The 72089-nt window shown below is 34.9% G+C and overlaps 1 pseudogene; it reads left to right on the plus strand.

Moving 5' to 3' along the window:
- Positions 1-31857: 31857 nt before the first annotated feature.
- Positions 31858-33056, plus strand: LOC123246399 (annotated as a pseudogene).
- The last annotated feature ends 39033 nt before the right edge of the window (positions 33057-72089 follow it).

Consider the following 72089-nt stretch of genomic DNA (forward strand, 5'->3'; position numbering starts at 1 on the left):
CCCTCTAGGGAACTCTATTCAGAATTTCCTGGTATTGCTGCTGCCACCTATTGCTGCTGATCCTGCCTCCTCCTGCTCCTCCTGCTGCAGCTGCTCCTAATCCTACTACTGTTGCTGATGATTGCTGCCAACAAGCTGGGAGTCCTTAAAGCCACTCTCCAAACAAGCTGGGAAAGTATAGATCCCTATTTCCATTACATTACCAACATCTGAGTGATTGCCTTGGAAGCCCAGATGTGTTTCCCTTAGGCAATAATTAGTCTCCTAAAGGGTTTTTACCTGAGGAGAACTTCTACTCTCTTAATTCCCTGTCCATGGGGCAAGGGAAGCAAGCTGTTTCCTGGTGTTTTTACCCCGGGGAGAGGGGAGAGAAGGTTACTCTTCCGAACTAGAGACAGGAAGTAGAATTGCAGGCCTGGCCCACTCTATGAAAGAGTGGTGCATTACCTTTCTCAAACAGCTCCCAGTTTTAGGATGTCTTTTCTTCCTACTGTTCCTGGGTGAACTGGTCCTTCTGATTAGCTTGGGTAATCCTACAATTCAGGGGAGAAATTCATCTCCCTACACCCCCTTGCCATTCTAGCCTGCCCAGTCTCTACAATACATCCAATATGAGATTCCTCTACACTACATTCAGTGCAGAATTCTCCCTCACAATGGGAGATCCCAGAGGTGTGACCAAAAGGAACCTAGATGGATGATGATACTGGGGAGGGGAAGGAAACTTAAAGAGTCTGGAAGTGGATTTTAAGCCTTTTCAGACTCCATTCTGTTATGGAAGTCTCTGTATCAGAATTAAAAAAATTGAATTCAGTGACTGTATCCTGTCATATATATATATATATATATATATATATATAATTTGCTGATTGCTTGTTTTAAGATTTTATTTTGTTTATTAAGTTCTGTTATACTGAATCATATGTAGCTACTGTGTTTTGGCTATTAGCTATATATTAGGTTGCACTATCTTCATTTGTACCTTTCCCCTATGACTGGATTGGAGAAGATAACATTGTAAAAATACCTTTGACTTGTTTGTAACAAGAGGTAAGGGTCCATTTAGTAGCTGAAGTGAAGTGCTATAGCACTATTCCTCGCCTCCATATTAAAATGGATCAGACCTTTTAGAGTGGTTACAGGTCTCACAGCAAAGATGGGAGCAATATTATAGTCCTCACCTTCACAGTACAATGGATGGGTCATATAATACACATCCCTTTAGAGCTGTTACAGTCCCATGCCAAAGGAAAGAGTAAACCCAAGGAGTTGGTTACCTCATGATGGGTTATAGTCTTATAAAATTTTCCTAAGGGTCATGGTACCCCTTAATGGCCCCCAAGAGGGAGCATTTCATCCAAAATTGAAAGCTATGAGCTTCAATGGCTACCTGAGTGGATCTGAGTGTTGGTCAACACCCACCTCAGTGGGGATTTTATAGTTGACATAGGGATTGCAATATCCTCCTCAGGGGAAATTGCATAATTGTCAGAGGGATTGTTTAATTGTCATAAAACTAAAAAAAAAACTTTTAAGAAAGAAAAATTTCAGGAAAAAGAACTCAACAACTCTTTAAATCTAGAAGAAAAATTATTTGAAGATGGCACCGTGAAGATGCTGGAAGAAACCTCCACAGCATCAGAAGATACAGAATGAACCATGTAGTATAATTGATTGAACTGTGGGGGGGTTGTAACACATTAATTTGTATGTATACTTTTATGCCAAAGGAGACTGCCCCCTAATTGGTTTTTTGTCAATGTGCCTAGCAATCATTATTTTTTTTCTCTTTCCCTTTTATCCTCAAATTATTGTAATTTATAAGTTGGTTATTTTTACATGATCCATTGGGGAGACTAGTTCCCCAAAGGATCCCAGAGATGATTGTGTAATTAGAATCTGTTACCCTAAAAACTATAATTCCCCAGCAAAACTACAATTCCCAGCACTCCACTCAATTCATGTCATTACATGTTGATGTAGACAGGATATAAATTTGGTGGAGTTCCATGTCTCAGGCTGTTTACTTCCTGTTTGAAGCTTTGGTGTAGCAGGGATTTTTTTTAACATTTATTAATATTTATTTTTTAGAAAAGTTAACATGGTTACATAATTCATGCTCTTACTTTCCCCTTCACCCCCTGACCTCCCCACCAGCTCCCCATGGCTGATGCGTATTTCCAATGGTTTTAACATGTGTCATTGATCAAGACCTATTTCCAAATTGTTGATATTTGCATTGATGAGGTAGTTTTGAGTCTACATCCCCAATCATGTCCACCTCAACCCATGTGTTCAAGCAGTTGTTTTTCATTTGTTTCCACTCCTGTAGTTCTTTCTCTGAATGTGGGTAGCATTCTTTTCCATAAGTCCCTCAGAATTGTCCTGGTTCATTGCATTGCTGCCGGTACAGAAGTCCATTACATTCAATTTTACCACACTATATCAGTCTCCGTGTACAGTGTTCTTCTGGCTCTGCTCCTTTCACTCTGCATCAATTCCTGGAGGTCTTTCCAGCTCACATGGAATTCCTCTAGTTTATTCTTCCTTTGAGACAATAGTATTCCATCACCAGAATATACCACAATTTTTTTAACCATTCCCCAATTGAAGAAAATACCCTCATTTTCCAATTTTTTGCCACCACAAAAAGCGCAGCTATAAATATTTTTGTACAAGTCTGTTGATATATGATCTCTTTGGGGTACAAACCCAACAATGGTATGGCTGCATGAAAGGGCAGGCATTCTTCTATAGACCTTTGCGCATAGTTCCAAATTGCCAGCCAGATTGGATCAGTTCACAACTCCACCAGCAATGCATTAATGTCCCAGTTTTGCCACATCCCCTCCAGCATTCATTACTCTCCCCTTCTTTCATTTTAGCCAATCTGCTGGGTGTGAGGTGATACCTCAGAGTTGTTTTGATTTGCATTTCTCTAATTATTAGAGATTTAGAACACTTTCTCATGTGCTTATTGATACTTTTGATTTCTTTATCTGAAAATTGTCTATTCATGTCTCTTGCCCATTTATCAATTGGGGAATGGCTTGATTTTTTATACAAATGGTTTAACTCCTTGTATATTTGAATAATTAGACCCCTGTCAGAGTTTTTTGTTATAAAGATTTTTTCCCAATTTGTTGTTTCCCTTCTGATTTTGACTACATTGTTTTTGTGTACAAAAGATTTTTAGTTTGATATAATCAAAATCATTTATTTTACCTTTTGTAATTTTCTCTAACTCTTGCTTGGTTTTAAAATATTTCCTTTCCCAGAGATCTGACAAGTAAACTATTCTATGTTCACTTAACTTATTTATAGTTTCCCTCTTTACATTCAAGTCATTCACTCATTCTGAATTTATCTTGGTGTAGGGTGTGAGATGTTGATCTAAACCTAATCTCTCTCATATTGTTTTCAAAATTTCCCTACAGTTTTTGTCAAATAGTGGATTTTTGTCCCAAAAGTTGGGCTCTTTGGGTTTATCATACACTGTCTTGCTGATGTCATTAACCCCAAGTCTATTCCACTGATCCTCCCTTCTGTCTCTTAGCCAGTACCATATTGTTTTGATGACTGCTGCTTTATAGTACAGTTTAATATCTGGTACTGCTAGGTCCCCTTCCTTCGCATTTTTTTTCATTATTTCCCTTGATATTCTTGATCTTTTGTTATTCCAGATGAACTTTGTTATAGTTTTTCCCAATTCAGAAAAAAAGTTTTTTGGTATTTTGATACATATGGCGCTAAATAGGTAAATTAATTTGGGTAGAATGGTCATTTTTATTATGTTGGCTTATCCTACCCATGAGCAATCAACATTTTTCCAATTGTTTAGATCTAGTTTTAATTCTTTGGAAAGCATGTTGTAGTTTTTTTTTCTTATAAATCCTGTGTTTGTTTTGGTAGATAGATTCCTACATATTTTATATTCTCTAGTGTGATTTTAAATGGTGTTTCTCTTTCTACCTCTTGCTGCTCTAATATGTTGGAAATATATAGAAATGCTGATGATTTGTGTGCATTTATTTTGTATCCTGCAACTTTGCTAAAGTTGTTGATTATTTCTACAAGCTTCTTAGTTGATTCTCTAGGATTTTTTAAGTAGACCATCATATCATCTGCATCTGATAGCTTAGTCTCCTCATTGCATATTTTGATACCTTCAATTTCTTTTTCTTCTCTAATTGCTACTGTTAGTGTTTGTAGTACAATGTTAAATAATAGAGGTGATAATGGGCATCCTTTTTTCACTCCTGATCTTATTGGAAAGGCTTCTAATATATCCCCATTGCATATGATGCTTGTTAATGGTTTTACTGTTTATTATTTTTAGGAAAGGTCCTTCTATTCCTATATTTTCCAGGGTTTTCAATAGGAATGGGTGCTGTATTTTGTCAAAGGCTTTTTCAGCATCTATTGAGATAATCATTTGATTTTTGTTTGTTAGATTGTTTATATGGTCAATTATTTGGATGGTTTTCTTAATGTTGAACCATTCTTGCATTCCTGGTATAAATCCCACATGATCAAGGTGGATGATCCTCTTGATCACTTGCTGGAGTCTCTTTGCTAGTATTCTATTTAAAATTTTTGGATCTATGTTCATTAGGGAGATTGGTCTGTAGTTTTCTTTCTCTGTTTTTGATCACCCTGGCTTTGGAATCAATACAATATTTGTGTCATAAAAGGAATTTGGTAGGACTCCTTCTTTGCTTATTATATCAAATAATTTTATAGTATTGGGATGAATTGCTCTTTGAATGTCTGATAGAATTCACTTGTGAATCCATCAGGGCCTGGTGATTTTTTCTTAGGGAGTTCTTTGATGGCTTGTTCAATTTCTTTTTCTGATATGGGATTATTTAGGTGTTCTATTTCTTCTGCTGTTAATCTAGACAATTTGTATTTTTGTAAATATTCATCCATATCACATAAATTGTTATATTTATTGCCATATAATTTGGCAAAATAGTTTTTAATGATTGCCTTAATTTCCCCTTCATTAGAGGTGAGGTATCCCTTTTCATCTTTGATACTGTCAATTTGGTTTTCTCCTTTCCTTTTTTTTTATTAGATGGACCAGTACTTTTTCTATTTTATCTGTTTTTTTCAAAATACCAGCTTCTAGTCTTATTTATTAATTCAATAGTTCTTTTACTTTTGATTTCACTAATTTCTCCCTTGATTTTTAGTATTTCTAATTTAGTTTTCATTTGGGGATTTTTAATTTGCTTGCTTTCTAATTTTTTATGTTGCAAGACCAATTCATTAATCTCTGCCCTACCTAATTTGTTAATATATGCACTCAAGGATATAAAATTCCCCCTGAGTACTGCCTTGGCTGAAATTGTTGATTGTTTCTATGATTTCTTCTTTGACTAGCTCATTTTGGAGAATCATATTATTTAATTTTCAAATAGTTTTTGATTTGCCTGTCCAGGTACCCTTACTAATTATTATTTTTATTTCATTATGATCTGAGAAAGTTACATTTATTATTTCTGCCCTTTTGCATTTGTTTGCAATGTTTCTGTGCACCATTACATGGTCAATCTTTGTGCATGTACCATGTGCAGCTGAAAAGAAAGTGTGTTCCTTTTTGTCCCTATTTATTTATCTCTACATATCTATTAAATCTAATTTTTCTAGGGCTTCATTCATCTCTCTTACCTCTTTCTTATTTATTTTTTGGTTTGATTTATCTAGATCTGAAAGAGGAATATTTAGATCTCCCACTATTATGGTTTTACTATCTATTTCCTTCTTGAGATCTGCCAGTTTCTCCTTTATGAATCTAGTTGCTATGCCATTTGGTGCCTAAAGATTGAGCAATGTTATTTCCTCATTGTCTATACTGCCTTTAATCAGGATGTAATGACCTTCCCCGTCTTTTTTAGTCATATCTATTTTTATTTTGGCTTTGTCACAAATCATAATTGCCACTCCTGCCTTCTTTTTCTCATTTGAGGCCCAAAGGATTTTACTCAAGCCCTTTACCTTAAACCTGTGTATGTCTATCCACCTCATATGTGTTTCTTATAGACAACATATGGTAGGATTTTGGTTTCTAATCCACTCTGCTATTTGCTTCCTTTTTATGGGAGAGGTCATCCCATTCACATTCAGAGTTATAATTATCAGCTGTGTATTCCCCAACATTTTGGTATCCTCTCCTAGTACTACCTCTTGTTCTTATGCTGTTTCATTTTAAACCAGTGGTTTGCTTTATGCCAATAACCTTGTCCCCTCCCTTGATTTACTTCCCTTTCTACCCCTTCCTTTATTATTCCCCTCTTTTTATTTTTAAGGCCTAATGAATTCCCTCCCCCTTCTTCTCCCCTCCCTTTTTTGACATCCCTACTCCCCTCCTCCCTTTGGTTTATCCCTTCTGACTTTCTCAGTAGGGTCAGATAGAGTTTTATATCCCAATGGATAAAGCTACTCTTCCCTCTCAGGGTAAGGTTTAAATAATACCTCTTAATGCTCTCTTCCTCTCCTTTTTATAATAGTATTATCCCTTCCCCTTCCCATGCCCTCTTTGTGTGTAATAGAATATCCTATTTTTCTTATTCATTCAAGTTTCTCTTGGTGTCCTCTACTATTCAACCCCCTCTTTCCCACTCCCATATCATCTTAGACCATTTAGTATTCCAACCTCTCCCTATGAATAATTTTTCTAATTACTATAATAGTGAGTACAATAATAGTGAATAGAGTTCCTTAAAGAGAATTATACATAACACATCTCCATATAGGAATACAAATAATTAGATCATATTAAAGCCCTTAAAGAGGCAAATTTAAAAATAAAAGTTTTCTTTCTTTCCCCTCTGTTTCTTATTTACCTTTTCATGTTTCTCTTGATTTTTGTGGTGGGATATTGAACTTTTCATTTAGTCCTGGTTTTTTCTGTGCAAATACTTGGAAATCTTCTATCTTGTTGAATGCCCAAACTTTCTTCTGGAAGTATATAGTTAGTTTTGCTGGGTAGGTGATCCTTGGTTGTAGACCCAGCTCTCTTGCCTTTCTGAATATCATATTCCAAGCCTTGCAGTCTTTTAGTGTGGAGGCTGCCAGATCCTGTGTGATCCTGATTGGTGCTCCTTGATATCTGAATTGTCTCTTTCTGGCTTCTTGTAAATTTTTTTCTTTTACTTGGAAGCTCTTGAATTTGGCTATTATATTCCTTGGGGTTGTCTTTTCTGGGTCTAGTGTAGAGGGTGATCTATGGATCCTTTCAATATCTATATTGCCCTCTCGTTGTAGAATTTCAGGGCAATTTTGCTGAATAATTTCTTTTAATATGGAGTCCAAATTTCTATTAATTTCTGCCTTTTCTGGAAGACCAATGATTCCCAGATCGTCTCTTCTAGACTTGTTTTCTTGGTCTGTCACTTTCTCATTGAGATATTTCATGTTTCCTTCTATTTTATCAGTCTTTTGGCTTTGTTTTATTTTTTCTTGCTGTCTTGAGAGGTCATTAATTTCTAATTGCTCAATTCTAGCCTTTAGGGACTGGTTTTTGGCTATAATCTTTTGGTTTTCCTTTTCAATCTGGTCATTTCTGGTCTTCAATTTACTTGCCTCACTTTCCCATTGTGAAATTCTGCCTTTTAAATTGTTATTTTCTTGCCAGATTTGGTTTCCAATTTGCTTACCATTGTTTTTTTTTGTTTTGGGGCATTTTTCTCCAATTGGGAGTTTCTATATTCTAACCTGTTAATTTCCTTTTGAGCTATTTCCCACTTCTCTCGCCAAATCTCTTCCATCTTTCTCATCATCTCAGATTTGAACTCTTCAATAGCTTGTGGCCAGTTTTCATTATTTTTGGAAGGTTTGGATATGATTACTTGCTTGTTCTCCTCTGCTGTTTGCTCTGTTGTCTGGATTTTATCTGTGTAAAAGTTGAGGAGTGTTACATATTTCTTCTTGATGATCTTTCTCTTTTGAGGTTCTTGTCTCTGGCTTGTCATTGTTAGCCCTGTGCCCTCTCGGGTTTATCCTCACACTCGGGGTCTGTCTGCACTCTTTAGGCTCCTGAGGTCTCAGGTCTAGTTGTTCTCAGGGTCAAGCCTCCTCGTAGTCCCCTTCCTTGTTCCTCTGCCCAAGGCTCCTTTAATAGTCTCAGGGTTCTGCTTCCATAGTCTTGTACCCCTCTGCACTGGGTCCCCACTCAAGGTCCATGCTGGCACTCAGGATCCAAGTCCTTGCCTGGGCTCAGGATCCATGTCTGAGCTTGCGTCTACGCCTGCACTTGTGCCTGTGCTCAGGGTCTGTGTTCAAAGTCCGTGCGTTCTTTAGCCTCTTTGGGTCTTAAGTCTTGCTGCTCTCAGGAGCAGGCCCTGGTGACCCCAGGTGGCTGCCAAGGACTTAATGCATGCCCCAAACTTGCTCTAACTCTTGTGAGCTGGCTTTGGCACTGTAGGTGGGGTGGGGTGGGATGGGGGAGGGAGTTGCTCAGCTCACATTTTAGTGAGAGTTGTTTCACCCCTTTATAGCATGGAAATGCCCCAATTCCATGTACCTCCAATGTTGAGCCCTGTTGTGATGTCCCTTCATTCCTCTGGATTTGTTTTTATGTCTTCTTGAGGAGTCCTATATATTTCAGTTAGGAGAGGTTAAGCAGCTGCTTTTTACTCTGCCCCCATCTTAACTAGCTGGAGCAGGGATTTTTGAGCAAGTAGAAAAACTTAGTCACTTGGTTCTATTTTGTCAGATAATGAACTTTATAAAAATAATACTTGAAGTATTGCACATTAATTTAAATCTTATAAGAATTGGCAGATAGGTCCAGAAAAATAATATAATAAATTATTATTATTATGGAAATTACATAGCATTTTATAAGTATTATCTCTTTTTATCCTCAGAGCAACTCTAGAAGATAAGTGCTTTTATTGTCCCCATTTTATAAATAAGGAAATGATAGTTAGTGACTAGAACTAGATTGGAAGTCAGGTTTTCTTGGCTTCAGGTCAAACCCACCCATGGTGCTACCTTCTTGCTTCTCTTATGTAGAGAGCTAAGGTACTACATGACATTTTAGAAGGTAAAGATGCTGTAAAGAAAAAGAAAATAGAGGATGGCAAGGATAGTAGAAGTGTCCAGGGAAAGTCAGTTAGAGAGTCTAGCCAGGGCTAGAGATGAAACGTTAACCATTTTATGAACTGATAAGTCAATAAGTCAAGGTGACCAGGAAAACAGAGAAAGGACACTGAGAAATTTCATTTCTTCCTGTCCTGCCTGGCCTTTCATTAAGCAGAACTCTCTTATTAATCCCTTTAATTTTAAATAGTTATTCAACTTCCAGGTTTGTTCATTGTGACTTAAAACTGTAAAACTTAATATTCCTTATTTTCCCATAAAGATAATATGCTTTCTCCTTAAGCTGGGAAAATATAGATTTACTATACCTGTTTACTTTTCTATTTCATAGAGGTCATTTTTCTTAGGGATATGAATTTCTCTTTCTTTTTACAAGTACCTATTATTCTTCTGGAAGATTCCAAAGTAAAATTCTCCCTGTACCAGCAAGGTACCTCCAGTCATTTCAGATATTTGACATCAGGCACAATTGTTATTCTTCAGTGCAAATTTTCATTTTTTTCAGCTCTTATAAAAGATGCAGTTAGATGATTTATCTCCATTCCTTTTCTTTGCTGTCAGATTTGGTACTCTCTAGCACCAGCAGAGGTGGCTAGCTGGTATAATGGATAGAGCATTATTAGGTCTGGAGTCAGGAAGATCTGAGTTCCAATCTATTTTCAAACCCTTACTAGCTGTGTGAACTTTTTCAAGTCATTTAACCCCTATTTGACTCAGTTCCTCATCTGTAAAATGGGAACACACTGGAGAAAGAAATGGCAAACCATTCCAGTAATCATTGCTAAGAAAACTCATTTGTCCATGGGGTCACATAGAGTAAGACATGACTGAATGACTAAACAAGCCCACAATGTCAAATTGCCTCATTTCAAATCTATCAAAATAGATAGATTGAGGTGAGAGCCTATTAAAACTTTTCAAAGTGATCGGGCAGGAAGTCAGAAAGTATTCATTAAATACTCACTTTTTTGCCAGGCACTGGGGAAATAGAAGGGCAAAAAGATCCTTGCTTCTCAAGGTTTCCCCTCTACCTTGACTGAAAATGCTCTTCTGCCCTTGGGGTATGTCCCAGAAATGTGTATAGACCAGTGAGTTGCCAAACAATGTCTCATCCTGCATTCATTGTTAGCACAGGGGTACCCTATAATCTCTTCTGACTAGCTTCCAGGACCCCTTTACCCTCTTTGGCTTGAGAATTCTAAAGTTATTGACTTGAGCTTCTATCACCACAACCTAGTCTTACTTCTGGTGTTTCACCCATATAGGCTCTGAGCCAGCCTCCTCCCCCATATCACAGATCTGTTAAACTTCCTATGATGTCTTGAGCTGAAAGAATGTCTCAGTCTGACTTTTTTTTTTTTTCAATTTGAAGTGTTAGTTAAGAGTAGATCAGAAGGGAATGCTGGGAAAGCTCAGCAGAATACTTTCTCTCCTCCACCATCTTCATACTTTAATGTATATCAGTGATTCCCAAAGTGGGTGCTACTGCCCCCTGGTGGGTTCTGCGGTGATCCAGGAGGGTGGTGATAGCCACAGGGGCATTTGGAGGCAGTGAATAACTAACTGTAAGGGGGAGGTGATAGTATGTGACAGAGGGCGCTAAGCAATATTTTTTCTGGAAAGGGGGCTGTAGACCAAAAAGTTTGGGAACCACTGATGTATATTAACAGAATATTTTCATTGTTGGAGTAGAACTTGATACCACAAACCAATCTTAATTTTTTTGGTAAACTATATCCTCAAATATAACACAGATAATATCAATACTTTCAGAGGAGAGGTAATGTGTTATAATAGAAAAAAGACTTGAATTACAGTCTAAGGAATTGGATTGGAATTCCTGGCTGAGTTATAAGCCACTCTTGAGAACTTGGGTGTCACCCCCCAACCCCGGCCCATGAACCTCAGCTCTCTCCTCTAGAACCAGCTTGGTACAGTGGAAAGAGCACTAGATTTAGATTTAAATAACTTGGGTTCAAAACTCACCTTTATAATATAAGTGGCTTAAATATATTAAGCTTTCTGGGCTATAGTTTCTTTGTCTAGAAAAATAAGGAGTTTAAACTAGACAATTTCTTAGATTCCTTCCACCTCCAAATCCATGATCCTCAAATGTGATTCTAGAATAAAATGATAAAGGCACTATGAATTAGATGATAGCTATGATATTTTTCAGTTCTAAATACTCTCACTCTCTCTTTTCCATACAAACATGCATATTTATGTATAAATGTATATATATAATATATATATATATATATCACATTTGTACATATAAGTATGTGCCCCATACTCCTGTGTGCTCAGGAATTCAGGTCAAAAGCATCATTCCACACCAAAATATCTTTGAAAAACATTTCAACTCACAAGTGAAGTTGTAAAACATTTTTCAGGAAGGACTCTTAGTGTGTAGTTCCTATTCCCAAATTAGGCAATACCCAAGGCAGGGTATCCATGTTCCTGTCAAGACCATGAAACCTTCTGAGCTTGACATACATTTTAGACAAAGCCAGTATAATACCAATGGTAGACTGCCCTGTTATCTATAGGACCAATATAATAAAGGTATTCTTTAGGTTACCTCATAAGAAAGTTAGAATGAGGAGAAGGGAGTTAAGAATAAAAAATGGAAAAGGAGAAAAATTATCCCATCAGGAAGAGGCTGAAAATTAGTGAAGAGGCTGTGACTGCCCTAACCAAACTGTTTTCCTTTGGCTCACAATATATATGGCAGTGATTCCCAAAGTGGGTGCTACCGCCCCCTGGTGGGTGCTGAAACAATCCAGGAGAGTGGTGATGGCCACACTTTTTTTTGTATTACATTCTATTCTAAGTTCAATGAATAGTTTCATAATTTCCAGGGGGTGCTAAGTAATATTTTTTTCTAGAAATGGGGTGGTAGGCCAAAAAAGTTTGGAAACCACTGATATATGGCAAGGGGTACCCCAGGTGTAGCAATTTTGCTGCACCTGTAATAGATAAATATCCTGATAGATTAAAGGATTAGAGGAAATTGGTCTCCATCACCTCTGTCTAATGGATGGAGAGAAACACCTTGCTTATATTTAAATGATCTCATACATTGGTCCCTAGGAGACTAGATAGACCTTCCCAAGCTCAGCTTGCATTCATCTCAAAGGCTTACTGGGTATAGAATAGCAATTAATTATGTCTTTCTGTTTAATAAAGCTCTCTTATTTAATGAAATTTTTGGTCTCCTAGGAGTATTATCAGAGTACACCTTTTTTGTTTGTGAGACTTCTATACTCAAGCAGGAATGTATCTTCCATTTCCCTAATGAGATTGCAATTTTCTCTCAGTTCTTTACTTTAAGCATGTGGACAAAAATGTGAAAAACTATTATTTTTGTTTGTTTATAACTAGAAATAGGGCATATATGGTAACATTAGGTAGGGAAAATTTGATTGGAGGACAAGCAACATAAATGAGCATTGTCTAGTGTTTGGCTGCAGACAGGAATCAGACCTTTGTTTCCTTCCCTTTTTCCCAACCAAGCAAGAAACAGAGGGATGCCAATAGAGGGTATTTATATGAATGCAGCCCAAAAATGTTTCAAGAGGTTGAGGAAGCTGGCACCTAGAATTTAGACATACTGATTAATGATGTCCTCTTTCCTTCCTCTCATTTGCTGTGCAAGATGGAAAGCAATTCCTAGTTTCCTCTTGCCAGAAAAGGAAAACTTGCAAAACCAAGTTCAAAAAGCACATCACCAACCTGGTGAACTCTGGGTCAGAATTTACTCTCCATTTCCAGAGTCTCACATCACCATAGCAATAATATCATAGCATCCATGGAGAAAGAAAGGGGTCAATGTGTATGTGTGTGTGCGTGTGTGTGTGTGTGTGTGTGTGTGTGTGTGTGTGTGGGTATGTATGTTTCATGCAATTTTGTTCTTTAATCCACTATTCCATATCTTTTCTTCAAATATGGATAATGGCCGTATTTTGATTAAAACAAGATTTTTTTGAGACATTAAGTAATTGTTAATGGAGCTAATATAACTATTTTATGTTTTATGTTTGGATCTTCCATTGTTATCCAGCATTTTCTAGCCATCCTATCTCTATGCTTTTATTCTCTTTGGCATTATTCTCTTTGCTCAGCTCTGAAGTGCCTCTCTGGGTCCTACATATTTACTCCTATATCCAAGTCTATCCTCTCGTATCAAGTTTTACCCAAGACATTGTTTGACATTCCTCAAAAAAATACCATGAGCTTTAAGAAGTAATATGTATTTTCACAACTGTGTTCTCTTCTTTTTTTTCTTTTTTCACATTGAATGCTGATATACTTACACTATTTTTTTTATTCATTATCAGAAACTCAGCCACATTTCTTAGCTGTCTCTTACTCCCTGACCTCTCTCCCACACATAAATTAAATTCTTTGCTCTAATAGTGTTTTAGTTTTCATTATTTCTACAATCTCAGTTATTAACATCCCACCAATGTCATTGCATGTGATACCTCCATTTTTGGATTTTGAATTTTCTTGAAAGCCTGTGGTAAATCTTAACTAAACCTTTTGAAATAAACTAAAAAATTGTAAGTGTACCCCCTTGACTTTGCTGCCACCAGGTGTTTGGAAGTGCAAGGTAACTATGCCCGATGAGCCTAGACACTGCAATAATCCTATGATCTAGACTTCCAAATAAAGCAGAAATTTCATCTGAGTGATCAAGATTTGCAATTTCATTAGTCTATAAGGGACTTTTAAAAGCAATATATATCTTAACCCTTAAGGTAACAGAGTCTTTGAGAGCTTCTTTGGCTAAAAATTCATCTACCTCCACCTAATCCAGTGATGAATATATTTGTGCTTAGCTCCGTTTGCTGTTCTTGAATAAATAACATAACATTCATCACTGAACCCATACAGAAATTAAATCAAGAATGTGATTTTAGCAAAAATTATGTGTCATCTTCAATATTCTGTATTTATGGGAGATAAGAAAATAAATAAAATGCTATTTCAGCCCTCATGTACTTTATATTTTTCTAATTGTTGATGAGATATATTTGCATATAAATGAAATACAAACTAGAAGTTAAGTTCAAATAGTATAAAATGCCAAGAGGTCAGATGAGGTCATTGTTTATTATGAACAAATAATAATTAATTACTTATTTATTTTTACTTTTACCATTATATAATATTTTATCTCTCTTTAATTTTTAAAAATTTAACTTTAGCCTAAAGCAGGGGTCGGCAACCTTTTTGGCCATGAGAGCCATAAACGCCATATTTTTTAAAATGTAATTTCATGAGAGCCATACAGTGCTCACAGTGCACGCTCCTGTTAACAGTGCCTGGAAAAAAAATTGACTTTATGGCTCCTGCAGAAAGAGCCATATCTGGCCCTCAAAAGAGCCAGATATGGCTCAAAAGCCATACGTTGCCAACCCCTGGCCTAAAGCACTACTGCTATTCCTAGTTTTTAAAACTTGAAGTTACATGACATATTTTAAACCTATATCTACACTTTAATCATTCTGTAAAGCATTTCCTAAAAAGAGGATATTACTGGAGTTTGCATTTTATAACTCTTTCTTTTTAAAAGGATATTTGGACCATTCACATTTATTCTTTAATTGTCCACTTTAGTTTTCCTTGAGGATTTTTTCTTTGTTTTTAATGCAGACTAGAGTGAATTCATTTTATGTTCCCATAACTAGTTATCCTCCTTTCAAAATTAGTTATTCTGCTAAATAAATAAAGAATAAAGCTAAATGGCTCAAGTTTAAACTGAGTTCTTAATTAATTGTCAATAAACAATAAACTTGAATTTAAACATCACGAAACCAGTTCACTATACTTTACATCTGTATTTAAATGAATGAATTTCAACATATAAAATATCCAAAGAATTTAGACATCACTCTTATCCCGCTCATTCCCTATCAGATTTCTTTGTCCATTCATCCCAATCACTTTCTTGTTTACATGCCTACTATTATGCTGTGCTCTGTTCTTTTGGTTCTGTTATTTCTCCCTTTTCTTTTGCATTATTTTATGAAGTTTCTGCTGGAGTTCTTTAGATTCCTCAAGCTCAGATAATCAAGTGAATCTATCTCATCAATTTGAGTGTTTCCTCTTCTGTGCTTATTTCAACCCAACTATGCCTGCTCATTCAGTGGAACTTTTGTCCTGGTCCTCCAATAAATTCACTGATTGATCCCTCCTTGCTTTATCCTTTCCTTTCATCCCATAGGATAACAATGGAGCTCTCATCCTTCATCCTTTTTATGTGGCTATCCCACCTTTTTTTTTCTTATTATATAACTACAATTTCTTGGTGATATATTTTACCCCTGTTCTTCAAAATTCAGTTTTTGGTGACTTTTTATAGCCTGATCATATCCATTAAGCACTCACTCCATTGCCCTCTGTATAGTATTAATTTTTATTTTTTGGAGGTTGTTATGTTCTGTACTATACCATTATGCTTCTGGAAGCTTTGCCTCTCTTAAGGCAACCCAAGATTTTATATGCTTTTGCATTTGCCAGATAATAACAATGACAACAACAGCAGCATCAACTATAGTAACATTTATATAGCACTTTACGGTTTAGAAAGAGTTTTGCAAATATTATCTCATTTAATCCTCACAATAGCCCTGGGAGCTGATTCACATTGAGCTGGTAGTCACCAATATCCCAAATATGTTTCAAATTGTCTAACCAGGACTCTCCCATCTTAAACTTACTATGGTTTATTAAAACTCAATTTTCTATTATTCCAATTAAATTTTATCTCATTAACTTATTACAGTGTTTTAAGAAGTATAAAAAATTTTGAAATCTAATATCCAGGGTATTAGCTGTCACTCTCAGCCTCGAGTCATTTGAAAATATGATAAACTTGCCATACATATCATTATCTAACTCATTTTTAAAAATACAAATGAAGCTAATCAATCTACAAACATTTATCAAGTGTCTTCTATCTGCCAGTTGCTGTGCAATGAATGCAAAGGAAAAAAAAGGGAAGCAATCAAATCTCAAGAACCTTACAGTCATTTGGTAGAGATAGCCAATATACATCTAAGTATACACAGAATGAAAACAAATGGGGCAGAGTACCAAGCACTTATTAAGCACTTAGCATATGGCAGGCACTGTGCTGAGCTTTACAAGTATTACAAAAATTAGAAAATTTACAAATATCTCAAAATAGATATAAGATTAAAATCAATCTATCATATGATTGTGCTTATCCTAAACCAAGGCAGAAAGGAATTCTGCAGGTAGAAATGAGGAGAAGGAAATATATTCCAGACAAGGGAGACAGAAAAGTACAAAGACACACATTCTTAAGGCACTCCACAGGAGAAATCCTTCCAAGTTGACATGGAACTATTAATTATTACTATTCGAGTCTGACCATTCATCCAATTTGAAATCCATCTAGCTGTACTATCATCTAACCTGAATCTCTCTGTCTTTTTCACCAGAATAGCATGAGTTACTTTATCAAATGCTAGGCTAAAAACTGAGATAAATTGTATCTACAGCATGCCTTGATGGACCAATTTAGTGACCCTGTCAAAAAAAAAAGAAATTAAGGTTAGTCTGGCATGACTTGTTTCCTAAAGCAGACTGTTTCTTTGGGATTTTCACTCCATTTTCTACCTGCTTATTAATATATTCCAGACTTTTGCCAGAAATTAAAGCCAGGTTTACTGGCCTATCATTCACAGGTTCCATTCTCTTGCCTTTTTTTAAACACGAGATCATATCTCTGATTAAATTAGTTGAACTTCCTTGTTTTCCATAATATTTTAATTAACTATGGTCATAATTCAGCCATTATATAGTCAGGTCTTAATAATAATTACAGTAATGAAAATGGAGAATGCTTTTGATATGTTACTTCATTTTGATGCTCACAATAACTGTGAAATAGGTACAGTTATTATCCTCATTTTGCAGATGAGGAAAATGAGGTTGATTACTTCAACAAGGGTCACATAACTAGCTATTGTCCAAAGGAGGAATTGAACTGAGATCTTCATACCACTAAGGCAGCACTTAATCTACTATGCTTCCTAATAACTACAGATGTAGCTCTTCTAGGCTACATGTCTTCAATTCATCAAGAGCAACTAGGTTCTCTCTGATTATTTCCTTATTTGGGAATCAATTCCTTCTGAGATTTTTTGTTCCATTCTTTCCAGTTCAAAAGAGAAGGCAGGAGGCAGAGAAGACATAAGCAAAGGATTGAAAAGCTCTTTCTTCTCTCTGAGTGTCAGTTATAATCCCATATATTCCAAACAGCAGCTCTATAATTTTTCCCCACTATTCTTAAAAAAATAAAAAACTATGTTTTTAGGCCTTTTTTTTTTACCAGCATCTATTCATTCTGACTGTTTAGCACTCCCAATACCCTTCTTACTATACTATGCAATATTTTTGTAAATTATTCTCCATTTCTGCCTTTGGTTCTATCCTGTAGATAGATGGATAGATAGATAGATAGATAGATAGATAGATAGATAGATGGAAAGAGAGATAAAGCAACAATTATATGTAAAATTATGTCTACAAGATAAGATCTAAGGTAGATAGGTAGAAAGACAGATATAGATATAATATCTATCTTTATTCACATATATCTATATTGAGATATACAGGTCATATATTGGAAAGTGTACATACCTTGCAATTGAAGACTTGAATTAAAATTCTCCCTTAGATAACTGATTAGCTAACTAACCCTGAACAAGTCCTTTAGCCTCTTTCACCTCTCTTTCCCCATCTTAAAAATGGACATGATAATAACAATATGTACCTTCCAGAGTTGTTATATCAAATGAGATAATACATGTAAAGTGCTTTGTAAAAATTAAAATATTATATAAATGTAAGGTATCATTATTATTTCTCTATACTATATAACTATATTTAAAAATCTAAGGTGATTGATGAAGTTCCTGTGAATCTATATCAGTCTTTTCATATATTCCCTTTTTATTTTTTTTTTGTTCTTCATTGAGGCTGTATTTCATCTGGGCCATTAGAATTGCATTCTTGGGAATTTCCTATCTCTCCTGGGATGATTCCCTCTGCACAATTTCCAGCCTACTGCCTCCTGGGCTCTATTATTTTGTTATTACAGCTGTATAGTATTTGGCTATCATTCTTCCATTTTAAGCCCAATAATTCAATATTTATTTAATGTTTACTTTCTTTTGCAGAATACTGTGATAGATACTGGCGATATGAAAACAAATACAAAATAACCCTCAAGAAACTTAAATAGGAATACCTCAGTTATGATCATCTATATCTATATTGAGATATACAGGTCATATAGTGGAAAATGTACATACCTTGCAATTGAAGACTTGAATTAAAATTCTCCCTTGATCAGATCAGTCAATAAAAAGTTATTTCAAAGGAAACAGGAAAAAATCAGGGAAATGGCTAAAAAGAAGTCCTATTAAAGATGGCATATGAGCCAAGTTTTGAAGGAAAGTAAGGATTATTAGAGGTGGAGAGGATGATGATGATGATGATGATGATGATGATGATGATGATGATGATGATGATAGCTAGTATTTATATAGCACTTTAAGGTTTGAAAATCTTATATATATATATATATATATATTCCATTTGAACCTCACAATAATCCTAGGAGGTGGGTGCTATTACTATCTCCACTTTATATAGGAGGAAACTGATGTTAACAAAAAAAGAATAAATGACTTGTCCGAAGTCAAATAACTAAATTAATAAATATCTGAGGCAGAATGTGAACTCAGGTCTTGCAAATTCCAAGTCTAATATCTACTGTGCCAACTATCTGCTTTAATGAGGAAGGAATGTAGTCCATGTAAAGGCATGAAAATGAGAAAGGTTATGTCATATGTGGGAAAGAGCTCATTCTGGTTGAAATGAAGAGTACATGAAGATTCTAAAAAAATTAAATATTTAAATCTGAAAAAAAGAGTACATGAAGGGTACAAAATGTGAAATAACTTTAGAGACTTAGGTATGAGTCAGCTATGGAGGGCTTTGCATACCTGGCTAATGAATTTGTATTTTATACCAGAGGAAGTAGTGATCTACTGAAGATATCTGGGAAAGTGACTTGGTCAGCCCTGGGAATATTAGTTGAGCAGCAGTATGGAGGATAAAATAGAGAGGGGAGAGAATGGAAATCAAGACCAATTAGAAGATTGTTGAGATAATCTAGGTGAAAAAAATAAGAAGCTAAAAATGCATAGTAATGACTATGAGTAGAGAGAAAAGGAGATGACTAGGACAGAAATTGTTTATCCCCATATGGAGACTTTGGCACCTGGTTAAATATATAGTTGATGAAGAAAAGGAAAGTATCAAGGATGACTGAGATTTATTTTACTTGTGATAAATTTTCGATATGTGCTACATCCATTAAATCCCATAAGCACCAAATAATGCAGTTAAGATAAGAAGGAAAACTAATAATTGGGATAAAAAGTATTTACCTCAAATATCTTTGACAAGGGACTAATATCCAAAATACTTAGGAAATCAACCCAGATATACCAGAGTAAGGGTCATTTCCCTCTGAATAAGTGTTAAAAATACACAAAGCTTTTTCCAAAGAATTAACAGCTATTAATCATATAAAAGATTGCTCCACGTCACTCATAATAAGAGAACTGTGCATCAAGACCATTTTGCATTTTAACCTTATGCCCAATAAACTGACGAAGATAACAAAATATATAAATTCATAATGTTAGTTTGCAATACAATAGGCATACTGAAATACTCTGAATTGGTCTGGCCATTCTGAAAAATAACTTGGAATTATGCTTTCCAAAGAGGTATTGACTAATAATACCTTCAACTAAATATTCCATTGATAGATAAATACGATGAGAAGGTCAAAGACAGAAACAATCATCTCCAAATACATCAAAATGTTCACATGGCACTTTTTTTGTGATACCAAAGAACTGGAAACAAAATAGATGCTCATCACTTGTGAACTATCTCTGGAAATTGTGGAGTGTAAATGGCATGGAATGTTATTGTGCCATATGATAGGATGAACATGAACAATCTAGAAAAGAATGGAGAAATATATGAACTGATGCAGAGTGAAGGAAAGAGACCAGGAAGACAACATGTATGATGACAGTAATGCAAATAGAAAGAATGATAAAATTAAATCAACCATTTTATTTATAACCACCTCCCTCCAAAGAAAAGAAATCCTAAAAACACAACCTCTCATTGTAGCCTTCAGTTGTATTGCCACATGCAATAAAGAAGAGTAAATCTCCCTTACTTTGTATCAATTGCATTTGATATTAAACTATGTCAGAGGTCAAGGAAGATAATGTCAAGAAAGACAGACTATGCTTATTACCGAGACATGGCATGACTCTTCTATCATCTTTGGATAACCTAGTGTGATCTTAGATCCTCCAGAAAATGGATCCACAGGGGCAAGCAATTCTGCAACTTTCAATTCATGCATCCCACCCAGTTTTGGAAAGCAACTGCAGGCTACATCAAGAATCATATGGGTGCCAGAGGGTAGAAGAGGATTGAATACTAAAAATTACTTTCTCCTATTATTGTTCACAATGATTCCCTTAGGAACGTAAATGCCTCCCAAAGCATCTATTAAGAGGCACATAGCTCCCACTGGAGCAATATTACAAACAAGGAAAACCAAGTGCTACTGCTTGCACAATGTCCCCATTATTAAGTAACCCCATGGGCTCTGCTAAAGAGAAGGGACAATTATTACCTCTAGAGAGAACTTCAGCAAGTGAGAAGTCATTTCTAATTTTGGTATACTATCATTTTTCCCCTATGCTGTTGTATTCACTACATTCATAATGAGTCTATAGATATCAATAAAAACAATTAAATACCTATTATAGCTATTTACATTTGAGTGCATTAGTTTCATCATATAAAATGCCCATAACATGAACTCCTCCAGTTACACCTCCTAGTCCCTTAATTTTTCTTTCTCTCTATTCATCTCAATATCTTTGGGCCTCCATTTTCCTTTTACTTAATTATATGTAATGTGTGGTCTTTTCTTGTGGTTTTGCTTTCCTTTACATAATTTCATATAAATCTTTCCAGATTTTTTTATTCTTTAAGCTTGTCGATCTTAATTGCATTGTAGTATTCAATTACATCAATACAACATAATCTATTCAGTCACTCTATTTGAACATTATGCTTATTTATACTTTTTTAGCATAACAAAAATAGTGCTATAAATAACTTTTTTCATTTTGCTTATATTCTGTTCATCTCTTCCCAATAATGAAGATTATTGGTTCAAATGTTGGATTATTTTTATTCCTTTTGCAGTGGATTGCCAAATTGCTCTCCAAAAAGATTATGTGATTTTGCAATGCATATATAGGTATGTGTGTGTCAATCAGCAGTACATGAATGTACTTGTTTCTCTAAGGCCTCAACGGCATTTTTAACTTTTTAAGGATTTTTGTCATTTTTATTGGTATGAGGTGACACTTTAAAACCATTTGAATGTGACTTTCTTTTCTTTGTGAGATTGAATAGTTTTTCTGGTGATTACCCATAATTCATGTTTACTCTTTAAAAATTGCTACATTTGAACCATTTATTTATCAAGGATTCCATTCTATCATTCGTAGAGAATTCCTTCTTCTACCCTGTTCATCTCATACCATCTAAATGCTCTTCCTTCATCCACTTCACATAAAAAAGTTTTTCTCCTTTTTGCCAAGGCAAATCTTCCAACAGGCACAGGTGATCCCATTCCATCTTGTCTTATCCAGAAGATTGCCCTTTCTATTATCTCTGCTTTCTCATTAATCTTCAATCTCTTCCTGTCTACTGGATGTTTCTGTACTATCTGCTGATATGCCTTTGTCTTCCTCATCTCCAAAAACAATGCTAACTTAATCTCTCTCTATTGATTACATATCATTCCATTTCTCTCTTCCCCCTCATCCTTTTGTTGCTAAGCTCTTTGTAAAGGTCATTAACAATAGACTCCACTTCTTTTCCTCTTATTCTCTTCTTTACTCTGCAGTTTGCTTTCCAACTTCATTGCTTAGTTTCGCTTTCCAAAATTACAATTTATTAATTAACAAATATATTCAATGGGCTTTTCTCAACCTTCATTGTTTTTTACTTCTCTATAGCCTTTGACACTATCACCTTCTTCTCCTCAATACTCTTTCTATCTAAGTTTTTGGGACTCTGCTCTCTCCTAGTTCTTCTCCTTCCTGTCTGCTCTTTCTCCTTCTGTCTCCATAGCTGGATCTTCATCAAGATTATGTCTGATAACCTTTGGGGTCTCCAATAGCTCTGTCCTGTATCTTCTTTTTTTCTAGCTCTGTACAACTCCCATGATTTAAATGATCTATGATGACTCTTAGGTCTGCTTTTCTATTTCTCAGCTTTTGACAAACAACTAGCGTCACTTCTCCAACTGCCTTTTGAATATCTCAAACCTATAGACATAGACAATATGTCTAACATTAAATTAATTATCTTTCCCAAAAAACATCTTTTTCCTAACTTCCCTGATGTTTTATTTTTAAATCCCTACCTTCCATCTTGTAATCAATACTGTGTATTAGTTACAAGATGGAGGAGTTTTAAGGACTAAGCAATGGGAGTCAAATTTGCCCAGAGTCACACAGCTAGGAAGTGTCTGAGGTCAGATTTGAACCCAGTTCTCCAATCTCTAGACTGGCCTTCAATCCATTAATCCACCTAGCTGTCCCAATAACTTCCCTGTTGATGTTAAAGGTACCACTATCCTCCCAGTCACCCAACTCATCATCATAGTATCAACCTTGACAATTTTTTTAATCCCCATATTTGATTAGTTGTCAACTCTTATAATTTCTACCTTTGCAACATCTATCCTACATGCCCCCTTGTCTCTTCTGATACTGCCACTGCCCTGATATAGTCAGTCACTCATCACCTCAAACCTGGACTATTACAACAGCTTCTGATTAATCTGCCTGCCACAAGTCTTTCCTCACTCTAGCTCATCTTCTATCAACTGTCAAATTGATCTTCCTAAAGTGCAATTTTGACTATGCCACTTCCCTATTCAATAAACCCCAGGGACTCCACATTGCCTCTAGGATGAAATATAAAATCTTCTCTTTGGCTTTTAGAGCTCTTCATAACCAGGCTCTTTATAGTTTACTCTCTTCCATGTACTCTGAAATCCATTGACCCTGGCCTCCTTGCCAAGCTTTGCACATAACATTCAATCTCCCCCTTCCAAGCACTTTCAATGACTGTCTTCCATGCCTGGAACTCTCCTTCCACATCTCCTTCTCCTAACTTCCCTGATTTCCTTCAAGGCTCAACTATAATTCTGCCTTTTAGAAGAGGCCTTTCAGGGGCAGCTGGGTAGCTCAGTGGATTGAGAGCCAGACCTAGAGACAGGAGGTCCTAGGTTCAAATCAGGACTCAGATACTTCCCAGCTGTGTGACCCTGGGCAAGTCACTTGACCCCCATTGCCCACCCTTACTACTCTTTCACCTATGAGCCAATACACAGAAGTTAAGGGTTTAAAAAAATAAAATTAAAAAAAAAGAGAGAAGAGGCCTTTCAATCAATGAATTAACATTTGTTAAGTATATACTATGTGCTAGCCACTATGTTCAACCCTGTGGATACAAAAAGAGGCAAAAAACAGTCACTGTCCTCAAGGAGCTCACAATCCAATGGGAGAAAGAATATGTAAGCAAAGAAATATATTTAGTCAAAATGAGGACAAGATAAACAGGAAATAATTAACAGAGGAAAGTCATGAATTAAAAGGGGTTGGGAAAGGCTTCCTGATAAAAAGGAGACATTAGTTGAGATTAAAAAGAAACCAAAAAGTCAGGAGGCAGAATTAAGGAAGAAAAACATTTCAGATAAGGAAGATAGCCAGAGAAAATATCCAGAGCTGAAATAGAGTATCTTGATATCCTGTTCATGAAAAAGCCAGGAGACCACTGTGATTGTATTAAAGAATATGTGTCAGGTAGTAATGTAACAGAATACTGGAAATGTAAGGAGAGATTAGGTTATGAAAGACCTTGAATGCCCAACAAAGTATTTTTTATTTGATCATAGAAGTGGCAAGGAGCTACTGAAGTTTATTGAGTAGAGGACTAACATAGTGGGACCTATGATTTAGGAAAATTACTTTGGTGATTAAAAGGAAAATATAGAAGAATGGGGAGAGACTTGAGACAGGCAGAGCTACTAGTTGACTACTGAAATAGCCCAAGTATGAGTTGATGAAGGCCTGCAATAGAGTGGTAGCAGTGTCAGAGGAGAAAAGGGCATATTCAAGAGATGTTGCACAGGTGAAGTAAACCAGCCTTGGAAACATATTTGATAGTAGGATGGGGTTTTAGGGAGCCAGTGAAGAAACTCCTAAATTATAAACCTAGGAGACTGGGAAAATGATGCTATCCTCTATAGACATGGGGAAGTTGGAAACTGGGGGAAAGTCTAGAGGAAAAGATAATGAATTCTGCTTTGGACATTTTGAGTTTAAAATGTCTACTGGACATCCAATTAGAGATATCTGGAAAGTAGGTATGAGATTAGAGGTCAGCAGAGAATTTGGGACAAGATTGGTAGATTTGAGAATCATCATCATATAGTAATTAAATCCATGGGAGTGGATGAGATCACTAAGTAAAATAGCATAGAAGGAGAAGAGCATCCAGGACAGAGCCCTGAGGGACATCTATAATTGGAAAGCATGATCTAGAGAAGGATCCAGCAAGAATCTGAGAAGGAGCAGTCAAACAGGTAGAAAGAGAAACAAGAGAAAGTGAGATCCTGAGAACCTAGAGAGAAGAGGTTATCACAGAGAAGAGGGTGAACAACAGTATCAAAGGCTAGAGAGAGGTCGAGGAGAATGAGGATTAAGAAAATGTCATGGGATTCGGCAAGTAAGAGATCACTGGTAACTTGGGAGAGCTCAATTTCAGTAGAATAAGGTTAGGAGCTGGATTGTAAGGGTTAAAAAGAGTAAGAGGAGAGAAAATGGAGGTTCCCATCTTAGATGACCATTTTGAAGAGTTTAGCCACAAATAGCTGGAGAGATATAGGATGATAGTTGGTAAGAGTGGAAGGATCATGTGTTGATTTTTTTCAGTATGAAGAAAACAAGGTCATGTTTGTAGGCAATAGAGAATAAGCCTGTAGACAGAAAGATATTGAAAAAAAGTTAAAGAGTGGAGCAATCTGTTTCAGGAGACAAGATGGAATGGGATTGCTTGAGCAGATAAAACATTTAGCCTTGATATGGAGTTTTGGGGGCAGCTAGGTACTACAACTGAAGTCAAGAAAATTTATCTTCTTGAGTTGGAATATGGCTGTGTGATCCCAGGCAAATAATTTGAACTAGGCTGCCTCAGTTTCCTCATCTTTATAATGAGCTAGAGAAGCAAATGGCAAACTACTCCAGTATCTTTATGGAAAAAAAAAAACAAATGGAGTCATAAAGAACTGGATATGATTGAAATAAATAAACACTATACCCAGCTAAAGTTGAGTAACACAAATTTGTAGTGAACCTAGATACAGTGGTTACTTCATTTTTTCCATCTTTATTTGACAGTATGTGCATAGGAGCAATCCAAGACTGGGGCTTAACAGGGTATAATGAGCAAAATGATAAGGAGACTAGTGATTCAAGAGAGGAGGATAGTGTAGAATTCAATTGGTTTACCAAAGGGTGAATACGAGGAAAAGAGGAGTAGTTGGTACAGTGGAGATGGCTTGAAATAGATTTGAAGAGTCAGGGCATTGGAGGTCACTATGTGGACAAAGAGTAGAGTTTTGTAAGAGAAGGCAGAGGGAGAGGTGAAAAGTCAGTAGATTGTATTCAGATAAAGGGATTTCAGAATTCTAGAACATGTACATGGTACTTTTGTGAGTGATAGAAAAATCCAGAGTAAGACTATCTTTGCATGTGACTGAAATGGGTGGAGGATTAGGTCATAGGAAGCAAAGGGGTTAAGGAACTAAATGATTAGTGTGTTGGAGGGGGAGCCCTTATATATGAGGAGGTCCATAGTATCATGACAGGAGTTAGGGAAGAAAGAAAAATTGTGAGCTATGTAGCAAACTCATTAACAAAAGAAGGGAAGTAAGTGATCCAAGTGTCTGTAGACATTAGCTACCAGACTTTGGAATGGGTGGTTGTTATGAATATAATTAACCTCAAAAGAGGAGAGGTGCCTGAGCAATCAGGATAGAGAAAGAAACTGGAAGAGGCAAGGGGACAAGGAGCATTCCAACTCTTCCTACCTCAACCAGTGAACCAATGAGAATGAGAGAAGGTGCTGCATCTGAAGAGAAAGTCCCCTTTAGTCTTAATGCCTTCCCTCTAAATTCTACCCTAAAATTACTCTGTGTGGGTCTTGCTCATATATAATTATTTGAATGTTTTCTTCCTTGGTAGAATGTGATCTCCTTCATGAACATTTTGTATTCAAAACACTTAGCAAAGTATCTGGCACATAACAGGTAATTAATAAGTATTGAGTGATTGAAAGACTGAAGTTTACCTTTGAATATTTTAATCAGTTATTTAAATATTTTAGAATGTTAAGTTTTTATCTGTTATGCTTCACATATGTGTATATATATTATATATATACATAAGATGGTCTTATTTTTCTTATTATCTTGATTATATTTCTTGGGTTACAATACTACAGATTCATGGACTACTCTATCCAGCAAAGGAGGATTGTAATAGTAACTTTGTCCTTGATAACTTCTGGTCTTTTTTCTTAATATAGACAAACTCTTCTGCTTTATAATTGGATAAATTTATTATCATATATTTTTTAGCTTTTTAATGTTTGACTAAAGTCTACCTAGAATTTAATATGATATACAATTGTGCAATGTTGATCTAAACTTATTTTTGTCATATTTCTAATCATTTTCTCCCTACAAATTTTTTCAAATGAAGAATCCTTTTGCCAGGTTTTTTAGGTTTAATCAAATACTGATCATTTGCATTTCTTTGGCTGAATGGCTGCTATCTCTATTCCTTTCCATTTATCTCCTTTTCTAATTTTCATCAGTCAAAGGCCATGGACATTGTAGCCACTCTCTTTGAATAATTCAAATTGTTTTTCAGATTGGTTAGACCAATTTACAGCCCCAGTAACAATGCATTATTGCTCCTTTTTTCTCACAACCCCTCCAGCATAAACTAGTCCCATCTTTTTTCATCTTTTCCAGTTTGTAAGTTGAAATCTCAGAGTTATTTTGATTTACATTTCTTTTACTAATGATTTTCAGCATTCTTTTATGTGGTTAATAGTTTGTAATTCTTTTAGCAGCCTATGGTTTATGTGCTGAGACCATTTATCTATTGGGGAATTGGCTTTTGGTTTTATATATTGGTATTCATTTTCTATGTCTCTTGGATATCAGACTCTTATAAAAAACCTTGATAACAAAATGCAATCAATTGAGATATCTACATACTCAATACATGTATGTGTATATTTATGTATACATACATATATTCTACTTTTCCCATTTAATTCATTCCATATGCCCAATGCATCTAATTGATTAAACAGTTCTAAATATGTCATTTTCATATGAATCATTACACTAGCAAATTGTGATATTCTGTTAATGAAATATTGAAGATTCCTACTAAATATAATAAGATGTGTACTTCTGGGACAGAGGCCTTGGCAACTGACAGAATATGAAATGGTGTTTCCTATAATCACATACCCCAAAGTCTGTCTGGAATTATTTACCAATTACTTGTCTCTGCCCTTTTTTAACCTGGGAAATCTTCCTGCTAGGAAAAAAACACTATGGTTTTAGTGGCAAACTTCAAGATCAAAAATATAATTAGATTATGGAAAATGAATAGAAATATCAAGAAAATACATCAGTAGCGAATACCATCTCATATCCCAGCCTCATATACCCTCTGTTTGGAATTTTCTAAGCCTGACCTCTCCTGGCCATTCATCTCCAGAGCTGGACCAGGAAGGAGTAGGACCAAAGTAGTGGAGGAATTATAGTCATTCTCAGTATTTCCTAAGGAAGCAGACGATTAAATGCAAACAGAGAAAATGACCTGAAGTCATTTAAGTACTGGGGTAGGAACTGACTGTTCAGTGGTATTCTCCATCTGGTTCATAGGCTACAGAATTATTATTTGTTGTAAATATTACAAAAGAATGTCAGTCCTTGGGAAATGAAGAAGTTCTGAACTGAACTGAACTGAACTGAACTGAATTGAAGAAGAACTGAAGAAGTGTCAGGATATGGTCACAAATTATTCATCCTCTGACTGGGTGATCACAGCATTTATCAAACACTATATCATCCAACCGGGAAGTAAAACTCTTCCTAACTACATGGCCCTCATAATCCTGGTTGCTGCTCCCCTGGGTCCATTCTCATTTAAACTCTCTAGTGAAATGTAATGTCTTTTTCTCAATCCTCATTCCTATGCTTCATAAACTTTGATACTATTAATCTTATGAATATTTTCATCCTAATCAATATTTTTTAAACCTTTAACTTTCATCTTAGAATCAATATTGTGCATTGGCACCAAGGCAGAAGAGAGGTACAGACTAGACAATGGGGTTTAAGTGACTTGCCCAGGGTCACACAGCTAGGAAGTGTCTGAGGTCATATTTGAACTCAGGAACATGAATCTTCCTGACTTCAGACCTGACACTTCAGGTTGCACCCAGAGGACTATGGTTATAAAATGCTGTATACATGGCCAGTTTGGGTCACTGTATTAGTTTTTTCTTTTCTTTTTTTTAATAATAGAAGGCTTATTTTGTTTGGAGGTATAATCAAACCAATAAACTTTAACATAAAAAAATTTTTAAACCCTTACCTTCCATCTTATAATAATAACTAGGTGGGGGGCAGCTAGGTGGCTCAGTGGATTGAAATCCAAGCCCAGAGATGGGAAGACCTGGGTTCAAATTTGACCTCAGACAGTTCCTAGCTGTGTGACCCTGAGCAAGTCACTTGATCCCCATTGCCTAGCCCTTACCACTCTTCTGCCTTAGAACCAATACACAGTATTGATTTTAAGATGAAAGGTAAAGGTGTTCATAAAAACAAACAAACAAACAAACAGATAAATAAATAAATAGGTCATTGCTGGTGTTTGTTCCAAGGCAGAAGAGCAGTAAGGACTAGGCAAGGGGGTTAAGTGACTTAACCAGGACCACACAGCTAGGAAGTATCTGAGGTTAGATTTGAACCCAGGACCTCCCATCCCTGGACCTGGCTCTCAACCCACTGAGTCATATAGCTGCCTCCTCTATCATTTTTTTAATGACTTCTCTATCTCAGGATTTTCTTCCTACCTTTCTACTTTTTTATCCTTTGCCCATTTTTTCATCTATGATATTCATGTCCATGTTATATTTATGGGTATAAATGTGTGTAAAGATCTACTACAGAGAGATTTAAAGACAGAGATATATAATAAGGGTGAGATTAGGGACCAGGTACGTAGAGATCACTAACCCTGCTTCCTTTTATCTTGCCTATTATTTTGTCTCAAAATCATTTTCCTACTAAAGACAGAGACAATTTTGAGAATGTCTGTTATCTACTCAAATTAAATGAAAAAGATTTACTCAAAAACTGAGAACATTTAGCCCAACCTTCCTGAGCTTGGTATGGTTGAGTACAGGTGAGCTGTGCCTAAAGATCTGATCAGGGAAAGGTTCAAAGCACTATGTATGAACATATCAGAAACTAGATGAGTAGCATGTGGCCCTGAGAAAATGAGCCCAGAAACTGGAAATAGAGAACAGTATCCAACAGAGATGATACACCCATTGGCTACTAGAAAACTATTAGAATACCCAATGGTTATAATTGGAAGTAATACTATAGTTATTTTATGGATGATATGACTGGGTCTAAATATGGAAATGAAAAAAAACTTTCTGCTGCCTCAGAAACATTTTCTGTTAATTGGTGACCCTGATGGCTTGTTCAAGAAAATCTATACTAGCAAGGAGAGAGGAAAATGAGATAGAATCTGGGTTGGACCTAGTGGGACATTTATTCTCCTCATTGGCTGAAGCTAGAAAATCCAAGCTTGGCTATGACTAAAATAGCAAGAGAGCCCATCTAAAATAATGATATGTATGCTTTAGGTTTCCAAAGCCTCCCCACCCCAAAGTGTTCATTTTTTCTACCAAAAAAGAACATAATACTCTTGCATTTCTATGATATTTCTTTTTGTAGGAACACAAACTAACCTATGAACAAATGCTTAAACCTTAATTATTCTATTAGAAGCACTTGATTGTCCCCATTCTGTATATAGAAAGTAAGTATTGTAGGAACATAGTTAGAGATGGTCTGGTTTTCTAGGGTTTTGTTCTAAGGGATTCTCCTTGGAAGATCAGGATTTCGTGGAGAAATCTTTGGCATCCAGGTAGAAGATTTACTTGGAGAAAACCAATTTCACTGAGTCCAATATTCATCTGCTAGTGGTCCAGCTGCCAGAATTCCTATTGGTTAAGGTAATCCAAAGCTTTCCATCTATAACTTTGGTTACTTAGTACAGCAGCCAAACTCAGGATTTTTTTTACCCTTTGTTTATTAATTATTGGTGGGAACCTTAGGTTAAGTCAGATAGCTTGGGAAAGGGTTTTAGATAACATGGAGGATTAGGTAGGCCCCAGAGAAGAAACAGAAGGCTTCCCTTAAGCAGGGAATGTAGAAGTTGGGTAGAGGTAGTTTGAAGAGAGTTAGGGTCATCCTTATCCAGTTACCCTTATTCCTGTTGTTAAAATAAACTTTGTTTCATAATAAAAGGGTTTGGTGCTTAATTAGCCCTGAGGAGTTTCTAGGTGGGTTGTAACATCTGATATCCCTCTAGGACATTTCCACATTATAGTATTTAGAGGGCATAAATGGTCACAGAGTCAGTTTTTTTGACTCAGGAATAGAACTGAAATCTTCTGGCTCATTTTTCTACCAATCCTTGATTGTTTTATTGTCCTAGATTCCCAAACAAGTTCATATGAGCAGTATTTTAAAAATGTCTAACTCATCTGCCCTCCTTAAAAGTTTCCCTCTTGATGATCTTAGTAAAATATGGAAGGATCTATGTGAATTAATGCCAAGTTAAATAAACAGAACCAGGAGAGCATCACATACAGTAACATCAATATTATATGATGGTCAACTATGAAAGCAATGCAATGATACAAGACAATTCTGGAGGACTTATGAGAAAGAATGCTATCCTCCTCCAGAGAAAGAACTATTGGAGTCAGATGCAGATCAAAGCATACCATTTTCAACATTAGTTTATTTATGGTTTATTCAGGGTTTGGTTTCATATAAGTATTCTCTTATAATAGTAACTAAGATGGAAGTATGCTTTTCATGATAATACATGTATAACCCAGATCAAATTGCTTAACATCTCTGGGAGAGATAATGGAAGGGTGGGCAGGAGACAATTTAGATCTCATAATTCTGGAAAATGTATGTTGAAAATAGTTAAAATTAAATATCTTTGATTTAAAAAAAAAGCTTCCCTCTAAAGAATATCTAAAGGGACACTCGCTTCTCCTATTTCCTTGAGGTAAGGACACTGAGGCTTAGCCAGGTTGTACCATACCAGGTTTACCTCATAACTGCTTCTGAATGATACAAAAATTTACTCTGAAACAAGACGAGAGGAAATGACTATTACAAAACAAAAAATGAGCAAGAACAAAGAAGATGCTCCCCATGAGCTGGAAAGTCAGTTCATATTACTCTTACCCCCAGAATAATATTACTCTTACCCCCAGAATATGCTTCCACTGTGAAAAGTGCAATACGGTCTGGAAGTGTTAACTTGAAAGATAAATTGACCAATGAATTACATGCAGATGGACATCATGGAATTATCCAGGTGGATCATGTCCCATTAGCTGCTAAAGTGACTGACCTTTTCTGTGTTACTGAATCCATGAAAGCCATAGATAAAAAAAAACCTTTTATAAGACAACAAATATCTGCCAGATGCTTGTATGCAGTGTGGTTGGGAATCTTTATCCACCTCCAGAAGAATCAGTTGCTACTACTGATCCAAAAGCAAATAAGAAAAAAGATAAAGATAGGGAGAGAAAATTCATCGGCAACCATGGTATCACTCTGCCACTAAAGAATGTCAGAAAGAGATGGTTCTGTAAGACAGCCAAGAAGCAGTATATTGAATCACCACATGTGGAAAAAGAAGTAAAAAGGCTTCTAAGTACAGATGCTGAAGCTGTCAGTACCCGGTGGGAGGTGATTGCAGAAGATGAAACAAAGGAAGCAGACAACCAAGTTTCCCTGGCATACCTAAATATTTCCTCTCCAGGAATGAGTGGCCATAAGCATGGCCATGGCTCCTCAGAACATGATGAGCTTTGAGATATTTAGTGACATTAGCAACAGTCGTGAAGAGGAAGATGAGTGAGATACTCATGATGATGAAGATATAAACATCATTGACAATGAGGAAGACCTATAGAGGCAGCTACAAGACAAGTTTGATGACTCTGATGAACAGCGCCAAGAAAACAAGCAAACAAATCAGATGGTTATGGGAATTCAGAAGCAGATCCATATAATGAAAGGGAAACTCCAAGAGACTCAAGGGAGAGCAAAACGACAGGAAGAACTTATTATCAAAGTAAAAAATCTGGCACTCAAGAATTGTCTTCAGGCTGTGCTGGATGAGCTCAAACAGCAGGAAGAACGAGAGAAGCAACAGCTCAGTTCCTTGGCGGAACAACTAGAACACTCCTGGAAAAATAAGAAGTCCCTGCCTATAAATTTACTGCTGCTCTCATATTGGCAAATGGCTTACATTCCATCCTTTGGCTTGATGATTGTTCATATGGAAATTTGACTGACTTTACATTTTACCACTTTCTGTTGCCTAGTTTGAATTTATCCCTGTTTCTCTCTCTATGGCACCTTTTATTTGCTAGCAACTTATACACTATTAATTAAGACATAGGTGAGAAAAGTTTGGTTGTATAAGAATTTGGGGATAGGTAGACTAAGTTGTAGATAATTCCTACTTTTATTCCAAGACATTCTTTAAAAATATTGATAAATTAGTATTGTTTTGTGGTAAGAACCAAATCACCTATAAGGAGATTCAAAGATAGAGGCTGAAAGCTATTTTGTATGCATTTTAAGTTCTCAACTGTTATAGATAACTTCTTACACATAGAAGACCAAAACATATATAGTGGTAGATAACTCCCACATAAATAAAAGTGACTAATATACAATTATTCATGTTTATAACAGAAGTGGCTTTCTCCTGAGCATTTGTCTATTTTTCCTTGAATAATGTCATTGAGTGGATTAACAAACAGCTATTTTTATATATCATAGAATCTTATGATAGGAGAGGGATACACCTTGTTTGGCTACTTTTACGGCTACATTTTTCATTTCCCCACATCACAATTGATAAAAATATTTTCTTCGGGTGTTAGATATATTTTTGTTTAAATTCTGACCTACCTTGAATTTAAACATAATAAAGTTCCAAGTTAATCTTTCATACTATGATCCAGTTTTTCCAACTGTATTAAAGAATTATTTCTTTCTCTAAAAAAAATGTCTAAAGATTTGGAAGTTGGAAGGAATAAGTTAGATGAAAGATTCTCCTAATAGAACTTGTTTAGTCAGTTCTTTCTTCCTATACTAAATCTGAAATTTTTTTTTACTTTTATTATGTTTTTATAGGTTATCTTGAAATACTCAAAGCATCCCTTTAGTATTCTTAGGTTCTCTGATGGAGAGATTTAGAGTCTGGAATTAAGTAACTTTACATTCCCTCTTTACTTTTTTTTAAACCATCATCTTCTGTCTTAGAATCAATGCTATGTATTGGTTCCAAGGCACAAGAGGATAAGCAATAGGAGTTAAGTGACTTGCCCAGGGTCACACAGCTAGGAAGTAAGTATATGAGGTCAGATTTCAGCCCAGGACCTCAAGTCTCTGGGACCAGCTCTTAATCTACTGAGTTATCCACTGCCTCCTCCTTCTTTGATTTTTACTTAGCTTCCTTTCTCAGAGTTTTCTTTGGTTTAAAATAAAGCAAAATATATTGATTTACAAAAGTACAAATCCAGAGATATTCTGTGACTCAAATTCCTTTTGTATTCTCCTTTGAAAATGAGATAATGGAACTAGAACAAGGAATTGGAAAATGGCTTATTTGCACGATGTCTAATGACCAGCCTTCATACATAAGAGTCATTTTTTTTTAATCCTTAACTTCTGTGTATTGGCTCTTAGGTGGAAGAGTGGTAAGGGTGGGCAATGGGCGTCAAGTGACTTGCCCAGGGTCACACAGCTGGGAAGTGTCTGAGAATGGATTTGAACCTAAGACCTCCCGTCTCTAGGCCTGATTATGAGAGTCAATTTTGATAGGGTGGGAATTCAACATGTCATGTTATATTCTTTCAAGCATTCTGTTCTATAGCCAAAACACTAGAAAGTGGCTTCCTTTGTCTGATTCAGTGACATTCTTTTCTGTCAGGAGTGTCCTTGTAACTGTATAACAACTGGCTCTCTGAAATGCTTGGAAAATTTTAAAGTTTAATCTGCATTATTAATATTTTCTCCATCATTTTCTTAAGGCTGGACAATCAACAAAACAAGCAAGGTCCTGATTTATAGCATTTGCCAGTTCCCAAATGTTTAAATATTTTTAAAATAACCCAGTTTTCAGTTCAAAGTAGGATGACACTATAATATTTTCCATGAACTTCCCTAATAAAGGATTTACTTTAGTAATCCAGATTTATCCATAGACCCTTTCACCTTTTATGATGAAAACTCTTCTAGAAGAGTTTTTCTAAATTGCCTTCAATTTCAATTAAAAGTTCCTTACCTCCCCAAATCATGGGCCTTAGTAACCCAAAATTGAATGTGTATAATAGATATCATATTACTTGCCCTCTCATTGAGTAAGGGGGGGACTGAAGGGAGGAAGAGAATTTTGAACTAAATTTTTTGTGTTAAAAAGAATAATTACTAAAGAAAAATTATTCTCTTATTCCTGTGTATGTATGTTTGTCACAAACAAAGGGGTTTTTTAAAGAAGATTTTTCTGTATCCACTGATATTCTTACATGATTATTAGGGAATTGTTTTTTTGTTTTGTTTTGTTTTGTTTTTAACCCTTGTACTTCGGTGTATTGTCTCATAGGTGGAAGATTGGTAAAGGTGGGGCAATGGGGGTCAAGTGACTTGCCCAGGGTCACACAGCTGGGAAGTGGCTGAGGCCGGGTTTGAACCTAGGACCTCCTGTCTCTAGGCCTGACTCTCACTCCACTGAGCTACCCAGCTGCCCCAGAATTGTTTTTTTAATTAGGTTAATATTTGGTACAGTGACAGTTTTCCTTAAATTGAACAAGACTTTGTCTACCTAATATATATCTCGCTTGCATATGATGAAGAGATTTTTAATGTAATGTTCTATTATATTAGCTAGTAATTCATTCATCATTTTTGCATCCGATTCATTATGTGAAATGGCCAAACTTATTTTTTTTAATCCTTTCTTACCAGATGTCTCAGAAACATAATACAAGACTAATGCTTTAAATCCTTGAAAAGATTCCCCCATGATCCCATTTTGGTTAGGTATGTTTTTTAATGTAATTCTCCCCCTGGTTACATGTAAAAGTAGTTTCCAATGTTTTTCAAAGAATATCGAGTCTCAAAAATCTCTCCCTCCCTCCCTACTCCCACTTCCACCCTCCCATTGAAATGGTAAGTAAACTCATATAGAATTTACATGTGCAATCATGTAAAACACTTTTTCATATGAATTCTTTTGTAGAAGGAAATTCAAACAAAAAATAACTTAAGAAAGAAAATGAAAAATGTTTGCCTTGGTCTGGATTCAAACTCCATCAGTTTTTTCTCTGGAAGCAGATGGCATTTTTTATCATGTCTTTTTAAAATGTCTTGGATCATTGAATTGCTGAAAATGACAAAGCTATTCAGTTTTTCATTCTACAGTATTCCTATCACTCTGTATAAAATTCTTCTGGTTCTTCTTATTTCACTTTTCTTCCGTTTTGTTTCAGTCTTTCCAGGTCTGAGTATTTCTGGCTCATCATTTCTTACTGCACAATAGTATTCCATTACAGTCATATACTATCATTTACTAGGCCATTCCCCAATTGATAGGCATCCCCTTACTAATTGTATTGTAATATCTAAAAATACAATGTGTAATTTCTGCCTTTTTAAACAAATGTGTTCAAAAATCATAAATTCTATATCTAGTTTCTAACTCTTTGCCTTAACAAAAAGAGTTACTTTAAATATTTTTGCACATATAGGTTTAGGTGTGTGTGTGTGGTTTTTTTTTTGTTTGTTTTTTTAAACCCTTACCTTCCGTCTTGGAGTCAATACTGTGTGTATTGGCTCCAAGGCAGAAGAGTGGTAAGGGTAGGCAATGGGGGGTCAAGTGACTTACCCAGCATCACACAGCTGGGAAGTGTCTCATTTCAGATTCGAACCTAGGACCCCCCATCTCTAGGCCTGGCTCTTAATCCACTGAGCTACCTAGCTGCCCCCTTAGGTGTGGTTTTGAAGAACTTTTAAATGCTCAACTTCTTACATTAGGATGAGTCATTTTCATTTTTGTGAATAATCACTAATTTCATTTTAGCTCTTAATTTGTTGGTATTTGCAACATTCTTATTTTATGGATATTTGCTTTGAGCTTTCTTATTTGATAGTTATTGATTTTTGTCTCCTTTTTATTGATTTAGGGTTTTTTTTAAATAGTGAACTTATTTTATGGTTTTATCAGTTCATTTTTAAATTTTAATTGTATTGGTTTCTTTTTTATTTTATTATCTCTTGTTGCTTTCTTCATTTTTTGTTTCCCTTTGGACTATAATTTTTCCCCCTTTCCTAATGTCATTGGATGCAAGATTAATTAATTTATTCCCCTTTCTCCTCTCTCTCAGAGTAATATAGGCAATCACTAAAATAGAGCTGCTTTTAAGACTTGCTTTTGTTAAATCCCACATAATGTGTTTCAAATATTTTCTGTAATTCTTCTGGTTTCTTCTATAATTATTTTGTTTTTAAAAATACACGTGTATAAGCATATTATTTTGCATATGTACATATTCTATTAAATTTATTCATGCAGTCATTATCTATTTCTAATTATATTGTAATATCTAAAAATACAATGTGTAATTTCTGCCTTTTTAAACAAGTGTGTTCAAAATTCATGAATTCTATATCTAGTTTAAAATAATACATATTACCCTCTCTTATATCATTATCCACATAAATCTGATATTTCTAGCTTATTAAACAGTTTAAATTTTTTAAACTGTTCTTCAACTAAATTTGTCATATTCTGATAATGGAATGCTGAAGTACTTCATATAATATGCTTTTGACAATTTCTTCTTGCACTGCAGTTAACCGTACATTTATGAATTTAGCTGTCAGATTTTATATACGTTAAGAATTGCTAAATATTTGTTAAGCTTCTTTCCTTTCACTATTTTATAATACCCTAGTCATTCACTTTTTTTTTAAACCCTTGTACTTCGGTATATTGCCTCATAGGTGGAAGAGTGGTAAGGGTGGGCAATGGGGGTCAAGTGACTTGCCCAGGGTCACACAGCTGGGAAGTGGCTGAGGCCGGGTTTGAACCTAGGACCTCCTGTCTCTAGGCCTGACTCTCACTCCACTGAGCTACCCAGCTGCCCCCTCTAGTCATTCACTTTTGATGATTTCTAGTCTGGCACTGAAGATCTCACCATTACCGCTATGCTTGCCTTTTTAAAATGTACAATTCCATATTTCAGCCCACTTTTCATTTTAAACTATAATTTTACATTAAATATGTCTCTTATAGGAAACATATGAGTCAGGTTTATTTCTTGATCTGTTCTTTAACTCATTTCATTTAATAGGGGTATCCTAACCATTCACACTTATTGTTATAAATGTTAAATTTTATGTCTCCTAATATTCTTCTTGTTTTCATATTACTGTTCATCATTATATCTGAACAGAGTAAAGTTTATCTTAGTATTCTATAACTATTTCTATTATTAATACTAAATAATGAATCAAATTAAATTTCTATTTTTAAAATTACTATAGTTCCCTAAAATTTAACATTTTTTGTTATAATTTTAAGTCATTAGCTATTTTACTTTTTAATAACATCATTATAATTGTCAACAACAACAACAACAACAACTAGAAAAAGCATTCACTAAGTTATTATATGCAGGCACTATGCTAAGTTTTGGTAATATAAAGAAAATAAATATATACATAATCCCTGCCCCCAAAGAATTCATATAATAATGGGGGAATACAACTTAAAATAACTTTATACATGCAAGATAAATGTTGTTTTACCTGCATTTTCAAAGAAGACCAATGATATCAGGTGGTGATATCTTGAATTGTACAAAAGATGTATTTAAGTGAATCAGTCACTCAAAGTTATGAGCTTCAGTGTCTTCCATAACCATCAAAGTCCAATGGCAAGACAAAAGTCAGGATGATGGGTGATGGAGTGGTAGTTCTTCTTGTACATCCATACATCCCTAATATCTGTATATACAATATAAATGAGAAGAAATCTCAATGGGATAGCACTAACAATTGAGGATGGTGGGAGGATTAGGAAAGACTCTTATAGAAAGTGGGATTTATACGTTTAATCTTGAAGAAAGAGAGTAGAGGAAATGAGAGCATTCTGTGAAATTAGAATTTTGTACCCCAGGACTCCGTTTCCCAGAATCACACTTTTGTCCTCACGTTTCATCCTTATGTTTTGGAGATAAAATTTCTGTAACCCCATCCCCTAATTTCTCTTCTCCTGCTATCACGGTTGGGAAAAAATTTCTCTTTATTCAGGTTATTTCTATTTCCTCTACTTCAAGTGATTATTAATAAATCTTATAAAATATAATACTTGGAGTTATTGGATATTAATTTTAATCTTGCAATTCCAGATATGGGAAAGAATCACATAGTTGCGAGATGTAGTATTATGTGTGAGGAACATCAAAAAGGCCAGGGGAACTGGGATATACAGTACATTGAGGCAAGTGAAGTTTAATAAGACCAGCAATGTAGGAAGAGGTGGGGTTGTTAAAAGCCTTTCAAAACAAACAGAAGATTTTTTTTTATCTGACCTGATGTTTAAAACCAGAGTTTATGGAATAGAGTGAAATGATCATACCTACACTTAAGGAAAATGACAGGCAACTAAAGGCAGGATGGACTACCAAAGGGAGATATTCCAGACATGGACATTAAGCAACAAATAATTGCAATAATATGGGAATGAAGTGATGAAGCCTGCACCAGCATGGCAGTTGTGTGATTTGAGAGAAGAGTTATATGAGAGATATTATAAAAGAAGAAGAAATAAGAAAACTTGACAAGAGATTAGATATGTGGGATGAGTGTGGATGAAGAGTCAAGGATGATACTGAGGTTGTAAGTCTAGAGGAAAGGAAGGAGAGTGATACTCTCAACAGTAACAGGGAAGTTTAGAAGAGGGAAGGGTTTGTGGGAAAGATAGAGTTCTGTTCGGGATCATGCTGAGTTTCAGGCATTTATGGGACATCCATTTCAAAATATCCATTAGGCAGTTTTTGATCTGAATTGATCTGAGATTGGAAATCAGGAGAAAGGTAAGAGCTGGAAAAATAGATATGAGTATTATCAGCATAGAGATGATAATTGAATCCATAGAAACTCATGAGATCATTAGTCAAGAGACTATAGAGGTAGAAGAGAAAAGGATCCAGATTTAACCCTCAGAGGACACCGATGATTAGTTGGCATGACCTAGAAGAAAATTCAGCAAAAGGTATTGAGAAGGAATAGTTAGGCAGGCAGGAGTTAAAACAAGAGAGAGAAGCAACAAAAATATTGATATAGAAAAGGACAATTAACAGTGTCAAAGGCAACAGAGAGGTTTAAAAAATGAGTTTTAAGAAAGTCATTTGACTAGCAGGTAAGAGATCACTAGTAACTTTGGAGCATGTAGCTTTAGTTGAATGATACAGTCAAAAACCAGATTGTATAGAGTTTAAAAAGCATAGGATTTTTCAATAACCCTAGCCAGGAAATGTGAGATATAGTATGATGGCTACAGGATGGAAGATATATTTGCAGGTGGCATTTATATTGTTATTTCTTACCTGTAATTTTTTTTTACTGTGTAAAGACATATTTTAGCTCTCTTTTTTTTCAATTTCGTGTTAGTCATAATTCACATTTTAAACCCAGAACCTAATCTATAGTTTCTATTACATAAATTATCATATTTGATCCATATGTCAATCCTGTGAAGTAGCTGCTACAGATATATCTTTCAAGTTTTATATTTGAAGAGACTAAAGTTTATAGAAGTTAAATGATTTGTCCAGAAGTGGTAAGGCAGTCAGTGTGTATGCCCAAGTCTACTGCCTCTGAGCTCAAGATTTCTTCTATTTGCTTCTAAAATAAGTAAAATTTTATATCTCCTTATTTGAGTCAAATGATTAAAAGTAACAAACTTAAGGGATATTTATTTTACCAAAAATTTACCACTTAGTGAGAAGAGAATATATTCTAGAAATGGTGGGGGAGAAGGGGAGAATCCTCTTCAGAAGCACACATATTTACAGATGGAATATCATATATTATCAACATATAGAAGTTTATTTTGGTTGGAGTACAGAGTGTATGTAAAGGAATCAGGTATGTATTTTGTCTGGAAAGGTAAGTCAGAACCAGATTTTGAAAGGTTTTAATTGCCAGAGGACTTAATATTTCAGCCTATAGATAACAAAGAGTCACTGTGCTTTATTCAGTAGAGGGATGATATGTTCAGATCAATGCTTCAAGGATATTGCTTTGACAGTTCTGTGAAAGATACGTTGAGAGTAAAGAGACAGCAGCCATGGAGATGTTTTAGGAGGTTGTTACACAGATCCAGGCAAGAGGTGATGAGATCCTGAACTAGAGGCGATTGTTATATGAATAGAAAGAATGAAATGGAAGCAAGGCATGCTATGGAGGTAGATGGGGCAAAATCTGGCAATTGAACAAATGTGTGAAAAAAGGAAGAATGAGAGAACTCTGTCAAAGTTGAGAGCCAATTTTTTTATTTTCTGAACCTCAGTTTCCTCATCTATAAAAAGAGATTGATCTAGACCAGAAGTGTCAAACACATAGCCTTCAGGCTGCACGCAGCTTACAATTCTTCTGAATGAGGCATAAACCACATTAAAATGCAATTGGGAAATATTTAACAAAATAAATAAAAATGCAACAAAACATAGATAATATTACATCTTAAAACTAAGCCAAAATGTGACCCCTGGGGATTCTTATGTATAACTGAAAGGTCACTGTTTCTATATAAGTTTGACACCAGTAGCCTAGACAACCCCTAAGCTCTCCTCTAGTCCTAAATCTATGAGTCTTAATTTTGAATCTAACAGGTGCAAGCCCATTAACAAAAAACTGCCTTGTCAATCCAGTTAACGCAAATCATTTCTATTTATCTTTTTTTAAGACCTTTTTTTTTCCTAATTGGAACTGATTTGGAAAAAGGTAAATTGTAATCCCCATTCCAAATAGCCAGAGTATATAAAATGAATCAAGAGAAGGAGAATCTCAAATGTGGTGATAAAGAGTAAAATATAACTGAAAAATGGCTGAAAATGAGCAACAACAAAATATGATACTTCAACTGATTTGTAATCTTACTGACATAGTCAGTACTTCCACTACTTCCCACATTGCAACCAAGCCATGATTTCCCATCCTGTACCACCTTTGTCTATTTCCTCCAATAAATCTGCCACAGAGCATCCAACCAATATGCAAGGAACCTTCTCCTGGTTCTCTTGACATTTTTTTAATAACAGGATAATATCCCTATCTGTCCATATCCCTATCTCTCTTTTTGTGTCTGGCATCTCTTTTTTTCTTTTTCTACATCTTTCTGATCATATCCTTTATGCTGCTTCTCCTATGCAAGTCTCCTATGCAAGACTTTGTAATGGGCTGCAGGCTGCTCTGACCTTTCCTATTCTGTGGGTGGATATAGGTAATATCCCTATGGATTCAATTATCCTCTCTTAACTGATGATTCCCAAATTTAATTATCTAGCTTTAATTTCTCTCCTGACCTCTACTGTCATATCTCCAACTACCCGTTAGACATCTTGAACTAGATAGTCTATAGATACCTTAAACTCAACACATCTAAAGCTGAACTTTTCTCCTTATATTGCCCGGCTTTCCAAACTTTCCTATTACTGGTGAAGTTACTACCAACTTCCCAGTCCACCAGAATCGCAATCTAGGTGTCATCTTCAACTCCTCATTCTCTCTGTTTGTCTCTCTGTTTCTGTATCTCCTTCTTTTCCTCCTAGATCTGATCTGTTGTCAAAACATATTGGTTTTGCCTTTGTAACATCTCTTGCATATGTACTATTCTCTCTACTAATTCTGCCTAACTCCTGGCATAGGAATTCATTGCCACTTATCTTGACTATCTCAAAAGCCTGCTGATGGATTTGACTGCTAGACTTGTATGCTCTTCCCACTCCAATCTATCCTCTATTCAGTTGTCAGTGATCTTCCGGAAAAAGAAATCTAATCATGCCACTTCCCCATTCAATAACAACTTGTGGTTCCCTATCACTTCCAGTATCAAGCATAAAATCCTCTGTTGGGCATTCAAAGTCCATCATAATCCATCCTACCCTTACTCTTTTGGCCTTCTGACACCTTATTATCCCTCTATACCTCCACTATTCCTTTAAATCTAGTGACACTGGCTTCCCTGCTATTCCACAAATAATATACTCCACTTTCCAACTCTGCACATCTTCACTGACTGCTCTCCACATCTAGAATACTCTCCTTCCTCATCTTTACCTCCTGGCTTCCCTAATTTCCTTCAAATTGCAGATAATATCCCACCTTTTACAGGAAGCATGTTTTGCATCCCTCTTTATTCCAGTGTCTTTTCTCTGTTGAATATTTCTTATTCTTCCTATATATTTGTGTCTTCCCTAAGTAATTGTGAGCTCCTTTAGAGCTAGGACTGTCTTCTGCTTTTCTTCATATCCTGAATCCTTAGCCCAGTGCTTAATATATCATAGGCATTTATTAAAATGTTTATTGACTGATAATGTGTATAAAGTCTTTTGCCAACTTTAATGAAGCAAGGTCAGCTATTATTAGTCTCCATGTTTATTAATGCACTCAATGTTGTTTTCCAGATTTGACAATCCAAATGGTATATTACAAGTCCCAAGCCCTAAAAATGTCCATAGATCTTTCTTCCTATTATTAGTTCTCTAAGAAGTCATGGGAGTCTCCTCCAAGGTCTGGTATTATCTAAGTTATTTTGCGTTAAGCTATGTGTCATCTTTGTTTCTGGGTCTCCACATCTAATATGGAAAAGAATTCCTTTCCCTCCTTTTTCACTGCTCATTTTTCTAAAATTCAAGGAAACTTAAAATAATTTTATAATCCCTAAGTAACATCAACATCAGTTAGCTGCAAAAGCTGAAACATAAGTAAATCTCAAAACAAATGAGATGATTATACAAATTTACATTGTAAACAATTTCCTGACTACTATAACATCTCCCATAAGAACCAATGTTTCCAAAATTCAATATACATATCCAAACTCATTGCATGTATTGCTTTTGGCTTCCAAATTAAGTTCACTTTGTCCCCAGTAATCAAAGACCATACTTCCTCAAGCTTTTCTGCCAGGTTAATATGGTCTGAACCCAAAGGGTACTGTTAGAAAATGAGAATAGGAAAAGTCTATACTCTTCCATGGTCTGTTCCAGTTATCTAAAACCTGTAACATTTTTCCAATCAATAAACCAATCATAACATTCAGAGCCTCAGAGAAAATTTTGTCCCCAGTTGTATAAATGAACCACACTCTAAGTTACCACCAATACTGTATAAAATCTAATTAAGATATAACATATAAAAATATGAATCCTGTTCTCAGTGGAATTCATATTAATTTGTGTCCAAGTTTTTCACATGGGATGAAATGCCCTAATACTCTGCCTCCCATTTTTATAATTCCATGTTGCTTCTATTCAAAATTCACCACAGAAAAGAACATTAAATTAAATTGTGTAGGTAGATACTCCTTTCCCAATTGATAAATGCCCATTCAATATACCTCAACAATTTACTTCATCCCAAAACAATAAAATATAGCTAGGGAGTAGCTTCATACCAAGTCCAATTTCCTTCCAATTATACTTTCCAGTCCATAAGACTAATATTTAAGAAAATTATATCTATAAAGAACTATCATTAACCAATCCCAAATGTTAAGTTAGAGAAAGATGAGAATATTTGATAGAATTTGCCAAGCCATTCTCCCATTTGGAAATGGTCTTTACATATCCATTCCTTGATCTCCTGTGTAGATAAAAATCCTTCATGGTAGAAAATTCACATTCAGATCAATAAATTTACCAAATGCATGTGGCCCTTCACAATTAATTTAGGGGTAGAAATTTATTTTGTGCTGATGCAATGCAAGTAAGTTAGCTGAAACTTTGTCATTTGAAAGCCCATAATGACCAAAATCAGGGAATCAAAGAATTCCCAATTCAAATATATCAATTTCCCAGTTCAGTATTACTAGAGTTTCATGACTTTTTTTCCCCCTCACTTATTGAAAGTGTCAGCATTTACTCACTCTCTCATGCACACAGAATCAGATGCCTGATATGATTTATAACTCCCCAAGTTTACTCCCACTTTCCACAGTTAAAGAAAGTGCAATTTCTCCGAACCAAATTAACTCCTTATACACTAGAGTGTACATATGTGCCTTTATCCATACTAAAAACTTTTAGATAACCATTTGCCATAGAGGGGGGTTCCAAATCCCTCAGATATAAACAGAAAATGTTCTGGCATGATGAATTCAGCCAGTTTTTCATAATCTGAATCTGTCTCTAACAATCTATAAGATAAGATGTTTGTATTTTTTTAGAAAAATCCTTCCCCTAGTACTCTTTTCCCTTTAGGAAACTGACTAGAGACGTTGTTTTCCTAAAAATTACTACCTAAAACAATCTCAACGAAGTTTAAAATTTTATTATCTGAACATATCTAGTATCCATATTGTTTTTTTTTTTTAACCCTTGTACTTCGGTGTATTGTCTCATAGGTGGAAGAGTGGTAAGGGTGGGCAATGGGGGTCAAGTGACCTGCCCAGGGTCACACAGCTGGGAAGTGGCTGAGGCCGGATTTGAACCTAGGACCTCCTGTCTCTAGGCCTGACTCTCAGTCCACTGAGATACCCAGCTGCCCCTCCATATTGTTTTTAATGGTAATTCCTTTCCCCTAAGAGTCATTTGATACATCTCCTAGATTCTTTCCACATCCATTTGTTTCCTATCTACTTCATCCATAGCTCCTGAGAACCAGTCAGACTTTAGCAAGTGACAACAGACTCCTCCCTCACTCATAAAACAAATGTAAGGGTTGAGTCAATCAACAAAACCTTCCAACCCATTTAAGGTGAGTGATAAGATGCCTTAATGAGTTAGAAAGACTAGTAGTTAATCAGATACTTTAGATTAAGATTGAAATATCCTTGGGTGACCTGGGATGGGGTTAAATGAAAGTGTATCTGGATTGGCCTGAGAAAATCTAGTCAACACCCTTTGGGTCACCCATGAAACAGAAGCAAATGATTGGAGCATTTGACTGAGATTCAGAGCCCAGTGAGCAGCAAATAAGAAGAGGGGTTTCTAGATAGCCCTTAGAGAAGGGGATCACTTGAGTTGGCGGAGCACTTAGATTTGGTTTTCATCCTGGTTTCTGTCTCCTCTCTTCTTCCTTCTATAGAAGAAAATATTTTGTTCTTCAGAGTCCAAAAGACGTTGAATTTCTCACAGAACAGTGTCTAGTCAGAAGCCCAGGACAAAGACTCCTGGCTTTAGGAAGGGTCCACAAAGAAGCTACACTACGCTGAATTCCTCCCCTTAAGGGAGAAAGGTTTTCCAGAATCCCTGAGTTATTTCTTAGCCACATGTGCTTTCTGAGCTTGAGCCTGCCTTCACTTCACTCTTTCTATTTGAGGACAGTGTGTCACAGATTATTGAGGTATGTTTTTGTTCTTATTACTAAAACCCCTTTCTAAAAACTGCTTAAGGCCAAATGACAACAATGACTCTAAACTGATAATTTTGGGGGAAGTACATTAGTAGAGACTTGAATCAATGGCATCAGAGCAAAAGTTTTTAACCTAGAGTTCATAGACTCCCAAGGGATCTGTGGATAGATTTCAGGATGTTTGTGAACTTGGAAGGAAAACAAATCTCTAATTTGACTCTAACCTCTAACTGAAAATTAGCATTTCCTTCAATTATTTAAAAGCATTATTCTGAAAAGAAGTCCATAGGCATTATCAAAATGCCAAACAGGTTTATGATTATAAATAAATAAATAAATAAAGGCTAAGTAACCGTGCATTAGAGAATCACATTTGACTCCTTAGGGCTACCCCTAAAATCTGAAGGGGAGATGCAGCCTTGATCCAGGACCCAAGTGTACCTTTCAGAGTAAAATTTGAGGAAAGGATCCTTAGAACATACATGAGCTACTGAGGCAACTCATATTTTTATAACAGGTGCTTTCCCAAGAAAAATCCATGGCCATGCATCTCTGGTAGTCCCATATCCTAGTCTTTCTCTCCTTCCACCCCTCACCCTGATTTTTTTTGCAATTCCATCCAAATCTCATCTTCTTAATCCTATATTAATCTTCATTTGGACCCTAGCTTCCATCTCCTGGCTTGCCTGGATTCCTTCAAGACTTTATTAAGCACATAGTAGTTCCTTAATGCATATGTATTGTTTTATTGATTTAATAGTTAAAATAATGGGATTACTGGATCAAAGAGGATAAATGTCCTTGTTTACTTTCTGAAAAGATTATTCTAATTCACTAGTCCACCTGCAGTATTGTGTCATTCATGTTTTTCTGCCACTTGAGATTTTTTTTCCAATTTAGAAAATCAGCTTGGAAGAATTGATAGCGTGCTGGCCTTGAAAACAGGAAGACATGGTTTCGAATACTGCCTCCAGCATTTATTAGCTTCATAATTGTACCAGGTTGTTTTGTTAATTGTTGTTCTATAGTATAATTTAAGATTGAGCAGTTCAGGTACTTTGAAATCTTTTTTTTTTCATAATATTACTTCATATTTTTATTTTTAACTAGTATTTTTAGGTAAATTTTGCTATGTTTTTTCTACTTCTATAAAAATGTTATTTCATTGCAGTAATTAATTCATTTAGATTGTATTATCATATTTAATTTTTTATTAAATTTCTTCAATTTTCTATATAAGTTGTCATGAAACCTAAAAAGAGGTACTTTAACTTCTTTACAGATGTTTACTTTCTAAATTTCCTTTTCATAACAACAACAACAATAATAATACCATTTATATAGAATTTTAAGGTTTGCAGAGATCCTAACAAAAAAATACCACATTTTATCCTCACAACAATTTTGGGAGGTATGTTCTATTATTATCCTCATTTTACAGGTGAGGAAACGGAGGCAATCAGAGGTGAAGTGAATTGCCCAAGGTCACACAGCTTGTAAGTATCTGAGACTAGATTTTTAACTGAAGAAAAAATTATCTTCTTCCATTAAAGCCTGCTTTTGAAATTCAAATATTTTTAATCATATCAAAGGAAAATCTTTTCATTTTTATTATTTTTTGATGTTTTTAGAATTACTTTTTTACTCTGTGTTGTGCTGTTCCACAAATAAGTCACTCTATCTCTCAGCAATTGGCAATCTAAGGTTTTCCCCCCAATCCTGGAATCCTCTCCTTCTGTATCTCTGCGCCCTGATTTCCCTAGCCTCTTTTAAGTCCCAATTAAAGTCTCTATTACAGGAAGTCTTTCCCACCCACTCTTAATTCTAGTGTCTTTCCTCTGCTAATTATTTTCTATCTATCCTCTATCTATCTAGTTTGTACATATCCGTTTGCTTATTCTCTCCCCTATTAGATTTTGAGCTTCTTGAGGACAGGAGCTTTCTTTTGCCTCTTTTTGAATTACTAGCTTTTAGCACAGTGCCTTGCACATGTAGTTATTGTTCACTCTTTTTTTCAGTTATGTCCAATTCTTTGTGACCCCCTTTAGAGTTTTTTGTTTGTTTGTTTGTTTGTTTTGGCAAAGATACTGGAGTGTTTACCATCTCTTCTCCAGCTCATTTTATAGATAAATACCTGTGGCAAACAGGGTTAAGTGACTTGTGGGGGGTCATGTGGTCAGTGTCTGCTTACTGTATCTATCCTCTGTACCACATAGCTGCCCGCCAAGCACATAATAGGTGCTGGCACATATTAGGTGCTCAATAAATGCTTATTCACTAAGCTGTTTATATCCCATTTAGTCAATTTGAACATCCATGTTCTTATATCGATTTTTTGAAATATAATCAGTTTCATTTGCATTTAACTGCATGTAATGATCCCTTGAAATAGTTTTTGATTCTAATTAATTCACTATAATTCCCCATCTCATGTCTTGAGTTTAGACATCTAATTTTTCTCTTCCTTTTAAAAATGAAATTTGTTCATGCTTTGTGCATATTTGTGAGACTTTTAAAAAAACAGATATTTTACTTACTAATTTGATCTTTACTTTTTTCATTCTGAAAACTTCTTGATTTGGGGGTTCATGGACTAAGTTTTCTCATTGCAAATTCAATTCACTATTTTTCTTTATCTTATTACTATCAAACTTGCCTATCAATAAGAGTCTGTAACCCATACATTTTAATATACTGTATTGCATTGTCATCTTGCATAAATTTACTTCCTGTATGATTTAATATTTAATACCAGTACTGTTCAATAAATCATTATTTGCTTTCCACACAAGCCTAAATTGTTGATCATATTTTCCTTGTTAATTGCAATTTTCTTATGGCATTATGATCTATAAATATACTTCATTTTCTGCCTTTATAAATTGATTCATCACTTCTTTGTGTCCTTGAATGTCTTCAGATTTTTGTGACTATTCCACTAGCACATGGACAAAAATATATGTTGCTTATTCTTAATTAGTTCTGTTCATAGAATGTACAGTTTCTTTACCTTTTTATTTAATCTAAAATTTATTTTTATTAATCTATTTGATTTATCATTTTCTGTTACTGTGATGTTGAAATCCAATATTAATTTTTATATTCTTTTCCCAGTGTATTATTTTGTCTATAAATTTAGAAACAATGGCACTGGACCTATACATTTTTATATTGATTTTTTTTAAAGAGTAGGACCTGTGACTTCACTATTGTAGGAAAATAATGGATGCTCTCTACCAGTATAAGTCAGCATCTCTCCATATCTTATAGTCTCAGAGAATTTTCTAGAAGACTGGATAGAGCAAGTAACTTGCTCAGAATTATATAATCAGTGGATGTGATAAATAGTAGTTAAAACCAGGTCTTATTGGCTTTGAGACTGGTTCTTTCTCCATTTCATCAAACTATCTCTCTATAATATTGATACTGAAATGTACTTTCATGTTTTCATTTATTTTCTTAAGACAGATGGTGTCATAGTGGATAGAGCACCAGGCATTGAGTCAAGAAGACTCCTCTTCCTGAGTTCAAATCTGGCCTCATACACTTACAAGCTATGTGATCCTGGACAATTCAATGAACCCTGTTTGCCTCGGTTTCCCCATCTGTAAAATGAGCTAAAGAAAGAAATGGCAAACCACTCCAGTATCTTTACCAAGAAAATCACAAATGCAATCACATAGAGTCAGACACAACTGAAACACTGAACAACAATAATTTTTTGTTTGCTTGTCTTTTTATCCTTAATTCCTAGTAGAGTGCTTTCTTCCCTTTTTAGGGACCAGAACTGATTTCAGTGGTGAAGTGAAGACATTTCTGGTGACAGAAATCTCTATCAATACAGGTCTGCAATTAATCTGATACTCAACCTTTCAAAAGACTAGCCAAGATGGAAGAAATCCAACCAAGTTCTACCTTACATTTCCTACAAGAAGAACTAGAAAATACATCAAATTAAATCCTAACCAAGAATTCCAAGGGAAAAAAATCCCAGAGAGCCATAAGGAGAGCTAAAGAGATTGCTTCATTTAGGAATAGCCACTCAGAGCCTTGAAGCAAAGAGAATGCATGAAGTTTTGCCTATAGTTGTGTACTAAGGCAAAAAGAGGTCTCAGACCCACACAGAAGAATCCAACCTCACAGACTGAGCAAGAACAGATTTCAACTGACAGTTTTGTCATTCACTTCTCAGTTCTAGGACAGATTGGAGGAGAAAGAGACCTGGCTCTAGGAGTACTGATCTAGGCTGAGGAGTTATTATAGACCTTTGTAGGGTACTGAATAAAGAGAAGCTACAGAAGAAAGCAGCAGTTATATAGTTTTGATGCAAGTGCAGAGTTGGGAGTCTCAGTTCCAGCTCGCATCCCAGTATGAAACCTGCAGCAGAATAGCCAGGGTAGGAATACCAGACAAAAGGGACTGCATTAGATGGACTACCAGGACTGGGGTCAGGAAGATCTGACTGAGTTCTAATCTGGCCTCAGACACTTATTAGCTGTGTGAAAGGGAGCAAACCCTGTTTGCCTCAGTTTCCTCATATGAAAAATTAGCTAGAAAAGGAAATGGTAAACCATTCCAGTATCTTTGCCAAGAAAACCCCAAAAAGGTGCACAAAAAATTGACACCATTAAAAACAACTAAACATTAACCAAAAAAATTAATTTTAGTACTCTAAACCTACAGAATTTTCCAGTGTATGATTTCCACAACAGTCTGCTAGAGTGTATTAGAAGTCTAGTAGAATTGAAACCAGGGGCAAATCTACAGTTCAGACCCAAACCCATGTCAGAAACTTGTAGAATTCAGACTAGAAAGGCAGTCCTCAGACTTTGCTTTGGATCAGACCACTTTGGGTGCACTAAATGCTTGCAGACCCCCAGCCTGAGCTGTTCCTGAGCTCCGAGAAAAATCATAACCCTCAATATCCTGACAAAGTACCAACAAGAAACACCAGGACCCAATAGGACACAAGTGCAGCCCATATTTTCTCAGGTCTCTATATAAAAGAGTAAAGAGCTTGGAATACAATATACTAGAATGCAAAAGCCATAGGCTTACCCAGCAGAATTGAATATAGTTCTGGGGGTGGGGGCATGGAGAAAATGAATTTTTAATGAATCTGAGGGCTTTCAAGCATTTCTAATGCAAAGATCAAGAATAAAGCTACGTAGGGAAGAAGGAAGAAAGACAGAAGTATTGATATAGGGCCTACTATGTGCCAAGTGCTATGCGCCAAAATATGCACTTCATATTTTATACATATTGTCTCATTTGATCCTCACAACAACTCTACGGGGTAAACTTTATTATTTTTCTCATTTTATATGGGGAAAACTGAGACATTCTTAGAAACTAAAATACAAATAAGAGCTAATACAAAGAGTAAAAGGCAAACATGAGCTAGAAATTATAAGGGATTAAAAAAGGATAAACTGTTATTTTCTGATATTGAAACATGATACAATGGCCTTTCTCTCCCCTGACATTGTTACCACTCTAGCTCAAGATCTCATTTCATACATCTACTATTGCAATAGCTTGCAATAATAGGTAAAAGGCTTTACCTTCCTCGAATGCCGCCTGGTTCCAATCTATTCTCTATTTACCCACCAAAGTGATTTTTCTAAAATTCGGATCTGATTATGTCAACCCCACACACACACACTCAATAAACTCCAGTGGCTCAGTATAGCCTCAAAGATCAAATAAAAAATCCACTGTTTTTCATTCAAAGCTCTACTTCAACATCATCTCTTTCCAGTCTTCTTACGTCTTACTCCCTGACATCCGTCTTTAATCCAATGACACTGGCCTGCTGGTTGTTCCACCAAGAAGAGACTCCATCTCTCAGCTCTATGCATTTTCTCTGCCGTCCCCCACATCCATAATGCCTCTATCTCCTCAACTCCACCTAGAGGCTTCTCTGCCTTTCTTAATGACCTATTCATCACAATAATCCTTCAAAATAGGTACAGTTATAATCTGCATCTTACAGTTGGGTGAGAGCCTGGACAATCAACAAGATATGTGTTCCAGATGAAAGCAAACTCAGGGTCTCATTGGACAGCTGTCACATTGCTAAGGGGTGTTCAAGTCAGAGAACATGGACCAGAACCAAAAGGAAGGTCTTTAAAGATTATCGAAGAAGATCTACTCAGGATGAGGAAGATAGAATTATAACTGTGTTGTATTAGAAAGCTTGCAAGAGACTTTAAGCAAGCTAGTATTAACTAGAATTTGAGGCTGTTAAGTTTTGTGCACAAAAGCCTTGCGTAGTAGGAGTTAGACCTGGGAAAATATTATCTCTGAATAGTCAGAGGAAAAACTAAATGAATTACACAGAGTAATAGATAGTAAGACCTCAGTGGACTCCTTTTGGATCTAATTAATCTAACCAAAATAAACAAGAAAGAAATTAGGAATCTGAAAAGAATTTTAGAAAAGTTTAGAGATTATTGAATGAGAATAGGAGTATACATAGTTCTCTCAAAACTGTTTTTTATAAAAACTTACCACAGATTGTGGCATTAACAAATGCAGAAAAATAGCATATTAAGCATAACTTTTTATGGGTCACAATGGAATAAAAGTACAACACTTGAAGGACCATTGAAGAAATTATTAAAAATTTGTTATAGGGGGCAGCTGGGTAGCTCAGTGGATTGAGAGCCAGGCCTAGAAACAGGAGGTCCTAGGTTCAAATCTGGCCTCAGACACTTCCCAGCTGTGTGACCCTGGGCAAGTCACTTGCCCCCCATTGCCTAGCCCTTACCACTCTTCCACCTATAAGTCAATACACAGAAGTTAAGGGTTTAAAATTAAAAAAAATTTGTTATAGACTAAAATTGTAATTTAAGATTAACTTAAGAATTAATAAGTAAAAGAACAAACCAATGATTTAATTAAGAATAATGACCACAATGAGATATCATAACAAAAGTTTAGGATTTCAGCTAATAATAGCCCATAGGAGAAACTATATATCTCTAAATTTTCATCAATAAAAGATGAACTAATTTGGCATATAACTAAAAAAGCAATAAAATAACAAACTAAAAACCCACAATTAAGCATCAAAATGGAAATAATGAAAATCAAAGAAGAGATTGAAAGCAAAAAAAAGAATGTATATATAAAACTATAAACTATTTTTGATAAAATAAAATAGATGTTAGTAACTTTTTTAAAAGCTAGAGAAAAACCAAATAACCATTATTAAAAAGTGAAAAGGTGAATTCACAAAAGGGAGAAATTCCAAGAAATTATTTTAAATGGATGAATATTTTGAAAAATACAAAATATCTAGATCAACAAAACAATTAATTTTCAGTCTCAAAAAAATGAAATTGAACAAGATGTGAGCTCCTACCAAAATATCTTCAAGGAGCAAATTCATTTACAAATGAATTCTATGAAATATTTAAAGAATAATTAATTCTAACATTTTAAATAGTTTGAAAAATAGTAAAATAAATTATTTCTATATATGTATACATATACATATATATACACTTAATATCTAACCCAAGGAAAATCAAAAGAAAGGAAACTATTATTCAATATGTCTAATGAATATTAATACAAAACTTTTAGATAAAATATTAGCAATTAAGGAACTGATAGTTCAAAGGTTAGATCACTGGGATTAGAATCAAGATACAAATTCAAATCTGGTATCAAATACTAGCTCTTAACTTCTGTTTTAGCAAGTTTTCTCAATTGCAAAATGGAGATAATAATAGTACCTACTTTGCAGGGTTATTGTGATAATCAAATAAGATAATATTTGTAAAAAAAAAGAAAGTCCTTAGCAGAGTAACTAACACATAGTAGATACTATATAAATGTTTTTTCCCCTTTCCAAGGAAACTACAACAATATATTACAAAGTTTATATACTATGACCATGTTAAATTTGTACCAAAAAATTCACAACTCATTTGCTATTAGGAAACCTGTAAAAAACAATTGAACATTTTAATAATAAGAACAATGAAAATCATCTTATTATAATGATTGATTCAGAAAAAAAAACATGCGACACTCATTCCTATTAAAAAAGACTAGAAAAAAAGGAAAAAAGGGAACTTTCCTTAACAGGACAAATAGTATCTATTTAAAACTAAAAGCCATTATTGGTCTGTAATGGGAATAAACTAGAAGCATTTCCAGAATGCTTGAGGTAAAAAAGGATGGCCATTATCACTATTACTATTCAATACAGTGCAATATATATTAGATATAGCAATAAGATAACTGAAGACATAAATATGGTCGAAGAGAAAAAATAACATTATCATTCTTTTCAGATGGTATAATTATTTGTTTAACTAATACTCAAAAGTCAACTAAAAGTTATTTTTTTAAAAACTAACAACTGCAGCAAAATTTCAAGATATAAAACTGATACAAATGATCAGCATTTCTATATATTTCTAACAAAATCCAGCAAGATGAGATAGGAAAAGAAATTTAATTTTAAATAGGTACTGAAAATATAAAATATTTGAGACACACATAAGAGATATATAAACACAATTATAAAACACCTTAAACAAATGAAAATAATCTTAAAATAATTAGAGAAGTATTAAGTATACATAGATAGGCTGATCTAGTATAATAAAAAAAGAAAACATCACATGATTTATTTGCTCAAGGACATTTTAAACAAAAAAATTCAAAAATCAAATGGAACAAAATAATAAAATTCACCTGGAAAATCAAAAGTTTACAAATATTAAGGGCCTTAATGGGGGAAAATTTGAGAAGGAAGGAGTCTAGTAGTACCAGATCTCAAACTATCTTACAAAACAGTAATTAGCAATAACAATCGGATATTGGGGAATAAATAGTTTGATCAATAAAAAAGACTGTGTACTATATTTTATACAATATACAAAAACAAATTATCAATATTGCCTAGTATTTGATAGCACAAAGATCACAGCTTTGCAGCAAGAACTTACTATTAAATAAAAGCTGTTGAGAAAGTTAGAAAACATTCAGGAAGAAAGTAGTTATAGACTACTTTTCGCATTGTATATCAAGATAAACTGCAAATGGATGCATGATTTAGTCATAAAGGGTAACATCATAAAAAAAATTAGAGGAAACCATCTGGATAGAAGAAGGGTTCATGACCAAATACATAGAGAGAACCACAGAAGTTAAAACAGACAACAGACAATTTTTTTTTTGTTGTTTTGTACACACAAAACCAACATAGCTAAAATTAGAAGAGAAGTAACTAAATGGAGGGGGGATCTTTGCAGTAAATTTCTCCAATAAAGGATTATTTAATTCATTTTGATGGTTATAATATATTTATTGTTATGGTTATATTACATTTTAGATCCCATTTTTATTTGCTAATTTTAACAAGCATTTTTTTCTTTTTAGTTCTAAATTCTTTTTCTCTTCACCTATTGAGAAGGCAAGCAATATGGTACTAATTATAAAGTGATGTCATGTAAAACATTATGTCTATATTAACCATATTGCAAAAAAAAACATAAAGTGAAAATATGCTTCAATCTCTACTCAGAGTTACTGAGTTCTCCCTCTGGAATTGAATAGCATTTGTTATCATGAGTCCTCTAGAACAGATCATTGTATTGATCAGAATATTTGAATCTTCCATAGGGTATCATTTTTACAAAAGAATTGTTACTGTGTACAGTGATCTTTTGGTTCTGTTCATTTCACTATTGCATGAGTCTTCCCAGGTTTTTTAAAAATCATCATTCTCATAATTTCTTATAGCACAATAGTATTCCATCACAATCATATCCCATAACATGTTTAACCATTCCCTAATTGATGGGCATCCCCTCAATTTCCAATTCTTTGCCACCAAAAAAAGAGCTGCTGTAAGTAATTTTGAACTACCTGGTCTTTTTTCTTCTTTTCTTTGATCTCTTTGGGATACAGACCTAATAGAAGTTTTGCTCAGTCAAAGGACATATACAGCTTTATAGTTATCCAAATAACTCTCCGTAATGGTGGGACAAGTTCATAACATCGCCAACAATGCATTAGTGCCTTAATTTTCCCACATCTTCACCAGCATTTATCATTTTCCTTTTCTGTCATGTTAGCCAATCTGATAGGTGTAAAGTAGGAACCTTAATGTTGTTTTAATTTTCATTTCTCTAATTATTAGTTATTTAAAGTATCTTTAATATGACTATTGATGGATTTAAATTCTTCTTATAAAAACTGTTCATATTCTCTGATCATTGATCAACTGGAGAATAGCTCTTATTTTTATAAATGTCCATTAGCTCCCTATGTGTTTGAGAAATGGTCTCCACCAAAGAAATTTGTTACAAAATTGTTTTTTTCTCAGTTTCCTGCTTTCTTTTTAATCTTAGATACATTGGTTTTATCTGTACACAATCTTTTTAATTTAATACAATCTAAATCATTCATTTTACATCTTTTGATCCATTCTCTCTCTTGTTTGGTCATAAACTCTTCCCTTTTCCGTCAATCTAACAGATAAATTTTTCCATGCTCGCCTAATTTGCTTATGATATCATATTTTATGCCTAAATCATGTGCACATTTTCATCTTATCTTGGTATATGATGTGACATGTTGGTCTATAACTATTTTTAGCCAGTCTGCTTTCCAATTTTCTGAGTAGCTTTTGTTGAATTATAAGTTTTCGCCACAAAAGCTTGGATCTGTGAGTTTATCAGAAACCAGAAAACTATAGTCATTTACTACAATGTATTATGTACCTAATATAGTCTATGAATCAACCACTCTATTTCTTATCCATTAACAGTTTAGTTTGGTGATTACCACTTTGTAATATAGTTTGACATCTGATACTGCTAGACTTTCTTCCTTTGCTTTTCCTGTTACTGATTGCTTTGGTATCCCTTTCCTTTATTCTCCCAGATCAATTTTGTTTTTTGTCTTTTATTTCTAGCTCTATAAAATAATTCTTTCATGGTTTAAATTGTTTGGTACTGGATATGTAAATTTAGTAGAATTGTCATTTCTATTATATTGGTTTAGCCTACTCATGAATAATTAATATTTTCCTAATTTTTTAGATTTGTTTAAATTTGTGTGAAAACAGTTCTGTGATTATGTTTATATGGTCCCTATGTGTATCTTGGAAGGTAAACTCTCAAATGTTTTACAGTATCTGAAGTTATTTTAAATGGAATTTCTCTTTCTCATTCTGGATTTTGTTAGCAATATACAGGAATTCTGATGATTTATGTGGGTTATATACTGCAACTCTACTAAAATTGTTGTTTCAACTAGTTTCTTAGTTGATTCTCTAGAGTTCTCTAAGTAGACCAGCAGATGATCTGCAACAAGTGATAGCTTTGTTTCCTCATAGGCCTTTTCTTATTTCTTCAATGTCTTTTTTCTTGTTTTATTGCTATAGCTAACATTTCTAGTACAATTTTGGAAAATAGCAGTGATAACAGACATCCTTGCTTCAATTTTAATCTTATTGGGAAGACTTTTAGTTTGTCTCCACTACAGATTACGCTTGCTCCTGTTTTGGATAGCTACTGCTTAAAAGTCTCTGTCAGATTTATATGGATAAAAGTATTTCTCAATTAATAAATGGTCAACAACTCTGAAAAGGAAGTTCTTTTGAGGAATTAAATTCATCAATAGCTATCTGAAAAAAATGCTCAAAACCAGTAGTATAAAACTTCAATAGAAACAGGAGATGCTAAGCTGTACATAATGATCCCTGTGAGTTGCATATTGACTTAGAAAAACAAATATTGCTATAACTTATGTTTTATTAAATTTTTATGCATTTTGTTAAATATTTCCCAATTATATTTTGATCTAGTTCAACTTGTACTTGAGGGTGTTGGTAGCCTTCAGCGCGTCCTCAGACATCATTTTTGATACTTTTGCTCTAAATCACTAATAGCTAGATAAATTTAAATTAAAACAACTCTGACTTTCTATTTCACACCCATCAGTTTGGAAGAGTTGACAAATGCTGAAGGAATTATAGGAAAACAAATATATTAATACATTGTTGGTAAATTTGTGAACTAGTATAACTATTCTGGAAAGCAATTTAGAATAATGGCCAAATGTTATTAAACTGCCTTCCTCTTGGTCTAACTGATACCACTGTTAGGTTGATACCTCCAAAGAAAACCAAAAAAGAGGGGGAAAATCATTTGTATAAAATTACTTGGAGCAGTTTCTTGTGGTGGCAAAGAATCGGAAACCAAGAGAATGTCCATCATTTAGAGAATGGATAAATAAGTTATGATATATGATTCTGATGGGATTGTATTATACTGTCAGAAATGATGAAAGCGATGGTTTCAGAGAAATCTAGGAAGACTTGTAAAAACTGATATACAATTAAGTAAGTAGAATGAGGAGTACAATTTCTATAATATCAACAATATTATAAAGATAATATTAGGAAGGACTTGGGGATTCCAGATCAACATACTGACCAGTCACCGTTCCAGAGAACTATAAAACATAGGACATGGTTAATCAAGGAATTTGTTTTGCTTTTCAATACATATGTGTTATAGAGATTTTGCTGCCTACTTTTGCAATGCAAGGCAATGATAGCAAGAAAAAGATTTTCATTATTTCAGGGAAAAATTTTTAATTTTAATTTCCTCAACCACCTAGAATGGCTTTGCCCAAGAGATTTGCTCAAGGTTACAAGACTACTATTTGTCAATGGGACAAGTTGAACAGAGACTAGCTCTTCACCCATTATACCACACACACTCACTGACATTTTCATGTAAAATTTACATTTAAGAAAAGTCAAATGACTCACAGTTACAGCTTCCTTCAAATACTCAACTCTTACTATGTTTGCATGTCAAGAACTGCTTTAAGATTACTACACTTTCCCACATATTCTTGACATCTCTGTTTTTAAAAATGTTCAGCTATATGAAACAGAATTTGGTATGGATTTCAAGTGAATTTTATCATAAAACTTAAAAACGAGTTTCATGTATTTTCTACACAATTTTAGCTTAATGTAAAAACTCATCTCCTTGTCACTATAATTTTAAATCTCGACAATAATATTTCTAGGTTAGTTAAATTTAGGGATGATTCTTGTTGACATCTTTAAAATTCTGTCATTTTAGCCATCTGTCTTCTTTTTCAACATTTCTAGAAAATTTTTCTGGCAGTATTTCCAGAAATATGGTGATCAGATTTTTCTTTTCCATTTTTAGGAAGCCCACTCATTCTTAAATTTTCTTTTTTATGTTTTGCCCTTGAAAATCATCACTTTTATCTGTATAAATTCCAAATATTTTAACTATGCAATTTTAGGGGATTTTTTCATGTTTCTGTGATTTTATAAGTCAATTTAAATAATTCATTTTTTCTTTAAGTTCATTGTCTTATTTTTCCTTAGTTACTTCCTTACTATTGTTTCATCATTTATCTTCAGATTTATTATCTTTACTCAGTATATAGTGTATTAGGAGTTACTTTTTGAGAAGAGGAGGAGAAAGGGAGAAAGGAAAAGTAAAGCAAGATGTTTGTATATGTTAAAAATTTAAATATTTTTCCTACAAGAGTCATTTTTCTAATGTTTATTTTTAAGAAGTCAAAAATGCAATTTCCTTTTCCTTTCCCAATTGTTGAAAAAATATTTTATAATCATGAAATTTAATAATTGTGTGACTTGAAGAATTCTATTAGTATTTTTCTATACTGGGATTCTATATACTCCCTGTACTTGTAGAATTTCTCCACTCTTGTCTGAAGAAAAGGAATAAAACCTCAGGAAGGTTTTATTTAAATGAACCCTCCTGTAGCTTTCAATTTCTATTATATTTTAGGATTGTTCTTCAATTTTATTTTCATTACTGGTTTTGTTTGACAACTTGTTGATTGATTGCCATTTAGATAGACACTGTATAATAGATCTATTCTCAGGCTAAATCAGATCTGGGTTCAACTTCAACATTTGGAAAAAGTGACTACATATGATGTTGAGTCCATTATTTATACTCTTAATGTCCAGGCAACTCTCTAAGAGTGTAAGTTGCAGAAGGGTTGCTGATTGATATCCAATGGTAGAGGGAGTGTCTTCTCTGGAAGTTCCTGGTATTAATGAACTCAAAGGGCCAGACCAAAAAAAAAATGCTCAAAGCTTTGTTTTAGGTACTAGAAAAACAAAGATAGAAATAAAATGTTTTCCTTTAAGGAACCTATATTCTTTTGTATGTGTACACATATAAGTAAACACAAAATATATGCAGAGTATGTTTTGGAGAGGGGAAAGACACAAGCATTTGGTGGAATGAGATAAGAAAAGGCCTTAAAAGAGTAGCTGGTGTTTGAAATGAGCTTTGAAGAATCCTAAAGATGCTAACAGGCAAAAGTGAAGGAGGTGGGTCATTTCAGGTATAAGATAAAGCTTTACAAAAGCATGGAGATAGAAGATGGAAAGCTATGTGTTATGACAGAAAGAAAGACAGATAGGTTTGACTGTATTCTTCCTGAAGGAGAGAAATTTGAATAAGCCTGGAAAAGGACTTTGGAGCCTAGTTGTGAAAGGTTTTAGATGCTAAATCATTCTCTTATTTGTCAAATCCATTGATGCTTTTAGATAGTGTTACTTTATATGTCCCTTAATTGTTCCATTATCTTTTTTTTTCCTTTTTATCCTGCAGGATATCTTCAATCTATTATCTAGTTCATTTTATTCTTTGGTATTATGTCCAACATATCCAGCTGTGTTTCAAAAGAAATTGAATGCTTTGGATCTTATTTTAATATAGAATTCCTCTTGTGCCATTTTTCTTAACTTTTATTAGTTTTGCCAATTAGATATGGCAATGGTACAGGCTTGGGAAAAGTGTACTGATTGAGAGCTGGAGCTGAGGTTGCAGAAGTTTTAGCATCAGGAAGAAAGGATCTGGGTAACTATTGCAGCCCTTTTATATATTATCTTTGTACTTGGAGGTAAGAACAACAAATGCAAGGACTTGGGAGAGTTCCAGCTTTAATACTAGGATCTTAAAGTGAAAATAATAGATGTAAAGAGTTTTCTTGGTTTTCCAAATGCATCTGGTGCCTAAAACTATGGAAGTGGTAGGTCAACTTAACAGCTATGGGAGACGAGAGTCTCCCTTCTAGGCCCTAAAGGCAGCCTTCAAGCCCCTGAAATCTGGAATTTTGGTTGTAGGAATCCATAAAGATCTAAGAAGATGGGAGATTTCCATTAGGTGGACTCAGTGCTTGATTGACTGGTCTCGGTTTGAATATGAGTAGCCATCTAATTAGGAGAAAGAATGGTCCTACCTGAATCATGTAGACAGGGCAGGGGGGTAGTGGTGAGGAATACACAATAATAGAAATGGACATGTTAATGAAGTCATGGATATTTCAAGACCAACAACAGCAATTGGATCCATCAATGGCAAGATTAGTCCTGAAACTGTATCAGCAGTAGTTTCAATAACAGCAATGTCTCTCCTTATTCTAAATTTTTTAATATGTTTTCCTTCCTTTTCAAGGATGCGAATTTTTGTCTTTAAGGGCATTTCAATGTCTCTGAAGAGACTTTAGTAACATTGGATCTCTAGAATGACTTTATCCATAGGTCCTCTTCTCTTGGAAATTTGACTTTTTTCATTTTTATATCGTCAAGGTATTCTTGATCTAGTTCTTGTATCCTTTTACTTATTTCCAACTCAACTACATGCCTTTGGACTTTTCTGTCATGACCCTTGGCAAGACATTGTTTTTCTTTTTTGTATTTGTATTCTTTGTCACTTAGCACTGTGCCTGGCACATTGTAAATGATTAGTAAATGTTTCTTGACTGTGCTATTTTTGAAAAAGCAGATTCAGTAAAGATATGGAGTTGAAAACCAGTTTTAAAGGAGTGAAAAGGGAGTATAGGTGGTAGGGCAGTGATGATAACAAGGAAGAGAAATAAGATGGTAGCTTAAAGGGAATAAAAATGTTATAGGAAGAGTTTTGTTTTACTCTACTCTAAGATAGAACAGAGCTGAATATTGTAATTGTAGGCAGAGGACAAGGAGTGGCAGTTGAGAAAGGAAGATTTAACCCAGAAAATACAGAATGGAAAATTAATAAAGGGTGTTCCTGAAATAAATAAGATTGAGTACATATGAATATAAGAATTATTTGTGGACTAAATAGTTGCCCTTTCTTCAGAGAAAGGTGGGTGGGAAAAAAATAGGTAAAAATAGAGGTTTTGTGGTTTTGTGGTAAAAAGAGAAGTAAGAGGAAACCAACAAGCACTGAAACACTGAATCTCTATAATTCTTTTTTCCATAGGTCCTCTTCTCTTGGAAATTTTAATTTTTTTTCCATTTTCTCAGGAAACTCAGTAAACTAGGAGGCAAGATAATGTATTGAAATTTGGGGCAGAGGTGAGACAAGAAGAATTTTATGCTATGGGAATTATAAAAATAGTGCTTTGAGTAATATCATAGGAATTTTGATTAAAATGCACAAGTTTTCTGACTCACAGTGAAAACTCAACTGAAATTATACATCAACACATTATAGACAAAATCACCTATTTTGTGATTTTTTAATGGCACTGAGCATCCTGAAAGCTAATAGTAATGGTTTTACATGAATGGGGATTAACAGAATAGACACAGTAGAAAGTCAGAGGGATAAGAGATTTAGGGAATAAGGTAATGGTAAACATACCTGTGATATGGCTGACTATGGAGTACATATTGGATTGTAAGGTAAGAGAGAAGCTAAAGTAGCAGTAATAGACTAATAACAATCAGGAGGGCTTAAGGACCTGAAAATCATGATGAAATCAAAGAATAGATTCAAGACAAATGAAGGAAGTTGAAATAGAAGGAAAGAAAATTGTGGGTTGTAGAAGACTGTGGAAAGAAGACAGAAAGAGAATCTTGGCATCCAAAAATCTTGTGTGTTAATAATAATAATAACAATAACAATAATAACAACGTATATATATATATAACATGCTAATGTCCACAAAACACTTACAAATATGATCTAATTTTATCAAATAATGTCATAATCTTGGATATGGCCACATTTGTGTGTGACTGAATAGAATGAAAGTTATTAAATATTAAATATAAGATTCTGGGTGACATGAGCAACAAGATGACAGACAAACTAGACAGTTTATCTGGTCCCCATTGACATCTCAAACTTCTCCATAAAAGAAATTATGCACCAAAGATAAAGCAACTTCAGTTGTCTCCATGATATAGGACATCTAGAATTCAAAATAAGGTCAAAAACAAAACAAGAACTGATATTCACTGACCCTGAGTTCACTCAGCACTACTTTTCCACCTACCATGCTACTAGTCAATAGCTAGGTTGCATTAGCATATCCAAGGACACAATAAAGACTTACATTAAGCTCCACCCCTTCACTTTGGTTTCCCTTCCATTTTTCCAGTGCCTTAGATACCTCAATTCCAGGGTGAAAAAGTTTACTTGGGCCTCAACACCCACCTTGGTCAGAGCCCTTCAAGCACAAAAGTCTACCAAGAGCTGAAATCTGTAAGGATCAGCTCTTGCAGAGCACTGAACTACTTGTATTGGAGAAAGCAGGCTCTGAAGAGAACTGAGTAACAGAGAGAGTGAGAAAGATCTCCAGAACAAGATATCATGAGTGTGGGGAGCTGTGCAAAAGCCTGGTCATACCTGATGGAAAGAGAATAGCACCTAAATGGGACCAGTTCTGACTACTCAAAATTCAGTTGAAAAAAAGATCTAGACTGGCAAACTATTCCCAGTGTTCTGAAAAGCTGAGATGCTTTGAGATCTAGCCTCTAAGGAAACCATGATCAAAGAGGAAAGAGTCAGGAAATGAGCAATAAAGAAAATAAAGGAAGGTTGGCAAGATTGAAAGTACTAAAATATTTCAGGTAGAAGAAAACTCAAAGACCTTAAACATAAACAGATAAATCAAGAAGAAAAAACAGAAGGAAATATAAATTCTAAGTTTAGTAACTGAGTTTAAAAATCTCTGAATAAATATTGCAAAATAAAGGAAAATGATCCAACATTTGATGATACAGAATACCCTATAGAACTCAAGGAAAATGTGAAACAACACACTGTTCCAGAGAAATGAGAATTATGAGAGAAGAATTTATAATCTGAACAGCAGAAGATGATCAGAATATGAAAATTTTAATCTGCAATGGCAAGCATCACAAAGAAACAAAAGAGAATAATAGATTGGGAATATAAACACGCAGAAGTAAAGGACAACCTAAAAGAAGAGAAACAAAAAAAATGAAAATATACTATACAAGAAAAACATACTAACCTCCAAAATAAGATACCTAAAAACAATTTTTAAATTATAGGAAGAAGAAAAGGACGGGAGAAGAAACTTTAAATAATAATGAAATAAATAATACAAGAGAATTGTCCAGAACTTCTAAACATAGAAAATGACATTTCAATCGTAGAAATTCACAGTTCACATCCAGATTATCAAATCTGATAGATGTGATCTGAATATAACTGTTGGGAAAGAAGTAGCAATGAATAGAATGAACATTCCAACTCATTTTAAGGTTCCTCCGTTGAATAGGGTCGTCAGAGAAAAGGTATCTTTGGGGAACAGTCAGGTTCTCAGTTAATGTTAGGAGGTAGGAGGGATAATTGAGAAAAGTTTTTGGAAGACAACAAGAATTCCAAAAAGCATGGAGGAAAAGGCTAATTAATCAAGATGCAGAGAAGAAGGCTAAATAGAATAAAGAAGAGTGTCTAAAAAGAGGGGACAAAGAAGAAAATAACGTTGATGACTTTGTGCAACTCTGCTTCACTTAAATACAATTCCAGGCAAGCAAAGACATCACCCCATGATGTCACTGGTCTCTTTCCAAAAACAAGGACCAACAAGTTTAGATGATATTCACATAGGTCATTAATTAAGGATAATTGATATTTGAGAAACAGATCAAAGGAACATGCTAGCCATAAGAATATGAAACAGTCCATCCAGTCGCAATCTGGTGAAATGAAATGATAGCATATTAGTGATGTTTCTGATTGTTGAGTCATCCCAGATGGTCTCAAGTTCCTGGCTAGGTGCTTGAGATAGTGAGACCTGAAGGTGCTGCAATCTACTGGTCAGATTACTGAGGTAAATTTGATTCAGTAAATTGTCATCTTTTTCATTAATATTCTTCTTAATTCCTGGGTTCATGACTTTCCAAGAGGAAACACAGTTAAGGATGTTCTCAAGACTCTTGTATCAATAGAAGCCCATCAATGTAATCAAGATAAATATGTGCAAATTGGGCCTCAGATATTTTCTATGTGACCCTGGGCAACTTACATAGCCTACATTGCCTTGCTCTTATCATTCTTCTGCCTTGGAACTTATACATAGTATTGATTCTATGATGGAAGGTAAGGGTTAAAAAAAAAGATGAATATATGGTCTGATAACATTTGATTTGGAATCATAGTCTGGTTTGTTTTAGGCCTCTATTTCCTCATTTATAAAATGTCACATTGAAGCAAATGATCCTTAAGCCCTTCCAGCTCCAAAGTCTATGAATTTGAGAGACCTGTTTCTTAAATCATATTTCTGATTTTTTCATTTATGTCCCTTTTATATTCCTTTCCCTTCCACTACTCATTGAACCATCCCTTCTAGCAAAGAAAGAGGGAAGAATAAAAAAGTTCTGCAAGAGTGACACATCAACTGAGTCTTGATTGTAAGTACAATATTCCATAGACAAAGTGCCTTACCTCTTCAAAGAAGGAAAGGAGGTATATTTTTTCATCCTTTCTACAGGGATAAGATTTGTCATTATAATTACACAATGTTTAGTTTTAGATTTTTGTTCTTTCCATTTATACAGCTGTAGTTATTATACACATTATCTTCCTGGTTCTGCTTACTTTGCTCTGCATCCATCCATTTAATTCTTCCATAACTGATTATAATAGCAAAATGATAATGGTTAAAACCTGATGGGAAGGTCTGTGGACTCTTTGGCAGAGATAGCCACATAATCATCCTTGGTACCTCAGGTAGTAATGGGAAAGGACCAAGATGATTTCTTTTTGAGGATGGAATGTCTTTTTGAGCCCAAAACTCACTCCTAGATTTTTGGAGAGCCTGTGGAAGCAGGGGACATTACTCACTGGTGGCACTGAGCAGCTTCATGGCTATAATCTTAAAGAAACTCCTTGAAGTGATTAAAGTTACTACTAAAATCAATGACCTATGTGCTGTGATACTTTCCTGTTATTTTTTTTTGTGGTAGCAGCAAAATCCCAACTCATATACTTATTCAAGTTAGGTTACTTTTTCCTAGCATTAATATTAGCCTCAAGACTTGGTTAACACAGTAGAATTAAATGCCTAGACTGTCACTATTACTTTCTTCTTGCCTGACGTAATAATTAAAAATTAATCTTGGAGACTTTATATTAAATTTATAACTATTTATTAGTAAAGAAAAAGAATGAGTAGTCTACCTAGGAGGTCTCCAAACTTAGCCACTCTTTATTCTCCAACTTCCCTCACTGCTGCCAAGTCTCTGCTTCTTAGAGATTTAAGATTGTATGATGGCAGGATTGCTTGCCAGTGAGAGAGCTTCTCCCACGAGAAAAAAAGACTGAGATCCCCTTCACACTGCACATGCTTTCTTTTTAAGCTTAGTTTAAACCCTTCCCCTAATTTAATTGGCCAGAATTTCACTCCAGTCCTCATGAGTCACATCCTTTGACTTCTGCTGGTCAGGAATCTCACCTGCCATGCTGACAAATGGAAACACATGATTCTATGGTATCCCCCTTAATGGTAAGTCTTCCCAAAATTCAGGTCCCCTAAATATTTAATTCACACACTAAGTACAAAATAGCCACAAGGAAATCCAAGCCCCTCTCTGATGGCTGATAGGTAGAAAACTATGGACAACTCAGGCAAGGGAGTTCTAGCTTAGCCAAATGAACTTGAAGTATCCTGATTGCCTGTCCTTGATCAATATCCTTCTATTTACAGCTAATCCTTTTTTTTAACCCTTACTTTCTGTCTTAGTAACAATTTGTGGAGATTAAAATTAATATACAAGAACCAAATATTATATTTTATAAAGTTTTATTAATAAACTAACATAAATTAACTGGAGGGGAAAAGGTACTGAACTCACTTCAGAGGGAAGAACTACAGAATTTATAAAACAACGTGACCATGCAAACATGGAGTGCAGGAGAGATTAAAGGGAATTTTGGGAAATACTAAGGGTCTTATGGGGGATATAGTCCAAAGTTCAAAATCTCCATTTATACAAACTCTAAGACAAAAGAGCAAGGGCTAGGCAAACAGAGTTAAGGACTTGTCCAGGGTCACACTGCTGGGAACTGTCTGAGGCTATATTTGAACCCAAGTTCTCTTGACTCAAATCCTCATGCTCTATCCACTTTAACTGCCCTATGGTCCCTGTTTGTACCAAAGAATCACAACAAATGATCTCTAAAGGCCCTTCAAACTCTAAAGCCTATGAACTTTAGAAACCTATTTATTAAATCATATATTATGATTTTTTTTGGATTTATGTCCCTTTCATTTCAAAATATATTCTTCTCCCTTCCACTACTCATTGAGTCATCCCTTTTAACAAAGAAAGAGGGGAAAAAAGAGAATTCTGCAAGTTACATATCAACTGCTCCAAAAACATATTTTATGTTAGAAAACCAGAGTATAACTCCAAATATGTGTTTTTTTGTTGTTGTTTTGAGGTTTGGGGTTTTTTTATGTTGAGGTAGGACAGGTTAAGTTGGAAGTGATTCATTTATCCATCAGTTAGAGAAAAAAGTAATTCTTTTGTTAGCAATTGGATGATCTCTAAGTGTTTCGTGTTGTTCCAATAACAAACATATTAACAAAGGCAACTAGGTGGTGCAGTGGATGGAGTGTCCAGACCTAGACTCAAGAAAACTCATCTTCCTTAGATTAAATCTGGTCTCAAACCTTACTAGCTGTGTGTCCTTAAGACAAGTCACTTAATTCTGTTTGCCCCAGTTTATTCATTTGTAAAATGAGCTGGAGATGGGCAGCTAGATAGCTCAGTTAATAGAGTGCCATGTCTTGAAATAAGAGGTCCTGAATTCAAATCTTCCTATGTGTATGACCCTAGGCAAGACATATAATCCCAAATGCCTAGCCCTTACCACTCTTCTGACTTGATACTAATACTTAGCATCATCCTAAGATAGAAGGTAAGGGTTCTATTTTTTAATAAACTGGAGAAGGAAATGGCAAATCACTACTGTATCTTTGCCAAGAAAACCCCAGTTGGAATCATTAAGAGTTTAACAAGACTGAAAAGGACTGAAATGAGCTTGAGTCACTCCCAGAGCAAAATAATAGGTGCCTTTGCATAAGCCTGGAACATAATAAGCTTGTTAAAGTGGAGAATGGGGAGCACAGATAAAGATGAGCCTGAATTAACCTTTATATTTTTAGTTACACCTCTAGAGGGGATGGTTGCTTACTTTGAGGTACCTCCCACTCTTGGGATATTAAATAATAAACTGCCTTTAGTCATTTAGCAAGGAGGGATCAATAGGAAGATGTTCTGTGTCCTTAAGAACTGCACCTTGAAGATATTTGTGGTAAACTCTCATTAAGCCACTTGACTGTTATCTCCAGATACTTCTGACCTGATAATTTAAGCCTCCTTCCAGTTCTACTGAAATCTTTTAAACTCAGTTTACCTACGAAGCAGCCAAGAAGAATCAATTTTTGTGGGGGTTGTTTCAGGGGGAGGAGAAGGCAAGTTAGCGTAAAAGTGAATTATTTTCCTCCATCAGTTATAGACAGGAAAAAGTCAAAACTTGAAGATTATATATCCTTTCCCCTTGTTAGCACTTGATACCTTTTATTGCTAATAATAATCATCATTCTGTTGCCTCATGAGAGACTTACTGATAAAAGGTTCATCCTAGCATTGAGAAAGTCATATTTGTGTGTGAATTGGGAGAGAATTCTTTAGTTTTGAATTACTTTTTGGAAATGACGAAGAGCTGAACAAGCAGTTACTCCCCGTCTTATAATTGCATTCAAATATAGCCAGACAATTGACGGATGGCATACAGGTCACTAAAAGTAAGAGAATGCAAAACAATGCAGATTCCTAGAATTGTAGGATTATCTAACAACTTTGCTGAAGGAATGATTGAGTTTTGTGTGCTTGTTTGCTTTAAATTTGTGAGGACCAATCAGAATTTTGCCACATGGCCTTTCTTGTGATTCTTTGGTGCAAAGCATTGGGAGTCCACAACAAAGAGCTGCTGCAAATATTTTGTACATATAGGACCTTTTCCTCTTTCTTTGATCTCTCTTGTAAGCCTAACAGTTTTTAAAGGGAAGGTCTTTTTGCGATGGAAAAAAACCCCTGGAAACATCAATTGGCAAATGGCTAAGTTGTGGTATGCAAATGTAATGAAATACTATGATATTTTAAGAAATGAAACAATAGATGATTTCAAAAAGATAGAAAAAACTTTATGAACTGATGCATCAATGAGGTAAGCAGAACCAGAGGGATGATTTACTCTATAATGTCAATATTATAAAATGAGCAATTTTGGAAACCAGGAACTGATGAAGAATAAAATAAGCAGAGCCAGAACAACTGATATAATGATAATACTATAAAACAAATAACTTTGAAGGCTATAAGAACTATCATAAAAACATCAACCATTCAAGATTCCAGAGGACTATGCTATCCATTGCAGAGAGGTGATGAATTTAGAGTGCAGAATAAGACAGAGACAAAGGCAAAAACAGAGACAGAGAGATAACTACTAAGGGAATTTTTTTTGCCCAAATATGCAAATTTTACCTGAAGATTTTCTTTTTTTTACAGGAAGATGAGTGGGAAGGAGACAAAATAGATTTCTGTTGGGTTGTTGTTGTTTTTTTAAAAAATGGAAATGTGGAAAGTTCTATAGATATGAAATGTTACCTGTACTTTCAGGTGAGGCCCTTAGGATTATTAATCTTACTTAACTGCATTACTTTGTTGCAAGAGACCTTTCAGAAAGTGAGAATGATCCATAAATGTTTGTAAATTGGTGAATGTAATAAAGAAACAAAACATCTTTTTAAAAAGAAAAAAAACAAAAAAATTCTGTCTGATTAGAAGTATGTTCAAATTATAAGTACACAATAACAATCGGGAAAGAGTCTGAGAGTTTACAAATTTTGTTTGACATCTGAGAAAATATTTCATTACCAGTGTCCTACACTATTATTGTACATATTTGTCTTTCAAGATCTACCTACTCAAATATGCATCAAAACTCTATAATTATGCTATGATAACTGCAAAGACTCAGTAAATAAAAACACTTTTCCTTTTGGCTTGAAATATTCCAGGGCCTTGGAACTGGTTATTTTTCTAGTAAAAGGGAAGAGACTAACCTAAGGTAAGACAGCAGGAGGTACACTCACCTACAGAACCTTTAAAAAATAAGTTTAAAAAATGGAATAAATTATTCTCATATTGGGGAAGCACTTGAAACAACAATGCTTTTTTCCCCCAGGTCTCCAAAGACACATCTGGAATTGGAGATACAGTCAAACATGCCAATTGCACCTGAGTTAATTTTCTAAGAAAAGTTGAGGTGCTGAATAAATTTTTAAAAATTCCCCCCCACCCCTGAAATGTGAACTGTGAGTTATAATTCTCTCTCTACAGAGCTTCCAGTATAAAGAGCTCCCATAGTAGGTAAAGCTTGAACAACACATTCCTAATCTTGGTGAGAAAACCATGAGTTTGAGATGCCAGGAGTTTTTGAATACCTCAATGGAAGGTTACTGAGAACAGGAGGAATTTCTTGCATTGGAGAGGATGACCACTGACAGAAAGGGAATCCAGCCTTTGGCATGATAGCCAGGATCTTTTGGAATTGTCTGATTGGTTCGGTGTGGCAATTTCTAATCTCATCAACTGTGGTAGTCTAGCAAGGAGTAGAGATACATTTTTTCACACGCCCAACTCTAGCATAAAAGGGTAGAGGAAAACCCCAATAGTAGCAGCCCCCCTAGTCCTCATGCTCAGCACAGGAGGGCAGTGTTAAGACAGATTTGCAGCAACCTTCTATGTAGACTGACAAACTCAGGATTATTAATCTTATTAACTGCAATACTTTGTTGCAAGAGACCTTTCACAAAGTGAGAATGATCCATAAATGTTTGTAAATTGGTAAATGTAATATAAAAACAAAACATCTTTTTAAAAAGAAAAAAAATTCTGTATGATTAGAAGTACCAAAGCAGGGTTTTGTTAGGCCCCAACAATTGAAGATGACTTTGCAACACTGCCTCATTGAAATCTAATTCAGGGTATGTTTTTGGTCTTCTTCAAAAAATGAAGGACAAATAACAACCACAAGATAATCACAAGGAGCTCTAGGAACCCTCTGTTGATGCTCAATTGGTGGAAAATAATGGGCAGGCTGGGCAGGCAAAGGAACATCACTCAGCTAAAACAATGCAATGTGCCCTCAATGTCTATCCTTCTTTCAATATCTATCTCTTACTATATTTTACCCAATGCCAAATCTGAACTACCTCAGGCCTGCCCATATTATTTATGGTGTGCCATTAATATGTTTGTTCCATAATTGTTTTGACTTCATATTCAAATCATACATATTTCTAGTGTTGTTATCAGTGTTCAGGGTTAGAATATATTTATTTCTGATTA

Source organism: Gracilinanus agilis, chromosome 4 (genome assembly GCF_016433145.1).
Source record: "Gracilinanus agilis isolate LMUSP501 chromosome 4, AgileGrace, whole genome shotgun sequence".
Taxonomy (NCBI): Eukaryota; Metazoa; Chordata; class Mammalia; order Didelphimorphia; family Didelphidae; genus Gracilinanus; species Gracilinanus agilis.